We start from the raw sequence: 72,089 nt of genomic DNA on the forward strand, positions 1-72,089 counted from the left end.
AACTTTTTCAATTTTGCAGATTCGGGTTGGATTTTTCGCCATCAGACGAAAATATCCTTATTTCTTTTCTTTCTCTTTCTTTTTTTTTATTCGTTATTTTTTTCTTCCACCACCTCCTCCTTCGCATTGCCCTCCCCATCGCCTCCTTCTCCTCCGACGAACCCACCTCCTCCTTCTGCCGCCTCTCCCTCTCCCAAGACGACGCCCCCACCTCCTCCCCCAGATCCAACCCTCACCCCCACGGCGCCAATCTCGAAGACTCCCGCGGCGGCGGCGGCAGAGGAAGAGGCCGGGGTTCCCTCTCCGCCGACCACTTCTCCTCCGACCTCCTCTGCGCCGACGCCGTCGCCGACCTCACGGAGATCGCCAGCCGCATGATTCGCGCTGGGTATGTCCAGGAGCTAAGCCAGATGTACATCGCCGTCTGCCACGATGCCATCGCGGAGACCCTCGTCGCCCTCGGTGTCGACAAGATGAGCATCGAGGAGGTCCAGAGGATCGAGTGGAGCATCCTCGACTCCAAGATGAAGAAATGGATCCATGCCCTCAAGATCGCCGTCCGAGTCATACTCTTCGGCGAAGGAGATGAGAGCGTCTAAAGAATATAATTTTTTAAGGTGTAAAAAATGGTGTAATGGTGTAAAAAGGAAAAAAAAAAAGAGGAAGAGGAGGAGAAGGAGAAATTGTGCAATTTTGGGCAAAATGGTGCAAAATTGGGCGAAATGGTGCAATTTTGGGCGAAATTTGCACAATTTCTCCTCATCTTCCTCCTCCTCTTCCTTCTTCCCCTCCGCTTCGCGTGCCGACGGCGCACTTGGGCCGACTCGACTACGACTAGTCCGGCATGCTCGGCATCCGGATGCCCCTTACGGTGGTTGCCGAGAACGACAACCGCGCGGCCGTCGCGGGCTTCTCGGATGTCGGCTTCACGCTCGGCTTTCACCGGATCGACGTCGCGTTGCTGCGCGCCGCCCTGTTTACGGTCCCGCGCAATAGCTTGTGGCCGCTGCAGTACGACATGCAGGCGGCGCCGGTCCCGCTCGATGCCGACGCTATGCAAGCCATGGACGCCGACGCTATGTAGGCCATGGACGCTATGGGAGAGGGAGAGGCGACGGAAGGAGGAGGTGGGTTCGTCGGCAGAGGAGGAGGCGATAGGGAGGAGGTGGCGGAGGAGGAGGTGGCGCGTCCTCGAGAAAAAAATAACAAAGGAAAAAACAAAGAAGAGAGAGAAAAAAAAGAAAAGAGAGAAAGAAAAGGAATAAGAGTATTTTCGTCCGACAGCGAAAAATCAGGCCCGAATCTGTAAAATTGAAAAAAGTGGTCCAATTTTGCAAAACCTCAAAACTTGTGAATTTTTTATGCAAATTGGCCATAAAAAATTAATTATTTAGTGTGTCTATGTAATAACTAATATTTATATTGATTAAACTAATTAATACTTTGACTAATCTAATTATTTTCTTAACTAATTATGTAACTATTAAATAATTAACTAATTGATTAACTAATTTGTTAATTTATTAAATTACTTGTGGTTAATTAATTTATTAATTAATAGCACTCATTATTAATTAATTAATACTAATTAATTTATTAAATAAATTTTATGGTTATCTAACCTTAGGGTTAGTTTGGTATTGAGGACTATGTGATGTTATTAGATAAAATGAAATTAGGGATAGAATTATATAGGGATATGCTTTTGTGTTCTCCCGTGATTGCAGAAAATATATTATAACCGACTCATCATGACATACGGAACACAATATTACGTACGAAAATAGGATATTTTCTCATCGTACTTTCTCACCGCATGTAATGCAATCTCTCCGCAATTCCAAACGAAGCCTTACTCATGAACCTTGCTTTTGAAGTAATGAATTTTATACTCTATTTACAAGGTTGTTTGTTTTCACCGTTCATTTTATGCATTTAGATTTTTTAGATCACTAGATAAATATAAACAAAATTTTTGAATTACTAAAGTCGACTTCTAGATGGTTTTAAATATTCTAAATCAAGTTAATACTTTCATTTTTAAATGAATAATTTTTTTATAATTTACCGACCATACCTAGTATAGTTGATCAAAAATTTGACCGTTGGTATCAGAGGTCCAAAGTTGAGATCTTAGTTGCTTTATTTTTTAAGTTGATTTTATTTTTTAAAAAAAATTAATGAAGCAGATAGCACACTAGCTCATTCCGAAAGAAAAATTAATATCTTAGAATTGTTTTTAATGGACATCATTATCGTTTTGGTAGAATCTAGCAGAAAAGGCACTAAAATCATGAAAATGAGGGGTTAAACCATTAAAACAAAACTTTTAAAACTTTTAAACTTTAAACATCCATTTCAAATTATTCTATCTACTTTATATATGTTCTTTAGATTCGCAACGCACTTTGCGTGCACCTTTTCCTTTCAGAGTTTCGTGTTTACTTTACCTTTCGCCTTAGATTGGTTAAGCTGGTGTCACCTTGTTTTGCGTGAATCTCTTTGCAATATTTTACTTAAAGCATTAATGATTCCTTGCTTCCACCATTTATCTTCGAAAATAAAAAAAAAAATCCTCCACTTTTTTTATTAATATTAATTGTTTAAGCATCAATATTTTTTGCTAATTTTTTTGTGAATCACAGAAGTATATACATCTCTCTCTACAAGGGGAAAAAAAAATTATTAAAATGGTAAACTCTTTTTAAGTAATGAATCAAGTTTTAATGAGTGCATCATTTTTGTAAGCTCTGGAACTCTTATCAAAGTTTTATTTGACACCTAATATTTCACTGGCTAAAAATACTAGAAAACCCCCTTTCTTTTTTATTCTTTATATCCTCGTTTGTAATACGGTTGTAATACAGCTTTAAATTAAGGAATCGCGCCCCTGCTACCAAATGGGTTGTGGGTTCAAGTTTTAAGAGATTGTTTGGTCCGAATTTTATAGGTGCAGTTTGCAGAAGCTGAATCAAAATAGGTGTTTGATCAGAATATAAGGCTGATACTATTGTTGTTCGTAGACTCTAAAAATTATATTTATTTAATTTTTTAACAATTTCGACTACTCAAGAGAGTTTGATAGAATAATTGTATGTCCTATAATAGAGATTGGGGAATGATTCTAAAAGAGTAATGAAAAAAATAGCAATTACAATGGGGTGGGTAATGCTTAATATGAAAATTGTAAGGGATAAATATGCCAAAAAAATTAATGCTCTCTCTCTCTCTCTTTTGCACATATTCCATCTCTCTCTCTCTCTGGTGTTGATTGTTGAAAGCCTGAACTGTATAAATGGGCCCTCAAGTCCTCAACAGCCAACATTAATAATTTTTTTATTAATTTGTTTTAGTTATTTTTTTTTTCTTTGACTTATTCTAGGTTGTTAAAAACTTGATGATTTTTATATTTTACTATTAGTAACTTTGGATAAAAAGCTCCCATAACAAACTTCTCTCTAAAATTGTACCACCCTTCAGAAGATAAAGAGTTAGTATAACAAACCTCCAGAAGAAAGGCATGCACCAAATTAGGCCTCCGGAAATTTCATAACTAATTTACCCAAAATGTATTTAAGTAGCTCGTTCGAGCGACATAAATTCTCACCCAAATTACCGATAGCAAAAGCAAGTTCATTAAAGGTAACAATCTGAACATAGCAGGATTATATCGCAGCAAGAGGTATCTCATTTTCGGCTTGCCAACATATACAATCACTTGAAACTGAAACAGTTCAGGCCGGAAAAGCAAATGCGTGCGTACAGGAGTAATATCTTCCATCTTACATTTCGACAAAGAAGAAAGTCGCAGCAACTGATGAAGACTTGACGAGCACATACAATTTTATGCTTCAATAAATCAACGAAAATCACTTTGGCTGCTGTCGATAGTCTGACCTCTTGTTTGAAGGTTCGCCTGCCAACTGATGGTTCATTTATTTATAATGAATTATTTTCCAAAGTCAAATTTTACAAGTTGTTCGGAACATGAAAGCGAAATTATAAGTACTGTTAAAAAAAAAGATTTTTTTTTTTTCCGCCATGGCGATAAGGACAGTAATATATGACAAGTTAGAGTTGTTCTCGGCGACTACGGAGAGAACATTAATACTTATCCATTCAAAAATAAACAAAAAATAAATAAATGAAAATTTTTTTAATATATATATATATATATATATATATATATATATATATATATATATATATATATGTATGTATATTTATTTATTTATTTATTTATGAAGAGAGATAAATATCCATTGCTGAAACACGCATGGTGCATGACGATAGTGGGGCCATCCAACATTTATATTCTTAGTACGATTTATTTAGCACATATTAATTAGTCCACAGTGTTTATTTAGCACGGATTTCGGCGCATTACTTTTCGGATTGACTTCAATTCCGCGGGATGCTTATACGGTGGAGGTTTACACCGTTAATTTTTAGAATTGAAGGAATAAGTCTGTAAAGTATTTCTGTATTTCTTTTTGGGAAAACTTTAAAAACCCCCCTGTGGTTTTGTAATTTCTCACTTTGCCCCCCTGTGGTTTAAAATGTACCAATTTGCCCCACTGTGGTTTCTTTTTTCTCTTTTTCTTATCAATTTCATTATTTTTTTCCCTTAAATCAGTGATAAAATTAAAATTAAAGGGTACTAAAGTGAATATTTGATAAATCTAGATGGGTATATGAAGTTTTTTTATATATAATTTAATGAAATATTAACGAAAAAACTACCGAAAAGATAAAAACGAAACCACAGGGGGACAATTTGATACATTTTAAACCACAGAGGGGCAAAGTGAGAAACTACGAAACCACAAGGGGGGTTTTTGAAGTTTTTCCTTTTTTTTTTTCTTGAGACAAAGCGCTGTAGAGAAATTTTATTTTTTGTTCTGTAGATACAACTGAAAAAACTCAGCACAAATTTACAATAAACATATTTATGTACTTGTCCTCTTAGCAAAAGACTTGATTAACTAGTGATAAGTGCATCTTTTGTGATGCCCAGTTGGACGTCTAAGTTAGTATTAAAATTGATCACCAGCTGAAAATATAAAATGAGTCTTAATTAAGCCATAGTTATATAGCGGATAGAGAGTAACTTCGTAGATGATGACCGTTGTGGATGGACTGCAGCTCTCTACAAGGTCGGTTAAAGGATAGTGAGATGAGTCTCACATCATTTGGTGCATATAAACGTGCTTAAGCCTGACGAGAATCTCAGAGTTTAAAAAGGAAGGAATGTGACACCCATACGATTTAGTGTTAGAAATTAACCGGCACATCAGAAAAACGCAGTAGAAAATAGTTTTGCACTTTTAAATTTTTTTCGAAAGCCAAATACATATCGCATATGAAAACCGAAAACCAATAAATCAAATCATTGCCGGCGGATCATTCTTATGTTACTATGCAAAGTTTAATCTAAACAAAAACTCTTTATGTTTAGAGATCTTACCGTAGACAAAGTAAGGTCGCTTGATCTACTGTACAGTTGAAATTGAATATGACAAATTAGAAGTTCTTATTAGCTGAGCACGTGGCCGGCCTCTATGCGTATCCACATAGAATCGATGACCCGATTGACCTTCGTCTCACGAACCAGATGAGTCAGGAACCATCTAGATAGTGCTAGCAATCCCTTCATGATCCACCAGTCGATGAAGAGTAGAGAAATTGATCGGGAGAAACACGCGTGCAGGAGAAAAATTGGAGAGAGATTGATGTTATATGTGTTGTCGGATCGAAAAATTGGAGAGAGATTGATGTTATATGTGTTGTCGGATCGTTGGCGCTAACCATTAATCCCAAAAAGCTCGAGCTGTTGGAAATACGCAACCAATTCACTTAAAGTGTACAGATATAACGCTCACGGATCTTGATTGTGACTCGGCCCACCCAGTGGCCCACCCAGTGGCGTGATGCTAGCCCATTTAGGCTAACAATTCCCCCTCCATCACCTGAACATATTTGCAGCATGCGGGAATCGAATCCGTGACCTCTCGTTCTGATACCACTTGTCGGATCGTTGGGTGCTAACCATTAATCATAAAAGCTCGAGCTGTTAGAAATACGCAACCAATTCATTTAAAGTGTACAGATACGGCGCCTACGGATCTCGATTGTGACTCAGCCCACCCAGCCTCACGCCACTTCGAACATGACTCGGCCCATCTAGCCTCACGCCATTTCGAATATAACTTGGTGTAAGGACTGAGATTTTTACAGTGCAACTAAACTCTCTGTTGACGATGTTTATGTGTGTAATTTAATTACATAAGCACTCGTCAAGTTTCAGGAGAAAATTAGCTAAAACGGAGAAATTACGCGATTATTAGTTTTCACTTAAGTGAATAGTAACTNCGTTGCTACTGTATTTACTTACCCATACTGTTGTTTATCTCTTCCTGATCCGGTGAGTACTCCTCGCCTTCTTCGGCTTGCGGTACCCACTGGGAGGGGAGACATGTTTACATGTTCTCACCTCCCCCACTATTTTTCAGGTATCGCGGGCGGTGAGGGTTGAGACGAGACGTGAGATACATAGCGGTCGATAGAGCCTCCGACCCAGGTTATTTTGGTTAGTTATCACCCTTAGTATTTCTGTTGATAGTTAGCTTATATGGTTCAGTATTCATTTACATTTGAAAATGTGGATTTTCGTGAATGTAATAAACGGATTTCTGGATTTTGTAAAATAAAAGGTTTTCTACCCCTCGTGGTAGCGTTTTTAACGAATAAAGGTTTCCGTGTAGGAAACAATTTTCAAAAGGATTTTTCGTGGATTTCTGTTTAAACATTGAATGTAAAACTGTGATGTGTATGGTGAATGTATGAACGTATAGTTATCCTTATATTCATCTAGTGGTGGTTGTATCCTGGCTGTACTCTTGTACTTGTGCGACGCCGTGCAAATACAGGGGAGACTCTGTCCGTGTGAACAGTGGATCTCCTGTATTTGTGGCGGATCTGGCATACTCTGGGGTCAGGTTTTCAAAAAAAAATTTCAGACGCTTTTCCGCTATCTTTTAAACTGAAAGGGACCCCGGGGCGTGACACTTGGCCCAATATAGTCTCCCGCCACAAAGTAGGATACTGGCCCATTTAAGCCAACATGTGTATACATCAAAATTCATCAAATTAATTAAGGAGCATAACACCTTAATTAAGGAAGACTTTCAGGGCGTGTTTGGTTCGAAGTCGGAGTCGGAATCGGAATCGGAATCAAAATAAGCTGGAATCGGAATCGGAATGACTCATTACCTAATTCTGTTTGGTTCATCACCTGAATCGGAATCGGAATAAATCATTCTCATTATCAGTGTTTGGTTCAGGTGGATATAAAAAACGTAATCAAATTAATATACTAACATTATCTTTATAATATATTAATTTAAATTCAAATTAAAAATTAAATATTAAAAATTTACATCAAAATTTTGAAATAATGTCAAAATTTTAAATCTATTTTTTTTAAAAAAAATAAACTTTGAAGTTGAGTAGATAATTCAAAATATGAAACTAAATTTTAATTTATTCAAATTCAAACTTAAAATTACAATTTAAATTTTAATTTGAATCCATAAATTTAATTTAAGTTTGAAATAAAATTTGAATAAAACTTTATATAAATTAAAATTTAATTTAAATTCAAATTCATAAGTTAGATTCGAAATACTTGATTAAATTTTAATTTTTAATTTAGGTTTAAATTAAAATTTAAAATTATATATTTAATTTTTAAATTTTAACTCATATTTTAATTAAAAAAATTAAAAAAATAAATTTAATCCGAATAAATATCCATTCCGTCCGGATTCAACTTTCAATCCGGCCTCCTAGGCCGGATTGAAAAAGAGGTGATTGGGGGATTCCCATTCCACTCGGGAATCGGAATCGGAATGGGACTCTCACGTACCAAACACCCACAAACGGATTTACCCATTCCGATTCCGATTTCAGGGTGGAAAAAAAGCGAACCAAACACGCCCTCAATCTGTACGGCACTAGTGCCGTACGGCTTCTTTTTTTTTTATTTAATCTCACTTATTGTATACATATAAACCTATATATCTATATATATAAAATTCTATTTAGAAAAATCTTATCAAATAAGATTTGCTCTCTCCAATTAAATTTTATAATTAAATATTCATACTTATCTAGATCAAATCTAGTCAAAATTTTATCTTATAAAATATCATAAATATTTAATTATTCTCTAATACAATTAGAGCTAAAAATTAACCTCTCCATATCTAATTAGATCTTATCTAATTTTATTCTTATCCAATAAGATTATTTAGTAAATATTTAAATTTTATTTAAATATTTTTTATGATTAAATATTATCCACTAATCCAATTAGGGATAAACTTAAATCTCGCGCATAATTTTCAAACTGATTCTGAGATTCTAATCTAATTAGGACTATCAGTAGTAATTGACTTGAATAATTAAATCTAATTTAATTAAGCAACTTTCTCTTATTTTCATTGCTTATACTAAACTGTTTAGTGAACGACTCTCATCGAAACGATTCGGACGCACACAATTCCTAATGTGTGTGATCGTATAGGTTCATTACCATTCGGCAGTGGAGCTCAACATCAAACTCTTTGATATTTAATTATAACTCTTTCAATTGATAAATAAAAACAATTCAATTCGAATCATTCATATTCTCTCACCGTTCGTGAATGACACCTAGCAGTATATCACGACAGTCCAGAATGGTGATGAAGAATAAACCTTTCTGCTTACAGTTGCCGCGTGATTAATTTCTTCCAACATACAATGCCTCAATCGAACTAAGGTCATGGTTACTCGTCAAATTTTATCAGTCGACCATATGACTAGAATATCTGAAATTAACTCAAAATGACAACATAATTAGAAACTCTTTCGACATAGCATGTACCCTGGCCAGGGATTTTTTGAGTCGAGTCCGATAAACTATATAGGATGTTCTCTTTCATCATTGAAAGCGTTGGATTTTTATTGCGCATTCACATGCCTTCTCGCATAAACCCGTGTCTATAGTCTAAATATTAACACTGTCAAACGGTAACAACCTATACGTAAAGCAAGTATGATGTCTCAGGTTTAAAGAGTACTTCACACAACTGTAATAATGAACTTGTCATTGGCGAATATGGAACCATGTGACTGTTCAACTAAATAGTCACGTTCAGTATACTTGTTCTCTAACAAACACCTGTATACTTGTTCTAGTGTTGACACTAGTGACTTGAGATTCGTCACCTCAATTAGAAATATAGTATATATATATCGGCCTATTTGGAATATTACCGTCCCTATAATATTCCTAGGGTTAGGAGCATTTAAAGAGTCTCGTACAGAAAAATACACATATCAAATTCCTAATTTTTAGGAATATGTCTTTTCAAAAAAAGATCCTATGGAGGATTCACGTTAATATTGTATTGCTATACAATAGATATAATAGAATATCTGCTTTTATTATTATGAATTATAAATAATTAATATATAAATACCGTTAAGCCAGTGTCACCAGATTGGCTTTTGGGCATATAACTAATATTCAGAATAACAGGTATAAGAGGTTAAGAGAGTTAAGCATATCGGGACTGAGTAGTTTTAGGATGGATGATCCTCTGGGAAGCGGAGCGTCACATTTCAAGTCTCTTTCAATAATTTTAGTTCAATGAAATTTAAATCAAAATCTCTAATTAAGTAATAAATGGTTTCTAACTTCATTGGCGAAGATCAACTGATTTAATTAATCCTTTGGAACTTGGCTATATAAAATGGTAGTAATATCTCCGGCAATAAAGAAATATGTTTTTTTTTTCTTTTTTTTTTTTTTGAGAGAGATAGGTAGCACGCTACCCGCTTTGTTTATTTAATTTAGAAATAAACTTAGCTGAAAATGTGAATCAACTAGGATTCGAATTTGGGTCTCGGGTACAAACCACCAAGCCTTTTGCCACTTGCTCTGGGAACGGTCGGTATGTTGTTTTTTTTTTTTAGAGAGAAAGATAGCATATATATTTTTTTTAAAATAAACTTAGTTGAAAATGTGAATCTATTAGGATTCAAACTTGAGGCATCGGATACCAACTACCAAGCTCTTTGCACTTGCGCCAGGGACAGTCAGTTGAAGAAATGTTTTGTTAAATCAACTGTAATAGACGTTTACACTAAAACACTTTTAAATTTTTACACAAAGCCTCTTTAAAAAGCTATAAATCTATAAGCTCCAACTAAGTCAAGTAGGTTACAATAGCACATAGCTTAACATTTCGCTTAGAATAAATGTGCTACCTACACTCCAAACACTTATTAAAAAAAAAAAACTTCAAATACTACAAGGACACGTGGCCTGTTTTCAGATTAGGACGTGGGAAAAGACGAGTTTCGTGACATGTAGCAGATGGCTTTTGCATTTATACCCTTGGAAGTACGTGAAATTGTGATTCTTATAAATTATTACAGCAAATTTAGATGTTCTTTTACCAAAACTAGTTCCCCTTAAGACACTGCTAGACTATTGCCTTTTTTTTTAAAAAAAAAATCTACACAATAACTAATAAATCTATAGTTTTAGATGAGAGCTAATATCTTAGATATATAAAAAATATTGTTAGAAAATTGTTTGGTTGTTTTGACAAGAAAAGGAAAACAAATACGCAAAAATAGCAAAAAAAATAGAAGTTGAAAATAATTTAACGGAATCTTTTATTGAATTCATCCTGAAAAACTAATTTTGTATTTTTTTTAACTATCTCATCAGTGTCTCTTAAAATATATATATATATATATAATCTAAAATAAGTGGACACTTAGTATTTACAAATAACTAAAATCTTTAAAAGCACACATAAATCAAAGGCTTCGTTTGGGATTGCGGGGAGATTGCGTTACGTGCGGTGAGAAAGTACGTTGGAAAAATATCCTGTTGGTTTTCGTACGTAATATTGCATTCCGCATATCGTGATAAGTCGGTTACGATATATTTTTTGCAGTCCCACCGGAGTACGCAGAAGTATATCCCAATATGCTTTTTCTTCAACTCTATTTTATCTAATAACATTAGATAGAGCCTAATACCAAACTAAGTCTAAGTATTCAAAATTTAATACATTTTCTAGAATATGTGTGCAAAAATTTAAAGAATCAGAAAGAATTATACTACACATGCAACCAAATAAAAATGTATGATATACATTCTATCAATCTTAAGATGAAAATTTTTAACTAGTCAAAAACATCTCATCTTAGATAAATAAAATGTGCGTCATACACTTTTTCTTTTTTTCTTTTTTTCTTTTTTTTTTTTTTTTTCTCTGGAGGGGGATAGAAGTAGCCTTTTTCCGGGTAAGGAGATCATCATCAGATCACCTTCAGTTATTCATCGAAGGCTCCGCAAATGCACTATAAAAGAAAACACCACAACCTCTCGCCCCTCTCCACGCGTCTCTTTCCTGAAAGGTGTCCAAGTTGTCCTCGATTCACTTCTCTATTTAGCATCACATACTACGACCGCGGAAGATTCTTGCTAACCGTCAAAAGATCCCCCTCCTCTTTCGCTCTCTCCCCCCCCCCCACATCTCTCTCTAAAACCCTAGGGTTTAGGTCTTTAGCCCATCGGATTCCCCCCCACCTCTCCCCCGCTCGATCGCGATGGGCCTTGTCGTCATCGTCCTCGTCGTCCTCCTCGTCGGTTGAGAGGGCGGGGAAAGGGTGGGGGGCCCCGGTAATGGCGGAGCTCGAGGAAGGGACGGGGGAGAGCTCGTCGCCGCCGAGGGGATTCCGCGGCGGCGTGCACGTGTTGTGCGACATCAGGAACCAGATCTACGCTCGGCTCGTCGAGAGCGGATGCGAGGAGGCCGTCGCCGATCCCGATCGCTTCCGCAAGCAGCTCGAAGCCCACTTCGATCGGTTCCCTGAGAGGTAGTTTTTTTTTTATCTCTTGGTTTGATGAATCGCTTCTCCTATGTGCTATTTTTGAGGATTTCGCGGCTCATTTGATCGAGAAGTTCGGGGTACTTATCGATCGTAGTAGCTTGTAGAGAGTTGATATAGCTTCTGTAAGTTCCGATCTCTATCATCTGTTTCCGATCTCTATCATCTGTTATGGAAATAGAGTGGATGTGTTCAGTTTTAGAGTTGGCTCTTATTTCAATCCCTTCCGATAATTTGAGTTTGTGTTTTTCATTGCTTGGTTTTTCAAGAATTTCATGGAATTGATGATAGCGGATTGTAGAAAGTTGGTTTAAGCTCTAATAGTTAGTGGTTTTTCATCTAGGTGAACATGGACGGCGACCACCTAGTACTGGCCATCTTGAAATGGCCTTCTCAGCTTATGTTTCTTTGTATTGACACCCCTTAAATTTTCTTTTCTTTTCTTTCTTTTTTTTTTTGCCCCCCTGAATTTGGTGATTTTACTAATTATATTGAGGGTCACCAGTGATCCTGTCAAATTTACCGTCTTTAATCACTTCACAGTAAAGAAAACTAGAATAGTTAATGGCTAATAGCTCATAGAGCCATTAAATTCAACAAAATTTTTAGCATAATTAATTGGAAACAACTCAAATGGGAAAAATTGGAAGTTGAGAGGGAGGTCAATAAAAATAATGTGTAGCTGAGGGGTCTATTTTACATATTTACTTTACATTGTAGGGAAATGGTGTTGTCTTTGATTTACAGTCATTTATGACATTATGTATTCTTCAGTTATTCTCTGGACGTACATGCTGCTAGAGCGGAGGATGTTCTGTTGCATCAGAAGATTCTTGCTGAATCTGAGGACCCAAAGAATCGCCCGGTCTTCCATGTCCGGTTTCTAAAGGTGCTGAACGTTGAGCATGCTTGCCATAGGAATATGATATTTTTTCTTTCTTTTATCTATGTCCTAAGATGCCACTAAAATTTTAACTGTCTTTTAAACTCTCTATGGAAGATGCCACTAAAATTTTGATTATTGCCTTTATTCTAGAAAACAAGCTACAATCTGTTCTGCCAGCCATTATTTTATAGCTTTTCGTTCAGAAGCAGATGGGAGGAAAAGAAACTTTGTGTCTTTGCTACATATATCACTTTTTCTATCTCACTTCTTTGGTTTTTTTTTTCCCCCAGAATAATTTCATTTTCTGCCAAACATTATCATAAAATGTTTCACTTCAGGATTGCTCTTTTTACTGAGCAGTATATTTCGGTTGAATTTGACTAGAATGATGATATGCAACCATCCCCATATATTGGTTCGTCTTCAGAAGGATGCCATAGTAACGGTAATAAAGGTGATCTCCCACCAAATAGAAGGTGCTGATTCAAATTGACTCGTATCCCTTACTATTTTCCTCAATTTTATCCCATTTGATTGAGTGAGAACATGCCATTGACTTTAAGGATGGCGCTTCACTTCTTGCTCAACTTCTGTTTGGCTCGTCCTAACCTGCCTTCTCAATTCCCATTGCATAGTTTCCTTTCATTGTATGTTCATGGTTAATGCTTTAGCTAATGGGGATTGCAGGATTGAGTTTGAACCTTGCTCAAGGCTTGAAGACCTGAATTTGAACATGAGAAAAATTTCCAAGGACATTGAGGATAGAAGTGATCCATCGGAAGCTCTTTCTACAAGGTTTAAGTTTAGCTTGAAAATATAGTCACTTTCATGATTATACTTTAATGTTTGCTTATGCTTGTTCAAAGTAAACAAAATTATACAACAAAAACCTGAAATTTGCACTTCTCTTTGTTTGGTTATCACAGAAATGTTGTACATATTCATCAGTAATGTTTTTTTTTTGCTTGACGCAGCTCAACTAGGCCTGGACTCTTCCTTTTGATTTTATACTTCCATCATATAAATTTCTAATGCTCAATAGAATATTTCACAATAATAGAGCCTAAAGATTATTGGTATTATTAAGTTTGCTATATGTACGTCTTTTTATTCTTAGGATTACTGCCACATTTTGTGCATAAAATCGTGGTGTTTGGGTTGATTTTTTTTTTTTGTAAATTAATGATATAGTAACTTGAAGCAGCTGTAAGAAGTTAAGGAGACATAAGAAATACATAACATGCTTTATTGCTAATCACATTGAGAAGTTAAGGAGACATAAGAAATACATAACAAAGAAAGGTGCGACCAATTTTGAGTAATGTTAATCACATTGAGAAAAATGAACCGTTAACCTTTATTGCTATGTTGTGATTTAATGTCACTTCTAGAGGATGGCATTTAAATGGAGTTCCTATTATCATAGTAGGAATTTGTTTTATGCTAATAGTGATCTATTATGAATGTTTTAGGCGGATTTGATGAAATTTCGGGTGCATATGAATATGTGCTGGGATAGCATAGCATATTCTAAAGTTAGAAATGTCGCTCCATCTTATATGCCTATACATAGGGATATGAGCAAAAATTTATGAAATTGCAAAGTATGACTGAAAGGAAATTTGTTGCACCCTGTATGATTATTCTCTTCACAAATACATCTTACAGTTATGAAAAATGGACTCATTGAAGTGTAGCATATGACATTGATTTTTGTTTTCCAGCTTGTGAGATTCTTTGTATGGATTATGCACAGCAATTTGAAGGTGAACAAGCTATTGTTATGTTGATGTAGTCAGATTCCTAGATTAAATGCATCCGGTGTTTTTTGATTGTCCTGCAGTTATCGTCGCATATCCTTTAGGTTTCTCTTTCTGGACATCACTATTTGAAAAGGCGTGCCTGGTGTGTGTCTCAGCGCCTAGGCGCGAGGTGCTTACCTCAGCGCCTCAGCAAACCTAAGGCGCATCATGCTTGCTGAGGTGCACGCCTAGGCTCTGAGGAGCGCCTAGGCACGCGCCTCATTTTATTTAAGTTTTATAGCATTTTGGCTTCAGGTTATTAGGTTCTCGGGTTCTCAAATTTTATCATTATATTTTAGGCCATTAAGGAATTTAAAGAGACCCTAAAAGGAACCCCAAAAAGAACCCTAAAAGGATCCTATTCTCTCCCTCTCATGTTCTCCCATCTCAGATCGCTCTCTAACATTAACCAGCACCAGCGGCAAGGAACGACAAGCAGCAGGAAGCAGCGGCTACAAGCAACAGTGGTAGCAGCGGGAACAGGCAGTAACGGCGGCAAGCAGTAGCATGTGGCCTCTATACTCTAGATCTTCTATTTTGAACCTATATTTAGTTATTTTTTTATAGGATTTGATGTTTTGGTGAGGTTTTCTTCTTTTTTTTTTTCATTTTTTTTACTCTTTTTGTTTAGTTGCACATATGTAATTCCTTCTTTGTGTTGTTTGTTCGATTATTCTCTTAGATTTTCTTTTCAGACTCTTTGTGAATTTAATTTTTCTAATCTTAAAATTTTATTCTTAATTTGTTGTTCTCTAATTTTTATTGACTCCTTTTTTATGTAGAAGTTCAAATTAAGCTATACTTGTTAAGGATATTTTATTTTTATTATATGTGCGCCTCACCTTCTTGAGGTGCGCGTCTTGTGGTGCGCCTTGCGCCTAGGCTTCAGTAGGTCTTTGCACCTCATTGTGCCTCGCGCCTTTTCAACCACTGCTGGACATAAAGTTGGCCAGTGTGGCTCTTATGTCTTGAAAACAGAATTTGTAAACAACAAAGGGCTGGGTATTGATGGGAAGCTAACGTGCAGTTGTAGAAAGACTTATAGCTAGCTACATCTTGAGGATTAAAAAATATAAAATACAACTAAGGCGAATAAAAAGAAAAAGAAAACATAGCACTTGTTCAACAAAGGAGATTCCAAATAGCAATTTTTGTCTTTTTACAGGTGCAATTACCTAAAACCTTAAAAAGACTAATTATATTTTGTTCCCAACGCGTTTATATCGAAGGATTTTTTGATTGATGGTATATGCATGCCATTCATGCCAAATTGTCTTGTAAGCATCCCAAGCACATGAAATCCCCTATGAATACAAGAAGGGATGGCATTCCTTACTTCAACCCAAAAGTCCTTCACACAGCAATCATCAGAGTATGGAAGGCGATTGGCGATTTGGGTGGTATAGAATTTAGAAAAAAATTTCTCCACAACAATCATTGGAGGATGGAACACAATCCGACAATATAGGTGGTATAGATTTTAGAAAAGGTTTTCTTGGAGAAGCTACATTGCACAAAGACAAAGAGTATCAGTCTCTTGGCTCCTTGCAAGGGCAACCTCGCTTGGCCAAATTCTCAGCATAACTAGTTTTGTTGCACACCGACCAAAGAAAGACTATGCACAGTAGTCTTCCATAGAATAAAAGCAAAATTGTCACGCACTCCATCGTTGATAAATTATAGATAGGTTGAGTAGGTAGAAAAGGAACCGTTGGGCGTTCACCTCTAAGTAATGTGATCTGAATAAGTTGTTTATTGTAAACTTTGAAGCTCAGAAGATAGATTCTACAATTCTATCACTGTTGTTGTGAAATGAAACAATATTTATGAGAGGCTGGTCGTGAAGGACAACAGATTAGGGTATTGGTTGGCTAATGTGCCACAGTCAATCCAGGATGAAAAACAAAATGGATGAATGAGGCCATTTGTCATGTTGAAATGAGAAGAGGTGGCAAATCTGCAGACTGATGTCCAAATAGGTGAAACTCTACCTAATTTTGTTGATAGAATAAAACATGGAAGACGCCTTATATAATAGGGGCTAGAGATTAAATCTATTGTAGGTCCAAGTCGTCAAAAAAATTACACCACCACCTAAGGAGGGCTTTGTTTTGAACTTTAAAATTTTTAATTTCCAATTTGCCGAGAATTTGAGGCTTGTAAATATATTTCCATTTGGCTATGCAAAGCCAATTACTGATGTTGGACTTGCCTTCCAAAAGAAAGATTGCCTAATGGCACCGATCATTTTAATCACCCATTTTGGTAGCTGAAAACTGACATGAAAAAGGTGGGAAGAGGTAAGAGTACAGAGTTGATGAGGAGTCTCTCTCCTATGGACAAAGAAGTCCCCTTCCAGCTGGCCAGCCTATGTTTGAATTGTATGATGAGCGAAAGGTAGTCTTGGCATGTTTGCCTGTGAGGTGACACTGAAAAATTTTGAATAATGGATGGGAAAAGATTCTGGTTGACAGCCAAAGACTTGCGCTAGCATCGGAATATTGTGTTCGTTGGAGCCTATTTAAAGGATGGCACATTTAATAAGTTAATTGTGAGTCCAATTGTTGAATAGAAAGTTAGTAGGTGTTTGATCACCACTATTTGATTAGTGTCTGCATCCATGAGCAATACTGTATCATTAGCAAATTGATGGGAGTTGAGGGTGCAGTTAGACTTGCTAATAGCATTGAGGTAACTGCAGTCAGCGGCTTGAAACAAGAGTTTCTTAAGCACATCCACTGCAATAATGAACAGAAATGGAGATAGGGGGGTCTCCTCGGACACCATGCAAGTAATTATAGGTTTTTATAGGTTTTGCAAGTAATTAAAAAGTATGGCATAGATTGGAGTATGGACGTAATCCGAGAGGTCCGCCAATGGTCAAGTAGTTTCAAGAGGAACCCAGGGTAAAATCAAATCTTGATCAAGACAACGTCTCTATTGGTTTTCAGGTCATTGTTGATGAGCTTATAAGCTGTAGCAAAAGCGTCCAATATAGATTGCTTCTTGGTGAATGCAGATTGTGTGGTAGAAAGGAGATCCACAAGGAGACGCTGAAGATATTGGCATGACTTTTTTAAATAATCTTAGCAACATTGTTAAGAAGATAAATTGGATTATAGTCGTTGGCCAAGTAGGTATCAGAACATTTAGCTACAAGAGCAGTCCAGCTCATATTAATTGCCTTAGATTTTGCCGTAGTCAAAGTCAGGAAATAGAGCTAGATTCTCGTCCCTGAGCATGTTCCAATATCTTTGAAAGAATGCCTGTGGAATCCAGATCATTTGTCTACTGAATGGCGTCGTTTGTTATGTTGCTAATGCTATCATTGTTTTATTTTCTTTTTTCTCATTGAGCGGATTTTCATCTGAACCTTGAATGTCGGTGTAGCTCACTTGATTTGTTACAAATATATCATACATTAACTAATAGTTATCTTCTTTTTGTAAGTATTCTGAAGGCTTTATTCTTATTCAAATATTTCTGAAGAATTTTAGTTTCAAAAAGGTCTATAGTTGGTCAGCTTTGTGGTCGAACTGCGCTACTTACTAAAAATAATTTATCGAATTTCATAATTTGCAGGAATGACATCAGGCATGTCCCTATCCACGAAATAACTTTCTCCTCCATTGACAAGCCCAAGGTGCTTTGTCAGGTACAAAGAAGAAACTTATATATAGATATGCATGGAATCGCTAATTTGCAGATGCAAACTTGGGCTTCTAGTGTCCATAGAAACTGGTTTCTTATTTTTTTTTGTCAAATATCTTTTTCTGATTTATTTGGGTTACGTACATTTAAGTGATAATTGATCATTTACTTTCTTGACCTGATGTGATAATACATTATATTTCAGCTTTAACAGATATTTGACAACCAGATTGACATAACTACATGCTTTCCTATCTACATACTTTTTTATTTTTATATTTATACATGAGAGCAACATGCATCTTTTCTCTTCTTTCCTTCGTACACTTTTCATATGAAGTTTCATATCATATGTGATGATTTTGCAGTTGTCTGCCGTGCTCTCTGATGTTGGCTTAAACATTCGTGAAGCTCATGTATTTTCAACATTGGATGGCTATTGCTTAGATGTGTTTGTTGTTGATGGATGGTTTACAGAGGTAGGTTTCTTGACTTCAGTGAATAAACCTTTTGTGTTGCCAAGGAGGTATCGCTTAAGAATGTGGCTGAGTTTATTTTTATTTTTTTACCCTACTTTAGAGCTCTATTTATTGTCAATTCTCACTTAGATGATTTCCACTTCGGAATAGATTTATGATTTTGTAAGGTGGACGATTAGGTAAGAGATTAACAGAAAAGGTGTGTAATTTCAACGTATGTTGTATGCTGCATAACTTTTGAAAATTAAAACTCTTTCAAAAGAATAATCTATGGAAACAAATGTATTTCTGTTGAATGTTGTTAAAATATAAAAATGTTTAAACATCGTTATCTAACAGCTTAAGCTTTTAGAGTACAACGGTTGTTTCACATGGTATCAGAGCAGGAGGTCCTGAGTTCGAGTCACGCCAGGCTCCTAACATATTAATTTCCTCCCATTTAATTCAAGCCTACGTCATGGGCCGATTAAAAAGTCTCGAGCTCAGACGTGAGGGGGAGTGTTAAAATATAAAAATGTTTAAACACCGTTATCTAACAGCTTAAGCTTTTAGAGTACAACGGTTGTTTCACATGGTATCAGAGCAGGAGGTCCTGAGTTCGAGTCACCAGGTTCCTAACATATTAATTTCCTCCCATTTAATTCAAGCCCACGTCATGGGCCGATTAAAAAGTCTCGAGCCCAGACGTGAGGAGGAGTGTTAAATATAAAAATGTTTAAACACCGTTCTCTAACAGCTTAAGCTTTTAGAGTACAACGGTTGTTTCACATGGTATCAGAGCAGGAGGTCCTGAGTTCGAGTCACGCCAGGCTCCTAATATATTAATTTCCTCCCATTTAATTCAAGCCTACGTCATGGGCCGATTAAAAAGTCTCGAGCTCAGACGTGAGGGGGAGTGTTAAAATATAAAAATGTTTAAACACCGTTATCTAACAGCTTAAGCTTTTAGAGTACCACGGTTGTTTCACAAATATAAATATTGAAAACACTGTTTTTTGGTAGCTTAAGTTATTGGAGAACAATGGTTGTTTGACATTCTTACAAATGTATTTCTATTGAATGTAAATATTGAAAACATTGTTCTCTGGTGGCTTAAGTTATTGGAGAACAACGGTTGTTTGACATTTTTTAACATGATATTAGAGTAGGAGGTTTTGTGTTCAAGTCCGGCTAGACTGCGAACATTATTTAATTTCCTCNGAGAACAATGGTTGTTTGACATTCTTACAAATGTATTTCTATTGAATGTAAATATTGAAAACATTGTTCTCTGGTGGCTTAAGTTATTGGAGAACAACGGTTGTTTGACATTTTTTAACATGATATTAGAGTAGGAGGTTTTGTGTTCAAGTCCGGCTAGACTGCGAACATTATTTAATTTCCTCTCATTTAATTCAAGTCCACGTCTTGGGTCTCTCAAAATGTTTCGAGCCCATGTGAGGGAGAATGTTGAATATAAATATTTAAAACAATGTTTCTCTAATAGCTTAAATTGTTGGAGAACAACGGTTGTTTCACATTCTTTAGCAAATTCCATTTTACAAAATTTTTCTGGTCTTTGTTAGAGAGGGAACCATTTCAGGAACAATGTGCTGCATTAGTAGACACCCCATGAAAATGAGAACCACTGGAGATTGGAAAACATTATTGCAGGGATTTTATAGTCTTGTTTATATTCCAATTCCCGCTAAACCCATTAATATGGCAGCAGAAGAATTACTGCTAGAATAGTCAATCTGAACTATATTCTTGATAATCTATAGTTTTGTGAGATTTTTGGAGAACAACTTTCAAATAAAGCAGTCAGAATATTGGGATTCACCTGGAATACAAAGTGAACAAAAACATGAACTGTATTATGCCCAGGTTTTCCTTAAACTAGGTCTGTCCATGCTGCGCAGATATAGGTTTGTGTGCTTATGTGCAACTTGTATTGTGGTCTGTTGCATTTATAGCATGCGAGGTGTAATTTTGCATGCTATAGGACTTTGTCATTGATTCCTTAACCCATATGACCAAATAAAACTTTGTCGTTGTGGTTCAATGTATGATAAATGATGCAACCGCAGAGGCTTTAATAAACTATTAAGGAACCTTGTGATTCTATTTTCTTTATGGCAGGGATATTTTCCAAGCCAAAATGTTGCTGACTTTGCAATCATATGCTCAGGGGACAGATGATCTGCTCAAGGAGCTCAGGGAGGCGGCAACAAGAAATAATGTATGTTACTTTCTTCATCTGAATTCTGTAAGCTCTCCCAGATGTACCCTTTTCCTTTTCATTGGTTAGAAAGTTATTGTCTGCACCAGTGCACCATGCAAGCCATGCAGCATCCAGTGAGATGCCATTCCCCTCATTCCATACTTGAATAGCTGCTGCCTAGGGAGTTGAAGTATATTCTTGATATACATATTACTTTTGAAGAATGAGTGGAATGGTTGGATTATGTGTTAGGTGGGACTAATCACAAATGGCATCTCACTGGGTGGAGCACAGCCAAAGTAAAGCAGGAGATGCAGGCAATAAATTTTCTGTTAATGGGCTGTTCTTTCTGTTCTTCTTGTGAAATTATGGCTTCAAGGTTTCTTCCATTACAAGTTATGTAAAAAGTTCTGTTGTTTTATTACAGCATTTGTCGAGAGTAATCATCATCCATCTTTAGGAAAATCTTCTCTAGACCCCTGTTCCACTTTACAGTCAAAAGGAAAAAAGAAGAATCTGTTGTTCTTGTGAATTTATGGCTTCAAGGTTTCTATCCATTACAAGTTATGGAAAAAGTTCTCTTGTTTTATTACAACAGCATTTGTTGAGAGTAATCACCATCTATCTTTAGGAAAATCTTCTCTAGACCCCTGTTCCACTTTACAGTCAAAATTTTACTTCCGATTAGCTTCTCCAACAAGCAATTGACTTCGTGGCCATCTTGTTCCGCCTAGTTCAGCATCTGTAAGTAGGGAGCTAGGCCTTCGTAAAAAATAAGTCACCTTCTCATCCAAGAGGTGAGCATATGTAAGCAACTTGTGAAGTGTGTGCTTTTGGAGTTTATGCTGTGACATGAGAGGAGTGTGGATGGTACAAGAGATAAAAGTGAGGCCTAGTAGGTAATTGTGAGAGAAGTTTTGGGTTAGTAATTGGTGAGTTGTGTGGTGTGCAAGATAGGTTTATGTGAAATGTATGGAGTGTGCTGTGAGCAAAGTGTCCCTAAGTTTCTTTTGTAAGTTTTGTATTGATTAAACAAAAATATAGTGTGATCCCATTGCTTCCAATTCTTCTACATTTACAAATAGGCCCATTACATCGAATGATGCCATCAGGTTTCCATGCATCTGCAAAAGGATTTATTAACAATTTGAGTATTTTCTGTTTTACATGTAGGTTCTGTTGTCTGGCTCGCTGCATTCTTCAGCCTCAGGCAGAATACTTGAACTGCACCAAAGAGTTGCTGACACGGATATTGACACAAAGTTCTTGAAAATGGGAGAGAAGATTGCAGTTGGTTCTTGTGGAGACTTGTGAGTTGGGAATTATAGGATAGCTTGCTACTTCTATTTGATTTTTCTTTTTCAGGAAAGAAGTTTATTATTTTTCAGAAGCTCTATACTAGATAAAATTCATTCCAGCTTGTATGTACAGATTTCGTGGAACTTATCTCGGTCTGGATGTTGCAATAAAAGTTCTTAGATCTGAGCGTCTAAGTGAAGCTTTACAAGTCGAGTTCGATCAAGAAGTGATGATTTTAAGGTAACATTTCACCATGTTAATCTTCTAGATATTTTGTATTGCTTACATTTCTTACGTAGTATGAAAGTTGCTCCATCAGTTTTTAATGCCCTACACTTCTGTAACTATCCAAATTACTTTAATTGTGGCCTCAGGAAAGTAGATCATATTAATGTCGTTCGTTTCTATGGGGCATGTACAAAACCTCCAGATCTTTGCATCATAACAGGTAATTCTTAAAATTTCTCATGACATTGATTAGATAGCTCATTTATCGCAAGCATTTCCTCTAGTATTTAACAGTTGTCCAGCAGAGCATTGTTTGCTAAGAACTATAATAACTAAACAAAGATCATATATACTGAAAAATAAAAGCAGCTATTCTAGTGAACAAAGTATCATTCAGTTTGACGGGCTGTCCCATTTCACTGATACAGAGTACAGACTCGGGTAAAAGCTTCCCATTTTTATGTCAAAGGCGTGTTGATGTTTGCTTATGTTGTGGAATAGCATATTAAATTTTTTTTCATATTATATTTTGCTCTGTGCTTAAAGAACTGTGCTGTCTTGATTTTTGATCCCTTTCAAATCAATGTTTGTTTTCATTCTTTGTTGGAATGTGGTTTGTGTCATTTTTCTTTCAGATAATGCAAATGCTTGTAATATTATATTTTGTCACATTATTTATGCAATGCCATGAACTTATTGTTTTATTCTTTACTATGTTTTCTCCCAGTAATGTGGAAGTTCACTATCATCTTTTTGTTACAGCTTTCTTAATTCTTAATATCTTTTCAGAATACATGCATGGGGGAAATCTCTATGACTATCTGCATAAGCAAGAACGTGTTTTGGAGCTCTCCGTATTGCTAAAGATTGCTATAGATGTCTGCAAAGGAATGGACTATTTGCACAAGAATAACATTATACATAGAGATTTGAAGACTGCCAACCTGCTCATTGACCGAAACCAAGTATGTAATTCCTCTCAATAAAAAGGCTCAACAATTGTATCATATAATATTATTTACTTTTTCATGTATTTGTTGTTATCTGGAAATTCTCCTCAATACTTGTTTATGGCAAATTCTCTAAAATATTTGCTTATAATGTAAACCTACATACAATTCAAAGGCAAATTCTAATGGTAATCTAAATCTTTCCACTATATATAACATAATACTTATTGAATTATATAGTGTTAATGATAGTAGGACACCTAGAGAATTATTTATATAGTTGTTGAAGAGCATTCGTGCTTATTTTTTTGGGTAAAATGTGGGGACAGTCCTTGAAGTATTACCAATGTTTCACATGAACACTTTAGTCCCTGAATTTTCTCATATTGCAATTCTATCCCTGGCCAATAAAAAATATCTTATCATTTCCTGTAGAATGACCTTTTAAATGATATTTCAAGTATACGAAAGCAAGTTAAGGAAGTTATTTAACATAACAATTAAACTGGTTATTTTACCGGAAAAGCTTAGATTGTTTTTTTATCCAGTCAGGGATGAAAATGTATGGGAAAGTTCAAGGACTACGAGCATGTTTGTTTCATCGAAACTGGACTTTGGGTTGAAGTGAACTTTGGGTTGAAGTGAAGTTCGGTGAAAACTACTTCTTTCCCATTGTTTGTTTCGTAGTTGTGGAAGTGAAGTTTCATTAGTTCTGCTGTTTGTTTGGTAGGAAGTGTATGATGTAACATTATAATTTATATATAAATAATAAATAATTCAATATAAAAATAATATAATTATTTTTTTATACGTAAACTATAGTAATACAACAATAAAATTATAAAGTAAAAAATTATTAATACTTAATTAATCAATTTCTATCATATTTTAATTGTACAAACTAAAATAAAAAAATATTAAAACTTAATTAATCAATTTTTATCATATTTTAAATATGCCAACTGAATAAAAGAGTAATTAGTACCATAATTAAATATATTTAAATATAACTATCTTTACCTAGTATATTATGTTATTATGTTTTCTTTACCACCCTTCACGTAATTGACTTCGGCCCACAATGGGCCGAAGTCAATTACGCCGTTTCAGGTTAACTCGAGTTTCGACCATAACTTTTTACGGCGAACCAAACAACGGAAGTGATCGTTTATGACGAAAACGATTTCCCCCCTCTCCACTTCCACCCACTTCCACCCAAACAAACATGCCTTATGTGTTTAAGCAGAAAGTCTGCAGAATATGTCGCAATATGGGGATAGTACAGGGACTAATCCTCACATTTATCATATTTCAATATGAAGTCCTACAAGTTATGTGAAAATACTTCTGTAAATGGTCTTACAACTTTCGAAACAGTATGACCTATTTCCCGAGCGATGTCCAGTTTCTCTCCAGGCTTAATTTGGAAGACAGTGAGAAAATTCATCCTTTACTGTTGAATGTTATACAACTTTTCTAGTTGTCAAGATGTGTAGTTATCTTTTCTGTGTTTAGGTTGTGAAGGTTGCGGACTTTGGTGTAGCTCGGTTTCAAAGTCAGAAAGGAATAATGACTGCAGAAACTGGAACTTACCGATGGATGGCACCTGAGGTATTTTCAAGATTTACCCTTTGTCTTATTAATGTTTGCAATTTTTACTGGTCAAGCTACTGAAGAATTTTGCTTGCTTCCATCTTTTGTTTCTATAAGAGTCTGTTTGCCACAGATAGAGCTTTTGTGGAAGTGTTACTACTTAAAACTTCTTGCTACAGTAGAAGCAGAGCGTTCGGCCTAGTTTGGTAATGCGGTGGCTAAAGGCACCCCTTTTATGTTTTGGAAGGCTTAAAAAAAAAAAATCTGAAAGCACTTTGGCCCTCTAAAGCATAAAACGGGTGCTTTTAGCTACCATGGGGAATGCGTTGGCTAGACACAAGGACGTTCGTACTGTAGAGAGCCTAGAAAACTTGAAAGTGCTTTGAAGCTTGCCTCCAATTCTATGAAATGGTGGTCGGAACTGACACCAGAGAACCATCTGGTTTGACACTTCTCTGGTGGCAGTTCCAACCAATATTTTATAGCACTGGGGGAGAGAATATCCAAAGCTTTTTGGAGCTTATGCAACACGGTTAAGCTTAGCAACTGCACCCCCAAACTAGGGTTGTAAAGTGGAGCTTTTACTTTTGGGGCCCAAACTTTCATACTTAGCTTTCAACTACCGCAAAAGCTCCAATTTCTAATGAGGCCGCAATCACCATTAATGTGGGGTTGTGATGAATAGGATGCCACTATCATGTTATAAGAGCACGACATGTGTCATATGTTGGACACCTGGTCAAGAGGGAATAGAGCAATAGAAAGTTAGAAATTCGAAATAAAACTTAAATTTCATTTGTTAGCTGCTGTCTTGCTCTTCTATATGTATGTAATGATTGAGTGCTACCTTCTTTCTTTTATTTAGTCTGTTCAGATGTTAGCCTTTGTTTTTTTTTGTTAACTGATATATTCATCTCTCTCTCTCTCTCTCTCTCTCTCTCTCACTGTAGGTTATCAACCATAAGCATTATGATTTCAAGGCGGATGTGTTCAGTTTTGCTATTGTGCTTTGGGAGCTTGCAACATCAAAGGTGAAACTAATTATTGTATTACGATTAAATTTCCTGGTCTGATGGGTAAGCAAATATTTACATAACTGTATGACAAAAAGTTAATTTGTAGACCTTGATATTTTTATGCAGGTTCCATATGAGAATCTAACACCCTTGCAAGCTGCATTAGGAGTAAGACTGGTTAGTATTTTTTTTTTTCTTTTTCTTTTTTCTTCTTATATAAAGATCTTGTGAATGATTTCTTTAGAACAGTTGTGCTTTTTTTAAAAAAATTATTTTAACTTCAAGGTTGTCAACATGTTTAACTTTTAGCAGCTAGTTTCTTGAAGAGTTAGGATGGCATCACAGAGGGTACCCTAATAGGTTGGTTAGTCAGATTTCGAACCTGCAGCTGAGCTAGAATAAGCGTAAAAAAATAATTGCTAATTAATTACTACTTAAAACTCGTCAGCAGCTGCACTTTTGGGTGCATTCTGAGGTATCCGTAGCATTATTCTTTCTTGAAATGTTGTCTGTAATATCCTCAAAGCTCTTTGGTGATCAAAATTCTGAAATTGGCCGAGATGTGAGAGAGAACCCGTTGGTCCTACTAATTAAAGATATTACCTAATTTCCTCTTAATATGCAAGAGAAATTATTGCCTGTACCCTTTGCATTTGTTCATCCATGCACTTGGCCATCAACAGTTCATTCTATGTCATATTTCGATCTCTTTATTTGAAAGTTGCATTGGTGGGTTGAAAGTATGAGATGAAATGGATAGCAAATGAGAGTGCTGTTCATGGTTGTTCTGTTGCACCAGGTGGAGGCCTTTTGTTTTTCTCTCCATAACCATCTTTTTTGGGTCCACATTTTTTTTCCCTCTTTTGGGTTAAGTCTAAGAAAGTGCTGATTGCTTTCCATGTACTTGGACAAGTGGTTTTCTTTTAGTTTTTGGTAAAATGATCGGCATTCCGTCTTGAAAGATCTGTTAGGCCTGCTTATTCTTTTGTATGAATGCTGTTTGAGTAAATTGTTTCAGTAAGAAAATAATTAGAAAAGCTTTTCTGTAATGAGATTTGCCACAGAAGCAGAAGCTTCGAATTGAGTTTCTAAGTTTGATGCTCAAAACTAGGTCTTCTGGGATTTAAACCTTATCGACTTTTGTACTGTTTCATTTTAGTCAGATTTTGTTAGATTTTAGGTTGGGGTTTGCATATATCTTATTCCTTTTCTTTTTTTATATAACCAAACACCTGGATATTGCTTGTCGAGTAGTTGAAATAGAGTTGGTATTCCTAGAGCGAAATGAGCACCTAGATTGTTTGTTGCTGATTCTTCTTCTAACTCTTTTTGTTCTATCAGGGAATGCGTCCAGAGCTTCCAAATGATAGACATCCCAGGTTATTAGATTTAATGCAAAGGTGCTGGCAAGAAAATCCTGATATACGATCCTCTTTTCCCGAAATACTCATTGAACTTGAAGAACTGTTGCAACAGGTTCAGGTACATCTAGCAACTTAAGTTATGAGTAAAATCTAGCTTTGGAATAATTGCTGTGCTCCGCGAAGCCATGCTATATGTTTGAAATCCAACACCCCCCAACCACCAAACCAAAACAAACTCACACACATAAAGAGGGAAAAAACAAAGGGAAGGCGGCAGACTGGAAAATTGTATCTGGCCCCCAAAAGCTTTTGGTGGGTTTTGTTTTTGCTTTCGTGGCAACAAGCTAAACAAACTATCTAGGCCCCAAAAAGCGGAAACTCAATTTTGAAGTTTTTGCTTATGCTATAACGGGAAACTGTTGAGCTGATTTCGATGGAAAAGTTGATGATGCCTTTCCTCAAGTAGCATATTTGCAGAAACTATAGCTGTGAAAAGCAAGCTAAGGGTTGGATTATTATTATTTATATGAAACAAGTGCAGAGTTTGATACAAAAATAAAACGAAAAAGGAAAATTGAGCAGGATATTTTGATAATGGTCTTTGCAACGAGTTGGATAGCTCTACTGCATTACATTAAACAATTTAAACTTATTGGCAGGCTAACGGTGAAGCTAATCAACAAAGTAAAACGAAGATACAAAAGAAATCACAGAACAAGTAGGTAATATTTTTCATTTTTAACATTTTTGTTTTGGTCCTCGTGAAATGAGTGAGAGAGAGTTTGACAAGCTTCGGTGTTTCTCCCGTACTTGGCTGCGTTCTACTTGTGTAAAGATGTTTTGATGTGCCATGTAAATTCCTTTCCTTTTGAGTTCTTCATCTTCATGAATACCTATGTTGTAAAAGAATGGATCACTAAAATTATCTTCTGATGATAATCAACCCATCCTTTTTAGAAGTGTTTTGCACTTCAAACCTCAAACATTTCTTATTTGCAAGTAAATAAGACAACTTCTGCGCCAGGTTTCAGGCGTCCGTTGAACTTTTGGGCGCCTGAAGGCTTGAAGCCTTCACACTGGCATTTTATGTAGCAGCACCTAGAAATTGTTTTGGGGTAAACTGGGTGCCTGTTTGTTTAATGAGCTGGGCGGTCCCTGCTCCTGGATTGAGCATTCAGAAAGCATTTCAAAGTCAGCGAAAAAATCGTCCGAAAGGTGGTCCGAGTGTCTGAAGCAAAAATTCAGAAGTCTGAATGTTTAATCCTTTGCGTACCCGAGCTCTTGGGTAGACCGTCCAGAAAGGGTTCGGATGCCCTCAAGTGGCATTCAGAAGGGTTTTGAGCGCCTGCATGGATTTTCGTACGCACGAAAGCTGAAAGCTGACCCTCTCGTGAACCCAACTCTCGAGTAGAGAGTCCTCTTGGTTTGGGTGCTCAGCTGGGCCGTTCGAAACTGCGCCAGGCATCCGGAATCTTGCTTTGGGCGTCTGGAAAGTCTGGAACTCGAGTTCCAACTTATTTCGGAATTCCATTCAATCCAAATTGATTTTAATTCGATCCTAGCTTAGTCTAGGCTTTTCCAATCCCATTTTAAATCATATCTAGCAATAATTCTAATCGACATTTCATCAATTTAGTTAAAGTTCGGTATATTACAGTCATATAAACATGGCGAATTTGGGCCTATTATAAGGGCTACTTTCGCTCAAGCATGAGGTGTGACACTCCTACCAAATAAGAAGGAAAAAGAAACAAATTCTTGTTTTCTTTTTTTTTTTTTTTTTTTTTTTTGAAGAGATAGGTAGCATACTACCCGCTTCGTTTATTTCATTTAGAAATAAACTTAGCTGAAAATATGAATCAACTAGAATTCGAATTTGGGACCTCGAGTGCCAACCACCAAGCTCTTTGCCACTTGCTTTAGGAACGGTCGGTAAAAAGAAACAAATTCAAATACGCTGTTCAAAGATACGCATGCTGCCACCCCTTGCCTCCGCCCTGTCACACGCCATTTAATCTACACAACCCCATTAAATTATAGATGAAAAACATGAAAAATTCAAAGACCCTGCTGCCTCCACTCTGTCACACGCCCTGTAATCTCCACAACCCCATTAATAGGAGAAGAAAAAAACAAGAAGAAAATTCAAAGATACACACGCCGCCGCCACCTGCATCTGCTTTGTGTTTCGCATTACACAACCTGCATCTGCTTTGTGTTTCGCATGAGAGGATGTTGCAGTGATATCATTAAATGCACTGCACTGCACTTTGCTAAACACCATTCGGAATATAGAAATGCTAAATGTTACGTAAAATATCTCACAAATGTAAGATTAATCAAGTCCTTTAAATTTTTTTGTAAACTAGATGACTATCGCACTGCACGCTCGGGCAGAAGCTCCCCTGGTACCGTGCATAAATTCGCCGTGTGTACAAGACTCTTACACAGCGACAATCCACAATAATTAACTCATATAATTAAATTAGAAATTCATACAAGTTGGAGTATCAAGGCATAGAAAATACTATTCTATCACAACCACTAATCTCAAATTTAAGATTAACCAAGTCCTTTAAAATTTTCAGTAAACTAGATGATTGTCACGCCGCGGGCTCAAGCAAAAGCTCTCCCTATAACTTGCACAGATCAGCCATGTTTACAAGGCCCCGTTTCACACACAAAGCAACAATCCACAACAATTAACTCATATAACACTGACCGTCCCTAGAGCAAGTGGCAAAGGGCTTGATGGTTGGTACCTGAGACCCAAGTTCGAATCCTAGTTGATTCACATTCCCAGCTAAGTTTATTTCTAAATGAAATAAACGAAGCGGGTAGCGTGCTACCTATCTCTCAAAAAAAGAAAAAAGAAAAAAAAAAAACTCTTATAACTAAATCAAGAATTCATACAAGTTTGAGTATTGAAGTATAGAAAATACTATTCTATCACAACTACTAATCTAAATGAACTAATACAAGTTCTAGTTTGAAAATTACAACTTTTGAAACACCATTGTTCTACAAAGATCTCTAGACACACCAAAAGGAGCGATGGAAAGCTATCTGTTGCACAATCCCCTTGTCTTGATCACCGTACCCAAGAAGAATGAGGGATACTCTAAAAAGAAGCCAATAAGGTGTGAGAACTATATAAAATAGTTTTCAGTGATTACAATCACCATACGAAGCGTCCTATCCACTAGGTTTAGTAGAGACACGATATCAAAACAATAGATGGTAAAGAAATTAAATGGTAACAACAAATAAAGTCTACTATCATGCCTTTATTATATTAGTTCCGTTAACTACCATTTTTATATGTATCAATTTAGATGAATATACGTTGATTACTCAGCATTCACTTAATCTGACCAATCAAGATCCATTCAAATTTGCGCATTTTCTAGTGGGACGTCGAACAATCACATACGAATCCACATCAATACTCTGTTAGATCTTTATGCAAATAAATGCAAATAACCTAAGAATCACATATAAACGGTTAGACAATCGTTAATGTACTTAATTATAAACATTTACCGGAATCTATGCCTAATGAAACACATTTTAGACTCTAATGTCTCTCAAATACCGATACTAGAATTTTCTAGGATTGAGTGCTTCCAAGCCTGGATTCGTCGTATTAGGTCTAATTAGGATCCCATAAACCCTAATTAGGTTTGAACATGATCTTTACACATTACCTGCTCATATTCAATATATGTCATTAGAGCCCATATTAGATCACTTAATGGCCCTATTAAATTAGATAACGCATAATATAATTGTAAATTAATATCTTAGCCCACATATAGAAAATTAAATCCAACAATCTCCCACTTGGGCTACATGTTATACCTTGTCAGGATGTGTTTGGAAATGGGATAATAATTTGAGAGTTAAAATTTTTAATCCCTAGAATATCTCAATATTCTAGGATAGAGAGGAATAAAATTAATTTTTTGTTTGGCAAAACTTTTATTTATTCTCTGGAATAAGCAAAATGATGTTTGGTAACTTTCTTAAAAGAAGAGAAGAATAGTGGATAAATTGATTGAAATTTTTCAAAATGCCAAGTTTACCCTTATATATGTAGTAAATATTTTTCTTTGTATAACACATGTATAATAGGTGACAAAAGTTAACGTAATTTATTCAAGAAAATTTACAATATTAAAGATATGATTAAGAAATAAATTTTGTTTTTGCACATTTCTACAACTTGTAGCAAGTAAGATAAATGTGAATTAATTTATACAAGCATGAAATCTATAAGACGGCGCCTTCCGAGGATGGTGGTAGCTTGAGTAAGTATGAAGCCGACTAGATCTAATGCAGAGATAACTTGATTCTTTCATGTCGGTGGAGATCGCATCAAAAGAATGTAAAGATGCACATTAAGCACCGCTTCAATGAAGCATTCATCAGAATAGGAGGAAGGTGGAGTTAAATCCACTCCAATTAATAAAAATTTTGAGATCTCAGGGTAGGTGGTAAATAGAGTGAATGTGAAAGAAGAAAACGGGGTGGCGATGGAGAAAGAAGAAGAGGAAGGAGATGAGAGGTTAGGTCAAGATGGGAGTAAAGAGAGTATTGAGTACCAAGAGGTCACCTTTCTGGGGGAGAGGGATGAGGCAACACGGTAGTGGGATAGTCACATGTGAGTATAGCGGGCGCGGTTTGTGAGGCGTTAGAAAATAGGTAGAGAATTTTATTGCCCTGCTCTTGGAATACCCTCAAGAATCAAGCCTATTCCAGGGGTAGGGCGGAACTAAATTAACGGGTTATTTCTGTAAAAATCGGAATAACCCGCTTTGACCAGAATAATTTCTTTCTACCTAATTTTTTTTTTTTTGTTTGACAGAATAACGAGGATAAAATGAATTATTCCCTAGTTATTCCACAACCAAACGCAACTTGAAACAATAATATTATCATATGTGCTTACCAGAATAGCTATCTTTTCTTGAAACATCTCGTTAGTTACAATTTGGTCCATCTATTATGATAGCATGAGATCAAAGCAGTCATTATTATACAAATTCGTAACTCAACCCAACATCGGTCACCGTACCAATATATTCAATGACATAGATAGAGTATGAATGTGTAGCATGGAAATTACAGGCAATGTGATTTAAAGTTGCCTATTTCTAACAAGTCCTACTTTATTCTTTAATGAGATTATACTAAACCATGATAGGAAAAACACATTTAGAGTATGAAATAAAGTATACTAGTATAGAACCCGCGCTTCGCTGCGGTTAACGATTAATTTTATATCATAATTAAGTAAAATTATAATGAAACGGTTAAGTAGAAAAATAAAGCAAAGAAACTTAGAATTAAAAAAAAGTAAACAAAAAGAAGTTTATCTAAATATTGTGTTTTTCTTCTTTTGCCAAGATAAAAAGAAAAATACATGCCCCAGAAGAAGTTGTGGAGCATGTGATCATTTCTATTTAACAAAAAGAGATTCACCTACATATTGTATTTTGCATTCTCTCTCTCTATATATAATCAGTTTTGTTCAATTAGTAATTCCATATGAAGAAAAAAAAAAATTAAACTATCGAATAAATTTTAGAATGCCAAATTGTTAAAATTAAAAGTCAACCAATTACATTTTGAATATTTCAAAAAATTTTAAATTTAAAATTGATTGCTCATCGAACTATAAATATGATATCAAAGTTTATTATTAAAATCAAAATATATAATATATAAATTATTTCTGAACTATACATGAACTATTTTGAATTAGCTATCCAATCTTTCAAAATATTATTTTTTCTGTCCAGCTTTTTTTATATGTTGGATGTGTGCCAGTCAATAATATTTTGACTTCAAATTTTAAATGCGTTGATTAGCTTGATAAATTTAGTTAATACATTTCGTACTATTATTTTGTATAGTTTCTTATGACAGTAAAAAAAAAAAAAAAATGTGTCAGATAGATACCCCAAGATTTTAGATAATTATTAAAAAAACACTAAAAAAAATTTATTAATATTAAATAAAAAGTAAATATATAAGTCGGCAACTCAAAATCTAGGATATTATGCCTAAAAAAATCTAAACAAACAATATATTAATATTAAATAAAAATTAAACAAAAACTATATGGGAGGAGAATCAAGAATCAAGCTTTACATCAAATTAGCCAGAGAAGGAGGGCGCAGGAAATCGAGGAGAAGAAGAAAAAGCGGGTTAGAGAGAGAGAGAGACAGAGTGTGTGAGTGCGCGCGTGTGAGAGGAAGAGTCTGGAAAACTATGTATAACTAAGCCGCCACCGCTGCTGTCGTCGCCGTCGCTGTCGCCGCGCCGCCACCATCGTCGTCGCCTAAGCCGCCACCATCGCCGTCGTCTAAGCCGCCACCGCCGCTGCCGTCGCCGCCTAAGCCGCCGCTGCCGTTGCCGCCTAAGCCGCCACCGTCGCTGCCGTCGCCACCTAAGCCACCGCTGCCGTCGCCGCCTAAGCCACCGCTGCCGTTGCCGCCTAAGCCGCCACCGGCGTCGCTGCGGAAGGCCGGCTGAACCTGCATGAAAAGGTTTTCGATGAGAGAGAGAGAAATAAAAGAAGGGGATAAGAGAGAGAAAGAGAGAGAGAGAGAGAAAGAGAGAGAGAGAGAAAGAGAGAGAGAGAGTAGGGGAGGGAGAGAGAGTGTGGGGGGGGGGCAGCTGGAGTAAGAAAGAGAGAGAATGGGGACAGGTTAGATGGAGGAGGAAGGAGAGAGAGAATGAGGCCACCTTAGAGAAAGAGAGAAGGGGCGATGGGGAAGAGAGAGTGCGAGAGACATAGAGAGAGATAGGGAGTTCACAGCTGTAATAGATTTTTTTGATTTTTTTTTTTTTTGGACCTCACCTTATTGGAAAGGTGCCCTGTGACTTGGGAAAGAGCTAAAAGCTGTCTTGGAAAACCTCCAATATTTTGATAACTTGGTAAAACATTGGGAAGGAGCCAAAGACCACCTTGGGAAGGAGGTAAAATCTTGAAAATGAGCCAAAGAGCATCTTGGGAAGGAGGTCTGTTTCAACCTTGTGAAGTTGCCAAGGAGTTGACCTGGTCAAACATTGGGAAGGAGCCAAGGAGCCATTTGGATCCTTCCCGTTGGTGCAAGATGTGGAAGTACAGAAACTTGCCACGTAAGCCTAAAAAAACTGTCAAATTATGTATTTGTAAGGATACTTTATTTTACAGAAATTGAGCACAAAATGTGACCGAAATTTAAAAGCATCAAAATACAAACTCCCACTAAAACTGCACATCATCAAACAACATAACTCCCATAAGAGTAATATGCTCATGAAACACTTTGGGCGGTAAACCCTTGGTGAGTGGATCCGTAACCATAAAGTTTGTGTCAATATACTATATGCACAGTTGTCAGTCTGAACTCTCTCCTTAACAATAAGGAACTTGAACCGACCGTTCCTAGCGCAAGTGGCAAAGGGGCTTGGTGGTTGGTATCTGAGACCCAAGTTCGAATCCTAATTGATTCACATTTCTAGCTAAGTTTATTTCTAAATGAAATAAACGAAACGGATAGCGTGTCACCTATCTCTCTAAAAAAAAAACAACAAGGAACTTGATGTTTATGTGCTTCGACTTCGAAGAGCTACTGTTGTTATTTGAATACAACACAGCTAATTTATTGTCACAGAATATTTTTAATGACCTCTCACTGCTATTTATAATTCACAACCCTCAATGACAAAGTTTCGTAGCCACCCATGATTGGATGCCTCACAACATGCTATGAATTCAGCTGCCATAGTGGAAAAAATCATGAGAGTCTACTTAGCATTCTTCCAGGAAATAATTCCTCTAGCTAAAAGATAAATATAGCTTGACATGGATCTCCGATTGTCTTGGCTAGGGATGTCAACGGGTTGGATTCGGGGCGGGTTTTTAAAAATTCGAATCCAAATCCAAAAATCTGAAATCCGAACTCGACGGATTTTAAAAATCCATATCCAAACCTGAATCCAACCAAAAATCCGAAACCCGAACCCCAACCCGAAAATCCGAACTCGAATCCAAGTGCTTCTCTTTTAGCTATAAGCCTATACCCAAATTAAACAAAAAAAAAAATTGCAAAAAATATGAGTTCCATTGCCCAACAATCCATAAGAGAAAAATAAAAATAAAAAAAGCCATATAGATCTAAAGAATCAACTCATAAGAATTAAAAGACTAAAATAAAAAATACTAATTAAGAAAAAAAAAATAAAACAAAATTTTTTAAAAAAGTAAAAAAAAAAAAGAAAGATAGTTCCATAGCCCAACAACCTATATGAACTAAGAGATTACTAATTAAGAGAAAAACAAAATAAAAAATTTCTGAAAAATTAAAAAAAGGATAGTTCCATTGTCCAAAAATCCATAAGACTAAAATTAAAAATACTAATTAAGAGAAAAATAAAACAAAAGGTTTCTAAAAAGCTAAAAGAGAAAATGTAGTTCTATTGCCTAACAATCCATAAAATTTAAGAGAGTAAAGTTAAAAATTAAAGTGCATCAATTTAGTACCCTGTGGTTTCAGTTTTCTCTTTTCGTCGGTTCTTCTGTTAATATTTCTTTAAATTATATACAAAAAAATTCAGATATCTTACCTAGGTTTATCGAATACTTATTTTAATACCCATTAGTTTTAACTTTGTCACTGATTTTTTTTTTCCTCTGTTAATATTTCGTTAAATTATATATAAAAAACTTTAGATACCCTACCTAGGTTTATCGAATATTCACTTTAGTACCCTTTAATTTTAACTTTGTCACTGATTTAACGAAAAAAATTAGTGAAATGGATAACAAAAGGAGAAAAATGAAACCACATGGTACTAAAGTGACAAAGTGCGGAACCATAGAGGCTAACTTGATACACTTTAAACCACAGGTACTAAAGTAAGAAAGTGTGAAATCATAAGGGGGTATTTGAAGTTTACCTTTTCTTTTTTAATACATTAGCGTTATTCTTAATGATCGGTCTGTCTGTCTGTCTGTCTCTCTCTACATATGTTCTTGTTTTAGAAAATAAAGTAGGTAACGAAAATAACAAGATACTTCAAGATAATAGAAAAAAAAGTTGAAAGTAACTTGACAAAATTTTTCAGTAAGTCTATGCTGAAGATCCATTTTATATTTCCTACTATTTAGCTAATATTTCTTAAGATTGTTATTAGATTTTATCTAAAAAAATAAATTTGCTAACAGTAATATAAAGAGTGGTGAGGAAAAAAAATAGCTGAGTGATATTTATGAGAAGAAAAATAGTATAGGATAGAAAAATATAAATAAATCTAAAATACAGTGTAGAGATTGATAAAATATAATAATACACTACCGTGTCGGAAAAAGAAAAAAATAGTACAAAGTAACTTAAAAAACATTAAGTATGGCGTAATTAATTAAGCCTTCTAACAAATTTAAAATTATGGTGGCATCTATTCAAATTTTTTTTATGTAATTTATAATAGTTAATAACATTTCAATAATAATTTTGCAAAATATTTTTTTTATAAAAAATAATATTTTATAACAGAATTAACACAGCAAGCTACAAATTTTTTTGATACTTTTTGTAATAGAAACAACTAATTAGATATCATGAAAGATAAATGCTATCTGAATATTTTATTTTGAGGTGCATATTATATACTCTTAGGATTTAAAAAGGCCAATTTGCATAAAAAATAGGCCAATTTGCATACAAAATTCACTAGTTTTGCGCTTTTGCAAAAGTGGGCTATTTTTTTCGATTTTGCAGATTCGGACCGGATTTTCAACAAACTGACCAAAATACCCTTATTATTTTTTTCTCTCTCCGAAGAAGGCAGCGGAGGAAGAAATAGCCCGCCTCGCCTTTGCCCCGCACGCCCTCGCCCTCGCCCTCGCCCTCGCCCGTGCACCCCCGCCCTTCTCGCCTTCGACCCTACTGAGGCCGCGCCGCCACCCTTCTTCTTCACTAGGGCACGGCGACGTCGAGGCGCAGACTCTTCTCCTCCAACGCACGTCGGAACACCGAGACGTCGTCGGAGGCGGCGAGATCTCTTCCGACGACGTCGCGGTGGTTGCGATAGAAAGTAAGGGAAAGGTGGTGACAAAATATATATATAGAAAAAAAATAAGAATAATAAAAAATAAAAATAAAAATTATTTTTTCTATAGAAAAAATCAAAAAATATAGAAGAGGAAAGAAAATGATGAAATTGCACTCTTCAAATAAGATTACATTGTTTTAAAAAAAATTTGCACTATTTTAACAAAAATTGCACTATTTGATATAGAAATTACATTCTTTTAAAATATATTTTACACTCTTTAGGCCAAGGTTGTACCATTTATGAAACTTTTGCACTATTTCTTTCCCTTTTCTTTTTCTCTTTCTCTTCTTCTTCTTCTTCCTGCGGGAGATGGAAGAAGGGGAGCGACTCAGGGGCGGATCGCCGTGCGAGGACGCGGTGGACTGCTTCCTCGAGGCGCCGTGCGCCGAGGAGCTCCGTCTCCGGCGACTCAGCCTCTATCTCCACCTTGACGAGCTCCACCTTCTCGGGGCAGCTCGAGCGGCCGCGGCGGCCGCCGACGAGAACGGAGGCGGCAGAGGGGAGGTGGGCGAGGGCGTGGACGGGGTTGAGAACTAGGGTTTGCCAGAGGAGGAGAGCCATGAGAGAGAGAGAGAGAGAGAGAGGAGATGGGAATGGTAATGGAGAGGTAATGCGTTGGATAACGAAAGCAGAGAGGGGTTGTATTAGGTGTACGGTGTAACGACTTCATATCACGAATGAGTAACTGACTTGTGGGGCTCGTGTACGGTGTAACGGCTTCAAATCCTACCAAGGATTTTAAAAAAACTAACAAACAGTTGAGGGACTGGCAGTGCAATTTAGTCCTCTATTTGTTTTATCGGTCGTGAAGTTTCACATCAACAGCGTCTCCCCCCCGCGCGCTTTGCGCCGCCCGCCGCTCCTCCGGTGCGGGCGCCGGCGACGCCACTCGCCTCTCCCGTGACCTCCCTCGCGACCTCCTAGCCTTCGCCAATAAGTTTTGCTGCGAAGCCTTGAAATCTGCCTGCGACGCCGTGCTCGCTTCCTCCGTCCTCGCCGAGGAGGAGGGGGTGGGGGGCAAGGAAGGTCTGGAGCCGCTGCTGGGAGGCATCCATTTCCCGCAGGACGAAGAAGAAGAAGAGAAAAAGAAAAAAAGGAAAAGAAATGGTGCAAAATTTTCTTAAATGGTGCAACTTTGTCCTGAAGTAGGGATGCAAATGGATCCGAGTTGGTGGAGCTCTGCCCCAATCCGCCCCGAATGGGGTGGTAAGTGGGAACAAAAAATATAGGAAAATATAACCCGTCCCGAATCTGCCCCGATTTGCCAAGTAAATGGAGTGGGAGGCGGGAGACTCTTTTCTTCCTTCAATCTACCTCGATCCGTTAAAAATCCGCTCCCGCCCCGATCCGCCCCGAATGGAGCGGTAAGTGGGAGCCAAAAATAAAATGAAAAGTAATCCGCCCCGAATCCGCCCCGCCCAGATAAGAAATGGAGCGGGAGGTGGGGGAACTCTTCCGTCCCCGGATCCGCCCCGTTTGCATCCCTATCCTGAAGAGTGTAGAATCTATTTTAAAAGAGTGTAATTTATATATCAAATAGTGCAATTTTTATTAAAATAGTGTAAATTTTTTTTACACTGTTTAAGCGTGCAATTTCACCATCTTCTTTCTTCTCCTATATTTTTTGATCTTTTCTGTAAATTTTTTTTTTATTATTCTTATTTTTTTTTCCTNTTATTAAAACAGTGCAAATTTTTTTTACACTGTTTAAGCGTGCAATTTCACCTTCTTTCTTCTCCTATATTTTTTAATCTTTTCTGTAAATTTTTTTTATTTTTTATTATTCTTATTTTTTTTTCTATATATATATATATATATATATATTTGTCACCATCTCTCCCTTGCTTTTTATCGCAACCACCGCGACGTTGTCGAAGGCGATCTCGCCGCCTTCAACGACGTCTAGGCGTTCCGATGCGCGGTGGAGGAGAAGAGCCTGCACCTTGACGTAGCCGTGCCCTAGTGGAGAAGAAGGGTGGTGGCGCTGCCTTAGCAGAGTCGGAGGCGAGGAGGGCGGGGTGCACGGGCGAGGGCGAGGGCGTGCGGGGCAGAAGCGAGGTGGGTTGTTTCCGCCTCTGCCTCCGCTGCCTTCTACGGAGAGAGAAAAAAAAAAGAATGAGAAAAAAAAAGAGGAGAGAGAAAAATTAATAAGTGTATTTTGGTCAAAAATTCGGTCTGAATCTGCAAAATAAAAAAAAGTGGTCTATTTTTGTAAAAGCGCAAACTACTAGTGGATTTTTTATGCAAATTGGCCATTTAAAAAAGTTCTTTTAAATTATAAATTTGAAAAATTCTATTTGTACGTTCTAAAAAATATAAATCTTGCACCCTTATCCTACTATTCACAAAAATTCAAATAATTTTTAGTAAAATAAAAAATTGATACAATAAGTAAAAAATTAATAATTTTTGAATAAAGTAGAGTTAAAATATATCCTTCACTCACTCTATAAATTAAGAAAGTCTACAGTATTACACTTGCACTATATCATTAATAACTAGCCAACCACATCTCTCTAATAAAGAAAAAAAATATATAATAAAAATAATTTTTTAATAACCCATCATGGATAGGGATGTCAACGGGTCGGATTCGGGGCGGGTTTTTAAAAACCCGAACCCGAACCCGACTACCAAATCCGAAACCCGAACCCGAACCCGAACCCGATGGATTTTAAAAATCCACATCCAAACNTTGGTTTAGATTATAAAAGTGTAGGGTTTTTTTTTTTTTTGCCTTTAGATTCAAATTTAAAGACTGGAATTTTTTTTATATATTATATCATATTAAATTTGTTCGGGTTCGGGTTCGGGTTCGGGTTCGGGTTCGGATTCGGGTCGGGTTCGGGTCGGGTACAGTCAATATCCATATCCAAATCCATATCCGTCGGGTTTTTATTTTTGATATCCATATCCAAATCCATATCCATTTACATCGGATAAAATTCGCTCCGTTCGGGTTTGGATTCGGATAAAATTCGGATATCCATATCCATTTACATCCCTAATCATGGAATACGTGAATTTAAAAGAAGCAATCTGACCGGCTAAAAATATCACACTAATAATAGTATAACGGGTATATTCTAGACTTTTTTTAATATAAATTTTAGGCTTGAACACCATCTTGGGGGGTTACAGGTTGCAGTGCTCCTCATAAAATAACTGCACGGAGTCCCTGCACTCGCGTTATACACCCTCAATGGCGCCGCCCCCTTTCGCATCTCCAACGGCTACTTCGCCGGCGCCGGCGCCGCCGCACTCTTCGAGGGCGACTCCGCCGCCGCCTCCCCCGCCGCCGCCGCCGCCGCCGCCGCCGTCGTCCCCGGTTGTCTCCGCCTCCTCCCTCCCTCCACCGTCGCCATCGCCGTCCACGCCAAGCCCGGGTCTAAGGTCGCCACCATCACTGGTACGAACCCCAACCCCCCCTGCTCCCTCTAGATCTCTCTAGATCGTTCTAGATCACTCTAGATCACTCTCTTTCTTCGAATCTGAAACCCTACCTCTCGCATCGGGTCGCAGAGATCGGGGACGAGGCTCTCGGGGTTCAGATCGACGCCCCTGCGAGAGACGGAGAAGCTAACGCCGCGCTTCTCGATTACATCAGCTCGGTGAGAGCCCTCTTTGTTGAGATTTTTTTTTTTAATTATAATTTCATTTTAATGGTAATAATGCTTATAGCAATTATAGAATTGCAAGTTCCTTTTTGGACTAATTCAACGTGTGAGCAACTGAATCGGTCCTAATTTCCCTAATGAGACTTAAATCAGTTCAAATTTTGGAATTTGATGTTTAAAATGACCTACAAATAGTGGGGTCGCTAATTTAGGTTTTGTGGTACTCGAAGATGATAGATGTTTTTGCTTAGGAAACATAATATCAATTTGGATTATTAGGATAACAAGTAAGACTTTCGGTGTAAAAATCACATTGGAAACTTCGATTTCATAGGTAAACATACTCTTCTTAAAATAATTTTACAACTTTTTTTTTTTTTATATTTGCTAATTATCCTTGCGAAAAATTTATTTGACAAACTAATTTTATTTTGTCCAACTCAGCTTACGTAAGGTAGAAAAATGAAAGACAGTAATAGACAACGGTGAATGATTCACCGTCTTTTAATGTTCCCACCAGACTTAATGATATCTATCGAGAAGGTGGTGAATTATTCGTTGTCTTATGAAGATAGTGAATTATTCACCGTCATGTATAGATTAATTTGTCAACCGACAATTTGCTGTGTTTAAGTCCCTGATAACTCAAAAAATTTGATAACAAACACAACAAAATTAAATGGAGCACAAAACTGAATGAAATATAATATGACACATATCTATATTTTTGTAATACAATGTGATACAATTTGCTGGACTCAAAATAGTTTAAATGTCACTAAAAATCCATTGATGATAAATGAGGGCTAAATCCTTGCAGCTCTTCCACTTTCTCGGCGTTCTCGGCCACGCCTATGTCCACGCCCACATCCACGGTCACGGCCATGACTGTGGCTACGACCAACATCGAGCTCATCAGTAGTTATGTTGTCAGGTGGCTCGATGTTACTATCTAATTGAGATTCTCACTGATGATGCCTCAAATATGACAACTGACAAGAAATACCATGTCACTCGATCCCAACGACCAATTCATGAGTCCAGACAAGCCTGTGTCGTGCCTAGTGGAATATCGAACAGTCGTACATGGGACCACTAAGGCTCTCAACGATAGACAGCTCGAACAATCGCATAGTTGTGTGGCTACACCTCCGGAGGGCCATCTCGTTTGGGAGCGGCCCCACACGAGTAAATAAGTAGTTGGCCTCAATTTGGCTCTTATAGGCTGTAATCACATGCCATGATCAACAAGATCTCATAATCTTTGGCATAACACTTTTACATAATTTTGATATCTCTTGTTAACATAATAAATCCACATGATCTATGACATAGTACTTATCTCAAGGAAATAGGGTATGTAATATGCGGACAAGCTTCCAAAATGTTTATATAAACTATAGTTTGAGTACCAAAGATTCTCCAATATGCTCATATATCAAGGTATGAAGGAAGAACCACATATCGACATGGATATTCATGGTATTGGAACATGAAGATTCAGATAGAAACATGATTAAATGGACACAGAGTTAGTTCACTGCTTTCGGCATACTAGCCCGAGCAAATCAACTCCAATCTGTAATAGTCTTCAATTTAAGCTCTCAAACCAACCCTAAATAAAAAAGTTTCCCATACCAAATCTCAGCCAAGAACCACCTTTGCAGAACCACATAAAAAAAAACTCTTCCAATACCATCAATACTAAAGAAACCATCTTAAAAACCTTAATACATATCTCAAGAACATCAAATCTCACATTTTACTATGCTCTAATTTGATGAACACAAGAGGGAATCCTCCAAGAACTTTCCTCCTTACTCCTTAACCCAAAACCCAACCTTGGAAAGATTAGGAGTTACTAGGAGGAAGTTGAAATCAAACTAGAGCTATAAAAGTAAAGAAAACGTAAGATTGAGCGATGGAGGAGATGGAGAAAGAGAGAGGAAACCTACGGTTCTCAGTTCAAAGTGGATAGAAAAGGGAGCTGGGAGTGAGGGTTATCCTATAGAGTTGAAGCAATTGCTTATAAACTTATCAAACCTGAAGAAATTGCAATAAAACATCCTTCAGCCTGCTTCAAGTTTCGGGTGCCTGGAACATCTTTCCGGCATTCAAAAACTCATTACTGATTCAGCTGCTCGCAGGTTTCAAACGCCTCTTCGCCCACCCGCACGATTTTGAGTGCCCGCATGGGATTCCGGGTGCCTGAATATTTATGGGGAACAGTAACCTGAGCTCTCAGGTTGAGCATTTGAATCCACATTTGGGCATCCGAAACATAGTCCGAAAACATTTGGGCGTCCACAGGGCGGCAAACCGGATCGTCCGAAACACTTAGGGCATGTTTGGTTCATGATTGGAATAGGAATGAGAAATGGAATTGGATTGCTTTGGAATGGGAAATGGAACGACAAATCATCCAAAAATATTTGGTTCATTATTGGAATGGAAATCGGAATGAAAATTTAAAATTTTTTAGAGAGGGTTTTGATTAAGAGAGAGGAAAGTGATGAAGGGAGAGGAGGTAGGTGTTGATGAAAGAGAATTTTGAATAGTTTACTTTGTAATGAGCCAATCCGGGATTCAAAGCCGGATTGGATCATAAATGGATTTGGCCATTCCCATTCTGGAGTGGAATGGGAATGAGAATCCGATTCCTATAAAACAAACAGCAACTATCGGAATCAATGAATTCCATTCCGATTCCATAGTCTAAAATAGGTGAACCAAACATACCCTTAAATCCCACACAACACACCATTTTTAGGCGACCGCAGCCACTTCCGGGCGTTAGAAAATGCACAGAAACTCCAGTTTTTGCAGAAAGCGTTCCGGATTTTGTTTTCGCGCCTGTTTCGCGCTAAAACTAACCCATCTCAGCAAGAAAACCTCCAGAACCCTTTAAACAGTATCAAATACTATTTCATACTGAGATCTTACTAATTTGCGAAAGTCTAGTGCATTACAGGAACCATGAGATAGATGTATGATCCGAAACCCTAAAGTTAATGGAGAAGAAAAAGGAAAAGATGGAGAACAAATTATAGAAGATAATGGAAAGGAGAAAAGGACGAGAAACCCTCTCCGATGGCCAAAACTCCTCCATGGAGAGGCAGTATATGTGAAGGAACTGCTTGTTGGAATTTTGTTGGAGACTTCTTATATAGTTTGTGTACTCAAGGCAGAGGTGTTGTTCGTGCATGAAAAATCTGTATTGCAATTTGCAAGTTATCATCCCTTAGTACAACCATAACAATGGCTGGTACTTAGTTGTAACTTTATTTCATAGTAGACAAGTGCATAAATTTTTTAAGCAACGCTAGCCGTAGAATGTAAGATATACAAATCTATTGCTGCGACAGTAAGCGTGCCTTATAGTGTTAGCCATATCTTAGAAACTCAAGTCACAGTGAATGAGTGAAATCACCAGACCCAAATTGGAATCAAGTTTCCCAGCTTTTGAAGAGCAAGATATGAATTATTGTTTTTTTTTTCCCATGTCAATGTGCTCAATTTAAACCAGATTCCATCAACCTAAGGATATTGGAAGAATCTCATATGACTAGAGTTGCTTTATCCTGATTATGATCTTAATATACGGTTAGATATAATTTACTGTTAGTGAATGTGGGAAGATGATTGGCTTCGTAAAGTGAGATTTCTGAATAGTATCAGTAACTAGTCATTTTCTTAAGGTTGAAACTTTGTAGAATAATTATATAGGTGACTCGATTGAAATGTCTTTATGCTAGTCTAATCGACTTGGCTTCAACTTGCAAATTGTTTGATAGTGAAGTATGTTCGTAAAGAATCAATGTATAGTGTGATTTATAAAAGTAAATTTATGGGTTTCTTCGGGACAGAAAACAGATTAATTAAATTCGATGCCCTCGATTGAAGACCTCTAGTAAGATTGAATGCAGTTGAATGAGTCGTAGAAAGCTTAGACTACCTTGTACTTAACCTTATTCCCTTTTGTCCTGTACAAGGTTTCACTTATCTAAGGATGCAATATATATATAGCCCCATTGAAAGTGGTGGAACCGTGTTGTTCCGAGACTATTCTCTTCTCTTCATGGCAAAGAAAAGTGTTCCTTTATTTGTATGATTTCTGTGCTTGCCGTCATATTAAGCAACCAAACTAACCCTCCTCTACTCTGGAAAAATAGGACAAGCCAGGGATAAAAGGATTATCCTGACTACTTGTCCCGTGGGACTTGATCTTTGCATTCAATTATGAAACCGTTTTTAATATGGATAACCATGCTAATGTGTTACCTTCCTTCTTTTTGTTTTCGATTTCATCTGTCTTTTCTTTTTTAACCGAAGTTCATTACAGATCTTCAAATCATTGAAATGTAAATTGTGCAGGTATTAGGAGTGAAGAAAAGGCAAGTATCTATTGGTTCCGGTTCGAAATCGAGAGAGAAGGTTGTACTCGTCGAGGATGCAACTCTCCAGAGCGTCTTCGATGCTCTAAACAGGGCCTGTAGTTCTAAATGATGTACTCAATAACGAAACTCTATAGTCATGTAAAGACTCTTCTCTACCAATCCTTTCAATTACACCCACTTGCCATACAAATCTCAGAAACCCTAAAGAGTCCAACTATTGCAATGAGAATATCGCAAAAAACTGCAGTGGCTGTGGGATTACAAAAAAGTAAAAATGGGCAACTGTAGTATTATCACATTGTGAGCCCATCATACCATTTTCACTTTCTTTATTTACAGTCATGCATCCTCTAAAATTTAGTCTATTTAATACAATCTGAGATGGTAGTGTTGTGCTCGAATGATCTTGTGTCGGCTCCTTGAAATAACTAATATTAATTGCTGCTTTCGATTTTAGTCATTTGTAAATTAATAGTGTTTCCGCAGTCAAATTATTCCAATATCACAATTTGGTCCTTATATACGCTATTATCTAAATACCCAGTTCGCGAGCTTCTTTATATGTTGGACTTTAGTCCCCAACTGATGAAGTATCCAACTTACTATTGTAAAATGATTTAGCAGTATCAAACTTACTATCATCCAAATTTCTATAATTCTTGATCCAAAGGCTACAAAGTTAAAAACATCAACTCTTTATACTTGTAGAAGTATAATAGTTCTACAATGTATATAGTTTAGCTACTAACCTCCTAAGAGGATAGAAGTCTTTATCCTATCAAGTTATTTTGGATGATCGGGATTTCAAATTGATAATCAGCACCGTTGAAATTGATCTATACTATTACATATATTTAGAAACTGACTTTTGTAAATTTTTAACAATCATTATCAATAATATATTTATATATATATAGCAGGACTATTGTGCTCTTAGAAGGACGGAGACCGCCTTGCTCCTAAATTGTTTTTGATGATGGAATTTTTGAATCGACGATTGGCTTCATTAGGCTTGATCTACAGTATTTGAACTATCTAGAAAATAAATTTTGCCTTTTTTTTATATCAATTACCTAGAAATCAAAAGAGATCAAAATTAATGGTTGAAAATAAAAATCTTACAAAAAATGGTGATATAACATTAAAATTTTCGATCAGAAATATTGATGTTACTGTAGATAGTATAAAATTTTTTAATCAAAATTTTATTTTATTTAAATACTTCTACACCGTGAAATTAGAAAACGGTAGACATTAACCATTAAAATTTATTTATTTTGAATCATTTCAATCGCTAGGTCAATTGTCACGTCCCGGATTGCACGTTTCCCGAACACGCCGACAAATCCGCCGTATACAAAGAATTTTCCTTGTATACGAAGTATAGCTGTAACTGTAAAACATACAATGCTACAACCAGTAGTATATAGCTATAATGAAACTAAACAGGTAGAACAAAAACAAGTTCCATATACATACATAGTATCAAGGTACAAAAGTACTCGCTCCAGCGAGTTACAACATCTGTATGTACATGAACTCGAAATAATAAGAGTACTATTACCTGCAGCAGTGGATCCTCTATCTCGGCAACTCGTCGGGTAGGGCTCTAGCTCGCAACGCCCTTGCCACGATCAGCCTCAGAAGGTGCAGCAGCCGGAACCGATGGCTCTGCAAAAGAAGAGTAACAACTGGGCGTGAGAACTACTGTAAAAACAAGTAGTTCTCAGTGGGTGCCGCCCTCAGCACCGTTGGTCCACCCACTAAGTCTGCAGAAGGAAGCAAAGATAGTAGGAAAAGCTGAAAGAAAGCTACAGCTAAAAGCCTCTACACTATCCTGCTCTACTTTAACTAACTGTAGTACATGTCCATCCTGACCCAATCTCACTGGGACTGTAAGCATACCCGTCCTCGGGACTGTGAACACACCCGTCCCACCTGTCTAGGCCAACGCTACCTCCACGACTAAGCAGTCCATGGATAGCAAGTAATCAGTGATATCAACGCAAAAGCACTAAGTTTGACTCTGGAGTGGCACTCGTAGGCGCGACCCAACCGAGTATGCAAGCATATCTTTGTCGAGCTCAATCAGGCTCTCACAGGTTAGAGTCAAGTACATAGGGTCCAACTGGTCTAACAACAAACAAGTCACGTGCCCTCGGCTCAATATGATGCCAAAACAGCAATCTGGGTCCACCGTCAACCCCGACGGCACTCAACAGTCTGAACACTACTGTAAAAATAAGCTCGGCATCCCAGCACGAGCGTAACAGCAATCTACACTACCTGGGGTATCCACCACACTGATACTGCGTCGATACAAAATACTAACGGCTCCTAAAGCTAAATCTAGTAGTGTAAGCATATGACGGGTTATACTCGTAGTTTTCTCCTAAATCATAACCAAATCCAACATGTGTAGTATATATAGCAAAAGACGAGGCTCCAACTCAGATTTTGAAGGTAACAATATGAAATCCATGAATCGAGCAATCTAAATATACTAAACAACACAATACACACATGCCAACTAGATAGCTACTTAGAAGGTAAACCGACGATTAACCCACCTCAAAAACTAATCCACGACAGCAAGAAATCGTTAGGAGAAAAAATTCCGCGTTCGCCCGGCCTCCAACGGCGCTAACACGACGCAGGCACTCGACTCGCTCGCTCGCCTCGCTCGTAAGAAAGAAGCTAGGTTGCCCCTGCTAATTAATTAGTTCAAACGTGGCAATAAATAAAAAAAAAATAACAAAAGGAAAGGATAAGGACTCCACCGCCTTAATTAAGCAACCAGGAGTCCACCGCCTTAATTAAGCAAAATTGCCCACAAACCCCTATATAACTAGGTATTCAATTTTAGTCCTCCACAATATAAATCTTGAGTTTCAAAGTCCGTTTTTATGCCTATTTTGCGCAAAACGTCTCCAACTCAATCAAGCATAAACTAATACTGTAACCTTGCTAATTTACTAAGGTTCAGTATATCACATCAATAATATCAAAAAATCAAAAAATATATTTTTTAGATCAAATGTGGTAGATCCAGTCTAACAAAGTGGATCATTGATTCAAAAATTTCATCATAAAAAACGGCTTAGGAGCACAGAGGCCCCATGCTCCTAATAAGAGCACAATAGCCTTGCTCTCTCTCTCTCTCTATAGAGAGAGAGAGAGAGTGGAGTTAGAATATTATCTATAGTATCTAAATTGTGTTTGCTACCTATTTATAGCCCTTGGATACATTAAGTTTAGTAGAGATAGGTGGAATAGTATTGATCCACACTACAACAGAATTAGATTATAGGGACACATGTTTGGGACACTTTTGAGTAAGTGTCCCATTTATGCTAAAACTTAAAAAAAATATCTACTAATACCTAAATATAAAGCCCAATCCAACCAAAAATAAAAGATTACTCTACTCAACCCACCACACCCAGTCCATTTGGGCGCGCGTGGGAATCCGCCATTACAAACAGAAAGAAGAAAAAAAAGAGAATAAAAAAGTCAAATTATCATCTTTTCTTTCTCTTCTCACTCAAATTACTGAAAATTTCTAGACGAAGAGCCTTTCCTGCGTCCCCTTCGCCACCGCCAGCCAACGAGATCAGAGTTCGGCGGTTCCTAAGATACTTAAATAAGCTTTGGTAATTGACAGCCAGCCATCTTTTAGTGTTAGCCGACACTTTCTATTTAACTTTTCACTATATACTAGCGACCCACATTAGCAACCTCTTTTAAAAATGTCTCGGGTCATTTTAGCTAGCCCCAGCACTTTATTTCATGTACCCTTACATTTTAAAATGTCGTATTGTAACCATTTTGTGATGTACAGGCTGCCAAGGGTGTATAAAAAATAGATAGTAAACACGTATCCTTATACAATTAGACCCGTATATATAATAAGCCGTGAACTCTCTCCTTCTCTCTCGGGTCTGCTCTCTCGTCTCGCCGCACAGCTGCCCCGGCGCGCAGGGCGCGCAACACACTATATATATATATAGTAGAATATAGGTATAGCGCCTGGACAGGGCCGAACTCAGCAGGATCCCTGCGGACTACCTAATATATATTATATTTTTTTCTTTTTTTTTATTTTTTTTTTTTTTTTTTTTTTTTTTTTGTGTTTTATTATATAAAGAAAGCTTGAGCCCCCTAGAATACGTTACCGATAGCCAAACGGCACTTTTTGCGCACCTATTTATTTTTCGATGACTGGCAGTCTCCAAATCGACGATCGCACCGTTGAACATGCATCTATACTACTTGAATTTATTCTAGAAATCAATTTCATAATGCCTTTTTCGACAGTCATTTGGGCCTAATGATCAAAGGCGTCCTTCAAAATTATGTATTCTTAAGGCCGATATGAGGCCATTTCTTTCGTTTAACGGCGTGAAAATATCAAATACAATTTCGAATTTTTGCCCATAGAAAATGGTTTTAAACTATTTACAAAACAAATCTCTATCCTCTTGGAATCTTGATACAAGACTTCCCATATCATCATTAGTTCTAAAAAATATTCATTTTCAGCCGCTTCATTTTTTGTCCACTCGATCGATAAGAGAACAATATCAAATAATATATGAAATTGACTTTCTAAATACTCGTCAAATTGTATAGATTCCATGCTTCAACTGAGGCCAATCAATCAATTTGGAGGCCCCCCGTCCATCATACGCAAAAAGTAAACATGCTGTGGCAAATAGTGCCGGTTGCTGTATGATAGTAGTTCTAGCTCACTATATAATATATATATATATATAGAGAGAGAGAGAGAGAGAGAGAGAGAGAGAGAGAGAGAGAGAGAGAGTCTCGCTACTATACTCTTATGAGTACGATTGCCCTCGTACTCATAAGTTGTTTTCAATGATAGAGCTTCCGAATCGACGATCCATACCATTAAACATTATTTAGAGCATTTAAAATTTCTAGAAATCAAATTTCATAAATTTTTGATATCATTTACCTTACGATCAAAAGCTCACAAAATTGACAATTTTTAACAGCCAGTGTGGAATACTTGTTAGTTTAACGGTGTAAAAGAATTGGAATATGTTGAATTTTTGATAGAAAATTATATTCACTACCTAGAAAAAGATCAATAATTTTGATCTTAAATTGAAGGATCCGATCATCTATTTTTAGGACGTCGTTCGATTTTGACCGTTCATTTTATGCCCGTTTGATGGACTTTATTATGATTTCGAAAAATTACGAAATTTATTTTTTGTGAAGTTTCGAATACTCTAGATCATGTTTAACGGCGTGGATCGTCGATTCGAAAAGCCCAACATCGAAAACAACTTATGAATACGAAGAGCTCAATACTCATAAGAGTATATATACATGTATATATATATACATGTATATATACATATATATATGTATATATATATACATATATACATGTATATATACATATATATATATACATGTATATATATATATATGTATATATACATATATATATGTATATATACATGTATATATGTATATATACATATATATATATATGGAGTAGGGCTACTATACTCTTATGAGTATCAAGCCCTTCGTACTCGTAAGTTGTTTTCGATGTTGGACTTTTCGAATCGACGATGCCACTGCACCGTTAAACATGATCTAGAGTATCAAACTTCAAAAAAATAAATTTCGTAATTTTCGAAATCATAATAAGTTTATCAAACGGCATAAAAAATGGTCAAAATCGAACAACGTCTAAAAATAGATCGAAATTATTGATCTTTGATCGAAATTATTGATCTTTTTCTAGATAGTGAATAGAATTTTCTATCAAAAATTCAACATATCCAATTCTTTTACACCGTTAAACTAATAAATATCAGAAGCTTTTGTCAGCTTTTGATCGTAAGGTAAATGATATCGAAAAATTATAAAATTTGATTTCTAGAATTTTAAATACTCTAGATAACGTTTAACGGTGTGGATCGTGCGATTCAGAAGTTCTATCATCGAAAACACTTATGAGTACGAGGCGATCGTACTCATAAGAGTATCAGTAGCCGGACTCTCTCTCTCTTCTCTCTCTCTGTCTCTCTCTCTCTCTCTCCTCTCTCTCTTTATATATATATATATATATATATATAGAGAGAGAGAGAGAGAGAGAGAGAGAGAGAGAGAGAGCAGGTCTGTGTACTATTAGAAGCACGAAGTCCTCCGTGCTCATAAGCCGTTTTCAATTATGAAACTTTCGAATCGATGCTCAACTTCATTAGATTTGATCTAGTGTATTTGAAGTATTTAGAAAATAAATTTTGTGATTTTTCAATATCATTTACCTAGCGATCGAAAGGGATCAAAATCAACAATTTTTCATAGTTAATGTATACAGTTTGTAAGTTTAACGGTGTAAAAGTATTCAAATTAGATGAAAGTTTAATAAAAAATTATTTATTCTATTTACAGCAAGATCAATATCTCTGATCGAAATATTTAGTACTATATCACCACTTTTTGTGAGATTTTTATTTTCAGTGTTGATTTTAAACCCTTTTGATCGTTAGGTAAATGATATCAAAAAATTGCAAAATTTATTTTTTAGATACTTCAAATACGTTAGATCAAATCTAACGGAGTCGGTCATCGATTTGGAAGCTCCATCATCGAAAACGACTTAGAAACACGGAAGCCTCCGTGCTCCTAATAGCATACAAGACCTACTCTCTCTCTTTTTCTCTCTCTCTCTCTATATATATAGAAAGAGAGAGAGTTGAGCTGGAATGCTATCGGTAGCAAACAAGCTCCGTTGCCACCCATTTGTTTTCGATGATGGAACCTTTAAATCGATGATCGACACCATTGAACATAATTTATACCACTTGAAACATTTAGAAATCAAATTTCATACTTTTTCGATATTGTTCTCTTGTCCATCAAGTTGATACAAAATAAACAGCTGAAAATGAATATTCTTTAAAAAATACTGATAAAAATCTTGTAATCAAGATCGGGAGTATAGATCTTGTTCTAAATAGTTTAAAGAATTTTCTAACCAAAATTCAATTGATTTGGATATCTTTACACCATTAAACGAGAAAATGCCTTATATCGACCATTAAAATTATAAATTTCGAAATCCTTTGATCATTAGGTCAATGATGTCGAAAAGATTTGAAATTTGATTTCTAGATATTTCAAGTGGTATAGAATATGTTCAACGGTGTTAATTGTCGATTTGGAGGCTCCATCATCGAAAATAAATAAGTGGCAACAGAGTCCGTTTGCTACCAATAGTATTCTAGCTCAACTCTCTCTCTCTCTCTCTCTCTCTCTCTCTCGCTATATATATATATATAAATAATATTGTTCAGTTGAGATACTTCTAATATCATAAAGCACTTAATGCTACGTGCTAATTTTTTTGCTATTAAATTTACTCAACCATTTTTATCCTTTGGATCATGTTATTCCACTAATCATCACTAAAACGAGCTGGGCGAGTTTTATCGTAACCCCACAACCCTTTGATCCAAGGGCCAAAACCCATGAGCACCAATGACTTGATATTATTTTTTTTTGAGAGATAGGTAGCACGCTATCCGCTTTGTTTATTTCATTGAGAAATAAACTTAGCTGGAAATGTGAATCAACTCGGATTCAAACTTGGGTCTCGGGTACCAATGACTTGATATTATTAAAAGTATTATAGTCTAGCTCCCTCTCTATCTCTATATATATGTATTGCTTTCAAGAAATTTTTTTTTCTTTTTTGGATTGCCAAACAAACATCTCGATTGTAATAATTGCTAACAATTCGTCATTCCCTTTAAATTATTTCATATTAAATTTCTAATGAAAAATGGGCAACAATTCGAAATTAGGTCTAGTTTTACAAATTTTTATATAATGATTATGGGAGTCCTTTTTAATCTCTTTTGATACTATTATTGCCATTCTGCCCATGAATCCAACCACTTTTCTAATAAAAATGGTAGTCATTCAATTAAGATATTCTGAAGTTTAGTTTGGTAAAATAATGACTAAAAGTGCTATTTAAAGATCCAAAAAATTTAAAATTATTTTCTATCGATCTTTCCTTCTTTTACACCTACATGCTTCTTGAATGTTGGTTGCAACTGTAATTTTATAGCACTAGAGGACGAAAGGTTGTAAGTGTTTTAAAATTCTTTGAATCTTTCATAATATAAAAATAAGGGTTAATTTCATACAGTTTTCTATAAATATAGTGAATTATAAATATATCCTTACAAAGTCCCAACTGTTAATTGATGAGGAGTAAAAAGGTCAATTCACCTCATTAACTAACCAGGATTAAGTATTTAATCTATGGTTAACTAAAATTTTTTAATGGATTCTAACGATAGGAATATATTTGAAAATATGAGGACTATTGTAGGTACAACATATGAAAGTTAAGCTTTGTAAGGATATATTTACAATTCACTATATTTGCAGAAACCTGCATATAATTAATCCTAAAAATAATATTTTAGTTATCACATTTTCAAACTAGGCCTCATGATCAGTCATCATATTAATAAAAAGTTGTAAGATGTGTACGTTTATGATTAAAGCAATATATATATATTCTTCGTTTCCCTAATATTTAATGATTTGAATCTTAATATTCTTCCACATATCTACATAAAGAAAGAAGCGACAGGTAATTAATCTAGTTGATTTCCTGATTGAACAACATTTCTGAGAGAAAAAATAATACCTCTACTCTATATAAAGTGTAAATTTTACACACTTACATCTAAGAATTTAAAACACTCTTTTAGGTTTGTAGTTAAAAAATTAGTTAATAAGGCAAGTGAGTTAATCTAGGCCATAGAAAGCTTAGGATAAAATATTTACAATAATGAGAAATAGATCCAATAATGAGAGAGATTGATCATACAATAAAATGAGAGAGAGAGAGAGAGAGAGAGAGAGAGAGAGAGAGAGAATTAACTCACACACGTTGCCTAACTACAAATATTTCGTACGGGTTGGCCCTGCGTGCATCCAACCTTACAAGAAATGTTTGCGTGCACGAGGTGCAAACGTACACCATCTACATTTTGCACAATTAAAATCCTAGTAAAAAAAAAGATAAAGATATACAAAACTCATCTCAATTATAGATCATTTTGAAACAGCTATCGAACCTTTCAATTTTGTTTTATTTGAGTCAGTCAACGATATTTCGACTTCAAATTTTAAACTAAATACTTACTTTAATAAATTTATAATAGTGGAATTAGATGATGTGTACTAATTAAATTTGTAATGGTTAATAGCGCATTTAAATTTTAAAATCAAACTATCATTACTGACTCAAAAATAAAAAATAAAAAATTAGATAGTAAAATATAAAATTAAAATTTTGAAGGTTATGTAGGTAAATTTAAAATGGTCCATGCACTGAGTGTCACACTTCTTATGTGCTTGCACGATTGGTCAACTAACTTTTGTCCTTTTTTCTTTTTTTTTTTTTCTTTTTTTTATTATTTTTCATAAGAAAACTAAATTAGATGAGACCTTTTGATACACACGTCGCATGTTATATGCGATTTTACATTTTATTATAATGCAAAACTTTGCTCCTTATGGGGCGGAGTTTTGTTTATGTCATATGCACTTAGCCCTAGTTTGATAATGGGGTGATTAAAAATATACATATTTTTTATATTTTGAAAGATCCGAAAATTTGAAAGTTCTTTTAATTTTTTCTAACTATAGGAAAAAAATTGTGATAATAACTGCCACACGGAGGAAAAATAAAATGTAAAATATTTTAAAATTTTTAAAATTTTTAAACAATAAAATAAGTAATTTTAACTACTATATAATCAAAGTAGCCTTTTTATTATAGTTTTTCGAAGAAGTTTCTGAAAGAGAACAAGAAGGAGAACAATAGTTTCGAGGGATGGTGCGAATTGTAATTTTATTTTTAATAATTTATTTTAGACTAGTCCCTTAAATTGTAATAACAAATTCTAACACTGTTTCGCAAAATATATAAGAGAGATAGGAGGTATTATTCTCATCCTATTCCCTAATAATCAAACACAACCTTTAATTTCTATATTCTTTGAGTTTCAAAATATTTGACAAAATGAGAAAATTTGAGATTTTCATTGGATTTATTGATCATCTGTAAGTTGATTTATTTATTTTCATAATAATATTTAGTTAGATTTAAATCACAATCGAATTTCTGTGCGGTATTTATTCTAACACATTTTGGTCTTATGCATTAATCTGTTATAAATTTTTATGTTCTTCTTCTCAAATGGAGAAACAATGTTTTTAAGTATGTTACATGTACATGTATGTCACCTCATCTTTTCGCATTCACAACATTCTTATTGTTATTTGATAAATAAGGGTGTTACCATCTTTATAGGCTGTCGATATACAAATAAATATAATACAGAGAATTTTAATTTACTGACATATCACTAGAGGTTACTGCTTGGGTTACTTTGTTTTCAATGTAGAACTTGAACCCAAGTCATTTCGATCCAAGATAAATAGTAGAACTCGAACCCAAGTCATTTCGATCCAAGATAAATACTTTATATATATGTATATATGTATGTATATATATGTATATATATATATATAGAGTGAGGCTACTATGCTATCGGAAGCACGGAGCCTTCCGTGCTTCCAGCTCGTTTTCGATGTTGCGATTTTCGAATCGTCGATCGGCTCCGTTCAACTTGATCTAGAGTATTTGGAGTACCTAGAAAATAAATTTTATTATTTTTCGATATCATTTGCCTAGTGATCGAATGGGCTCAAAATCAACAAATTTCAATGGCAGCGTTAGTGGCAAGTTTGCAGTTAACGGTGTTGAAAATATCCAAATCAGTAAAATTTGATAGAATCTTTATACTATATAAATAAGAATAATATATCTTTGATTTAAATTTTAATGTCATATTATTACATTTTGTAAGATTTTTATTTTCAGCCGTTGATTTTGAACCCTTCGTTCACTAGGCAAATGATATCGTAAAAATTATAATTTTATTTTTAGATACTTAATACTCTAGATTAAGTTTAACGACGCGTATCCGCGATTCGAAGCCGCAACATTACAAAAATAAGAATTTATTATTTTGTAATAATATTTATATATATATATATTAAAATTTAATAAATTTATAATATAAATTTTATAAAATTTTATATATATATATATTATATATTATATATTATATATAGAGTGAGGCTACTATGCTATCGAAGCACGGAGCCTTCCGTGTTCCAGCTCGTATTCGATGTTGCGGCTTTCGAATCGCGATCGGCTCCGTTAAACTTAATCTAGAGTATTTGAAGTATCTAGAAAATAAATTTATGTATTTTATGATATCATTTGCCTAGGAACGAAGGGGCTCAAAATCAACGGCTGAAAATAAAAATCTTACAAAATGTAATAATATGACATTAAAATTTTAAATCAAAGATATTGATCTTGTTTATATAGTATAAAGAGTTTTCTATCAAAATTTCACGTGATTTGAATATTTCTACACCGTTAAACTTGCAAACGGCTCACTACGGCCATTGAAATTTGTTGATTTTGAGCCCATTCGATCACTAGGCAAATGATATCGAAAAATAATAAAATTTATTTTTTAGGTACTTCAAATACTCTAGATCAAGTTTAACGGAGCCGATCGACGATTTGAAAGTCGCAACATCGAAAACGAGCTGGAAGCACGGAAGGCTCCGTGCTTCCGATAGTATAGTAGCCTCACTCGTTTAAATATGTTATATGTATATATATATATATTTATATATATAGAGTAGGGCTACTATACTCTTATGAGCATTGGGCCATTTGTACTCATAAGTTGTTTTCGATGATAGGGCTTCCGAATCGACGATCCACTTAGTTAAATATGATCTAGAGTATTTGAAACTGTTAAAAAATAAATTTCGTAATTTTTCGAAATAATAATAAAGTCCATCAAATGGGCATAAAATGAACGGTCAAAATCGAACGATGTCCTAAAAATGGATGATCGGATCCTTCAATTTAAGATTGGAGTTATTGATCTTTATCTAGGTAGTGAATAGAATTTTCTATCAAAAATTCTAACTTATTCCAATTCTTTTACATCGTTAAACTAGCAAGTATCCCATACCGGCCGTTAAAAATTGTCAATTTTGTGACCTTTTAATCGTAAGATAAACGATGTCGAAAAATTATAAAATTTAATCTAAACGTTTTAAATGCTTTAGATAACGTTTAACGGTGTGGATCGTCAATTAGGAAGCTCTATCATCGAAAACTACTTATGAGCATGAGGGCAATCGTACTCATAAGAGTATAGTAGCCGGACTCTATGGGCGTGTTTGGTTCGAAGTCGAAGTCGGAATCGAAATTGGAATCAAAATAAGCTGAAATCGGAATCGAAATTGGAATCAAAATAAGCTAGAATCGGAATCGGAATGACTCATTACCTAATTCTGTTTGGTTTATCACCTGAATCGGAGTCGGAATAAATCATTCCTATTATCGGTGTTTGGTTCAGGTGGATATAAAAAACGTAATTAAACTATCATTAAACATTATCTTCCTATAAATAGCTATAATTAAATTCGAATATAAAATTAAATATTAACATTACTATCAACCATTTTTGAAATTTACATGTCAAATTTTAAAAGCTATTTTTTTTAAAAAAATTAAAACTTGTGAAGTTTGAGATATGATAATAATATTGAATACTAAATTTTGATTATTCAATCAAACTAAATTACAATTTTTAAATAATTTAATTTGAAATAAGAATTTGAATAAAACTTTTATATAAATTAAAATTTAATTAATTCAAATTCATAAGTTAGATTCGAACATACTTGATTAATTTTAATTTTTAACTTTAACGTTCAATTAAATTTAAAATTTATATAGTTATTTTAAATTTTAACTTTAATTTTAATTATAAAAAGTTTGATATAAAATTATATCATAATAAATAGTCCATTCCGTCCGGATTCACTTCAATCGTCCCTCCTAAGCCGGATTGAAAAAAAGAAGGGTTTGGGATTCCACATTCCTCATGTTGATATGTGATATCGGATCGATGTATGACTCCCGCGTACAAAACACCAATCAAACGGATCATCCATTCATCCGATTCCAGGGTGGAAAAAAAAAGCACAAAATTCTTCACCCAATAGATATATATATATATGATATATAATATCATATATACTATATATATATAATATATATATAGAACTAGGGCTACATATACTAGTTAATAGCCCAAGCTCATTGGTGCTACAAGTTTTTGGCCATTAGATTAAAGCAGAATGTGCGGTTAGGATTAATGTGGGCCTCCACAGTTGAGTGGGTGGTTAGTTGAATAGGTATGATCTAACGGGGAAAAGCAAAAGGTAGATCTAACGGCAGAAAACTTGTGTCAGCACCAAGTGCTCTCATGCTATTAATGCTATAGTAGCCGGCTCTCACTAGTATAATCAATAATATTAGTATATTATAGGGCCTGTGTTTTTCCGTGCTTTCGAAGTACGCGAGGTCTCGTGCTTGTAAGTTATTTTCGATGATAGGACATCCGATTTCGACGATCGGCCTTCGTAGGCATAATCTATGCTATTGGAACTATCTAAGAACCAATTTATAACTTTTTCGATTTTTACAAGCGATCATCAGGGTCTCAAAAGTGACTATTTTAACGGCGATGTGGCAGTTTTTAAGTTCAACGGTGTAGAAGTATCCAAATTACATGGAAACTTTATAGAAAATTTTACTTAACACTCAAGAGTAAGAACAATACTTCGATTTGAAATTTGAGTCGTTTATCCATGTTTTTTATGAGATTTTATTTTTCAAACCGTTCATTGACTAGATGTTCATCTTAGCAACGAAATTAAAAAATTATGAATTGTGTTTTCTAGATAGCTTCGTAACTAGCGACTAGATCATGTCTACAGAACCCGATCGCCGAATTGGATCGTCCCAGTCATCGAAACCAATTTACAGTACGGATGATTCCGTACTTTTTCGAAAGACATAGGCAGTCTCTCTCTCTCTCCTCATCTCTCTGCTTCTCTATATTATATATATATATAGAGCTTGGACTGGGCACATCTTAGTAGCAAAAATCCATGTGTTGCGCTACCAGTTTTTTTAGCTTAGGAATCACTCCTTTCCATATTTCTAACCATTGGAGTTAATACTATAAGCCCAGTGCGGACACTCAACCCCTTAGGGGGAACCACTCAACTATCACGACATAGATATCATCCCGACTACCATTTTATCAATCCGAAGGAGTTTAAAACGCTTGATAGCAAAAAGAGCGTTTCTTACCTATTACATACGTATCCAGTACCTTTGGATCACCTCTTTTGCTATCAGTTTTCAACCTTCGCGATGAAAAATTTAGGTCGGAGATGATCATTCTAGTACAGGTTAGAGTTGAGTGGTCCTATTAGGGTTTCCCGTGGTCCCGCACTTGGTTAAGTATTTAATTCCGAATGGTTGGACATATGGAAAGACGTTAAGATCGACAAGCGCTCAAAAAACTGGCCGGTAGCCAAACAACATGGGATTTTGCTACTATGCTAGCCAGCCAACTCCTATATATATATATATTATATTATATATATATAGAGAGAGACAGAAAGAGAGAGAGAGGATGAGAGAACCAACCTTTGAGGAGATCACATGATGAGAGAGAGGGTCTATGCTATCGGAAGCACGCGAAGCTCTCCGTGCTTCAAGCCGTTTTCGATGTTTCGACTTGCTGAAGTTGGCGTCGCAATCTGAACTCGTTTAAAACTTGATCTAGAGTATTAGAGTACTAGAAAATTAAATTTTTATTATTTTTTTTTTTTAATATTTGCCGTAGTGATCGAATGGCTCAAAATCAAAATTTCATATGGTCGTAGTGAGCCGAGTTTATGCAAGTTTGATCGGGTTGTAGAAATATCAAAATCACAGAAATTTGGATTAGAAATTCTTCTATACTATATAAAAAGATCAATATCCTTGTTTAAAATTTTAAGTCATTTATAGATTTGTAAGATTTTTATTTGCAACCGTGATTTTGAGCCGCTTCGTTCACTAGGCAAATAGTATGTCTAAAATCTAAATTTTATTTTCTAGGTACTTCAATACTTTAGACATCAAGGTTAATGAGACCGATTCAACGATTGAAGTCGCAACAATCGAAAACGAGCTGGAAGCACGGAAGGCCTTCCGGTGGCTTCGATAGCAATAGTTAGGCCTCTACTCATTTATATATATATATATAATATATATATATATATATATATATATATATAATATATATATATATATATATATCCTTTTAAACCTTGAGCTAAAGGATTGAATTACCTAGAAAATAAATTGTATGATTGTAAGATTATATTTTTTGCTATGTGACAAGCGGCTCAAAATCAACGTTGAAAATAAAATCTTACAAAATATGAATTATGGACATTAAAATTTTTAATCAAAGATATTGATCTTGTTTTATATAGTATAAAGATTTTCTATCAAAATTTCACGTATTTGGATATTTCTACACGTTAAATTGCAAACGGCTACTACGACATTGAAATTTCGTTGTTTTGAGCCCTTCGATCACTAGCGCAAATGATATTCGAAAAATATAAAATTTATTTTCTAGGTACTCAAATCTCTAGATCAAGTTTTACGGAAGCGTCAACGATTCGAAGTCGCAAAATCGAAAACGAGCTGGAGCCGGAAGGCTTCGTGCTTCCAGATAGCATAGTAGCCTCACTCTATATATATATTATATATATATATATATTATATATAGAATTGAGCTCCTATGCTTTTAAAAGCTACCAAGTTATTTGGTGCTGTAGATTTTTTAGTCATTGGGATTTTAGGAGGAAGATTTTATGTACGCCTTAGGATGATGTAAGCCCTCTAGGGTTGAGTGGGACTGAGTGGTTGGTTGAAGTATATCTAAGGGGTTTTTGAAATGATCGAGGGATAGACTCATACGGGGTTAAAAAACTACAAGCCCAAGGTGCTTGGTCTTTTACAAGCCATGAGCTGGACTCATATATATATATATTATAATTATATATATATATATATATATAATACAGGAATGCTAGGCTGGCTACTCGGTAGCGACGGAGGCTTAGTGCTACAAGTTGTTTTCGATGATGCCGAGCTTCCCAAATCGATAATCCGGCCTCCTTAGATATGTCTACGTGATTGACAATATTTGAAAAATATTTGAAAAACTAAATTTCATAATTTTTCGGTATCATTTACCTATCAAACGAGTAGTCTAAAAATGAACGGCTAAAAATAAAAATTTCATAAAAAATGATGATAGAAAACTTGAATTTGAGATCAGAGGTACTGATCTTACTCTAAATAGTAAAAAAAATTTTCTATAAAAATTTCATCTGATTTGGATTGTTTTACACCGTTAAATTTACAAATGCATCCCATCTACCATTAAAATTATCAATTTTGAGACCTTTTGATCATTAGCCAAATGATATCAAAAAATTATGAAATTTAGTTTCCAAATATTTTTAATAGTGTAGATCAAGTTTAACAGAGCCGATCATCGATTTGGAAGCGGCATTATTGAAAACAACTTGGTAGCACGGAGGCCTCCGTTGTCACGGCCCGGGCCCTGCCTATTTGGCCGAGTTTGGGCACGTCGACAGACCGCCGAACGGACAGAGTTTCCCCTGTACGTCCTAGGCGTCGCAATCAATACAATGAACATTACAAGGGTTCCAACCAGGAACAGAGATCAATCATGATTGCATAAGGAAAGTATCACAACATAACATCCGTGCTACCGATAGTATACCAGCCTAGCTCTATATATATATATTGAAAGAGTATTGTTGCAAATCCTCGATGTTATTTTCTTTATATGTTGGTAATATATTAGTATATAATATGGAGAAATTTGATTATTTGATGGATGTATTGTCACGCCACTGATTAACACGTTTTTACGGGCACGCCAACAGACCAGCCGTATACATAGGAATTTTTCGTGTATACGAAGCGATAGCTGCATCTGTAATCACAACAAAACTACAACTAGTAGTATAGAGCTGCTAAACTGAAAAGGATAATATATAAAACCTTGAGGGGTTTCAGTACATACAAAATGTCTACAACACAATTTGCTCCAGCGAGCACCTCAACAACATCACAGTATGTACAAAGAAAGCCCAAAACTACCTCTGGAAGGTACTCCTCTAGCACTGCAACAAGACTGGGAGGGATCTAGCTCGCGACTCTCTTTTCACGGTCAAAATCAGCGACAACAACAGCCGCGGAAGAAGGCTCTGCAAAAATAGGTCAACAACTGCGTGTGAGAACTACTGCAAAAATAGAGTAGTCCTCAGTGGGTACCGTCACCAGAGTAGTTCTCAAGGGGTACCGTCACCGACCTCAACAGCTCACCCATTAAGTCTACAGAAAAGTGTGCAAGAGATAGTAAGGAAAGCTGGAAACCCTACAACTATATGTCACTATACTATCGCTAACCAACACTAGCTATCTGTAGATAAAAGAAATGCGATCTCTGACCCAATATCACTAGGAACTGTGAATACACACGTCCCGCTTGTCGAAGCTACACTGAGCACCACCCCAAGGGCTGCCGATGGAGAGCAAGTCCAAACCGGACAACAACGACATCAGCGCAAAGGAAAAAGCCAGACTCCGGAGCGGCACTTGTGGGCGCGCCCCAACCATGTATGCAAGCGTGTCTTTGCCGAGCTCAATCAGGCTCTCACGGGCTGTAATCAATGCAAATGGATCTAACTGGTCTAACAACCAAAACTCACGTGCCCTTGGCACAATCTGATGTAAAATACCGAAATCTGGATCCACCGTCAACCGCGACGGCACCCGATAGTCTAAAACAGTCTACGCACTACTGTAAAATAAGCTTGGCATCCCCGCACAAGCGTAAACTCATCCTACACTAATCCGGGTATCGACCGCATACGAACAACGGCGATACAAACAAATCATAGCTCCTAAAGCTAAATCTGGTAATTTTCAGAAAAGTGACAGTGTAGGGTTCAATAGTTTTCTCCTAAATCAATTCCAAATCCAACAGGTAGAATTGTTCTAAGCTCTAAATTCAGATTCTATACAGCCTATGCAAATCCATGAATTGAGCTATTTAAAGTACATAATTCTACACATGAAAACATATGCTAACCCAATTCGGCTTAGGACCGACGATTTCGATAAACTTCAACCCACCTCGCAAAGCTTGTCCAACCACGGCGAGAAGTCAAAAGAAGGAAAAACACGCGCTCACCAGGTCTCCAACGGCACAACCGCGATGCCCACGGGCTCGAACGACCCTCCGGCGCAACGTCGACAACCTCCCGATCTCGAGCTGCGACCACCACCACAAGCACGTCCAAAAACTAGAGAGAGAGATAGCAGCAATCCAAAAACCCTCCTCTCAGGCTCTCCAAACATATATAAAGAGGTTGAGTAACATAGGATTGAACGTCACCTCAAATGACCAAAAGGCCCCTCACCTATTCAAAATTACAGCTAGAGTATCGGTACCCAACTTGGTTACCGGTACTCGGCCTCTCAGCCCGCAAGCTCGCACACAGGGGACCGGTACTCGCCCGATATAGTACCGGTACTCGGCATCAAATTAGCGCAATCCGAGAGCATCAGTTCTGGAATTCCACTTGGGTACCGGTACTCCTCTCCCTGGTACCAATACTCAACACTAAAATGCACTTTGCAGATTCCAATGTCAAAACTCTGCTCTCACATCGCACTGAGTTCATTTTGCATCCAATTTGCCCAAAACGACTCCGACATGTCTCGACACTCTCCAGATATGTCGATAAGCCTCAGATGCTGGAATCCACGGGCTGCAGAACACCAGGAACACTACATCCTCCCCCTCTACAAAAAGTTTAGTCCTCGAAACTTAACGCATAACTCAAACCTGAGTCTCGAACAAGTAGGGATAGGACTCCCGCATCACTGTCTTCGGCTCCCAAGTTGCCTGACACTCCTCATGATTACTCCACTGCACTTTTACATAAGGTATGACCCGGTTGCGTAATTCTTTCGTCTCACGAGCCAGAATCCGCATCGGTCGCTCCTCATATCTCAAGTCCTCGCTAAGCTCTAGTGGAGTGAAGTCGATCACGTGTGAGGGATCAAACACGTATCTCCTCAACGCCGAGACATGAAATACATCATGAATACTAGCCAGTCGTGGGGGTAGAGCAATCCTGTAGGCTACTGGTCCGACTCGCTCTAATACCTTGAAAGGGCCTACAAATCGTGGACTGAGCTTTCCACGAACTCCGAATCAGCATATCTCTTGGGACGGCGAGAGTTTCAAAAACACATGATCTCGAATCTGAAACTCTAAGTCTCGTCTTTTGGTATCGGCGTAGCTCCTCTGTCGACTCTGGGCTGTCGCAAGATGTCGTCGTACAACCTTGACTTTCTCGTCTGCCTCCATCAGAATCTCAGGCCCCAGAGTCTTTCTTTCACCCACATCACTCCAATATAAAGGTGATCGACACCTGCGTCCATACAACGCTTCAAACGGTGCCATCTGAATGCTCGCTTGATAGCTGTTGTTATACGCAAATTCAACCAGTCTCAAATGTCAATGTCACCCTCCTCCAAAGTTCAGGACACGTGCTCTCAGCATGTCCTCCAGAGTCTGAATGGTCCGCTCTGACTGACTATCTGTCTGTGGGTGAAACACTGTGCTAAAATGTAGCTGTGTACCCAAGGCCGTCTGAAGGCTCCTTCAGAAATGTGAGACGAACCTCAGATCTCTATTTGATACTATCGAGATAGGCACACCATGCAATCTAACAATCTCGTCCAAGTACCACTGAGAGTCTCTCTCTCGACCAAGTGGTCTTTACTAGTAGGAAGTGAGTAGACTTGGTCAGTCTGTCCACTATCACCCAAATCGCATCAAAACCACCCTGTGCTCTTGGTAAACCCACGACAAAATCCATCGTGATCTGCTCCCATTTCCACTCGGGCAATCGCAGATTCTGAAGCTTGCCAGCAGGTATTCGATGCTCTACTTTCACTTGTTGGCAAGTTAGACACTTAGCCATATATCTGCCAATATCCCTCTTTATTCCATTCCACCAGAACTGTGCCTTCAAGTCCTTATACATTTTGGTTCCACCAGGGTGAACCGTATAAGGTGAGTAATGAGCCTCACTCAAAATCTCCTCTTGGATCTCAGAATCTATAGGCACACACAGTCGGTCCCTGTACCGCAGTACTCCCGAACTGTCCAGAGAAAAGGGTGAGTAATAAGCCTCACTCAAAATCTCCTTTCGGATATCAGAATCTATAGGCACACATAGTCGGACCCTGTACCGCAGTACTCCCAAACTGTCCACTGAAAAGGCCTTCGCCTGTCCCCTCTCTAACTGCTCTCGAATCCTCAACAAATGAGAGTCTCCAGTCTGTTTCTCCCTGATCCTGTCTAACAGAGTGGGCTGCAAGACCATAGACATCAGTCTCGCAGTAGACCCAGGGGACACTACTTCAAGCCTCAACCTCTGCAGCTCCTTAAGTAACGGCCTTTGCTTAGTAATCATCATGCTCAAGCTCTACACTGACTTTCTGCTCAACGCATCTGCCACTTCATTCGCCTTGCCTGGGTGATGTTGAATACTAATATCATAATCCTTTAATAACTTCAACCACCGGCGTTACCTCAGGTTCAACTCCTTTTGGGTGAACAGATACTTGAGACTTTTATGATCTGTAAAAATCTCGCAGTGCTTACCATACAGATAGTGCCGCCACAACTTCAAGGCTAAAATCACCGTAGCAAACTCCAAGTCATGCGTAGAGTAATTCTTCTCATAATCCTTCAGTTGTCGGAAAGAATAAGCAATTACCCTACTATGCTGCATTAGAACACAACCTAATGTGCTATGCGATGCATCACTGTAAATCAGAAATCCTTTCCCCATAACTGGAAGGGTAAGGATAGGAGCCGACATCAACCCCTGTCTCAACTCATTGAAACTCCTCTGACAGTCCTCACTCCTGATGAACTTAATTCCTTTCCGAGTCAAACGAGTGAGAGGTTTGGAAAGCTTCGCAAAGCCTTCCACAAATCGACGGTAATATCAAGCCAATCGAAGGAAGCTCCTCACCTCAGTAACTGTCGTTGGTCTGGGCCAATCCCGAATAGCATTAATTTTCTTCGGGTCAACTGCCACTCCTGCTTCAGAAATCACATGGCCGGAGAAAGAAACCTCTCGAAGCCAAAACTCGCACTTCTTCAACTTAGCATACAACTTCTTTTTCCTCAAAAGCTGTAACACTATTCTCAAGTGCTCCTCGTGCTCAACATCACTCCGGGAGTATATCAGAATATCATCTATGAACACAACTATGAAGCTATCTAAGAACGGTTTGAACACTCTATTCATCAGATCTATAAATGTGGTAGGGGCATTCGTTAATCCAAAAAGCATCACTGTAAACTCATAATGTCCGTACCGAGACCGAAAAGCCGTCTTGGGAACATCCTCGGCCCTCACCCTCAACTCGTGGTAACCTGACTGGAGATCAATTTTCGAAAAGACACAAGGTCCTTACAGTTGATCAAACAGATCATCAATGCGCGACAAAAGATACTTGTTCTTGATTGTCACTTTATTCAGCTCTCTATAATCTACACACAATCTAAGTGACCTATCCTTCTTTTTTATGAACAATACCGGCGCTCCCCAAGGCGATATACTGGGTTTAACGTACCCCTTATCCATCAAATCCTGAAGCTGCGCCTTTAGCTCTCTCAGCTCTGCCGGTGCCATTCGGTAAGGTGCCTTCGACATTGGCGCAGTTCCAGAAACTACGTCAATCACAAACTCTATCTTTCTATCTGGTGGCATAGTCGTCAACTCTGGGGGAAAAACATCCGGAAACTCGCGGACTATAGGAATATTCTCGAGTCCCAGCGCCGCCGTAGGCACCTCTACCACAGTCGTCAAGAAAGCGATACATTCTCTACTCATCAGCTGCCTAGCCCTCGCTGAACAGATCCAAGTGGCGAACAGCGTACTCCTGCTCTCAGCATGTCCTCTAGAGTCTGAATGGTCCACTCTGACTGACCATCTGTCTGTGGGTGAAACGCTGTACTAAAATATAGCTGTGTACCCAAGGCCGTCTGAAGGCTCCTCTAGAAATGTGAGACGAACCTCGAGTCTCTTTCCGATACTATCGAGATAGGCACACCATGCAATCTAACAATCTCATTCAAGTATCACTGAGAGTCTCTCTTTCGACCAAGTGGTCTGCACTGGTAAGAAGTGAGCAGACTTGTTCAGTCTGTCCACTATCACCCAATAGCACCAAAACCACCCTGAATTGACGGCGAGCGCAAGTTTCGACGGCAAGCAAAAATTTTGACGGTGAGCATCAAAACCACCATGTCCGTCCATTATCGACGACGAGCGCAAGTTTCGAGGGTCATCATTCATAGTCGCTCCACCTCCTCATATGCTTCTTGAATAAGGGTTTTTACCGAGTCAACAATCAAAGATATTGGGTAGGACCATTTTACGTAAAATTCATTTATTTTATATTATGGCTAACAATAACGCCATGAATCTCCGCAACCGTACTGTTCCTCGATCTTCGGGGAATGACTAGAAAAGCAACAACGAGAATGCAAATGAGCATCACGCTGTATTGCCGGTCGGGAACGAAATTAGCGGACAATTGGCTCACCAAGAGCCGAGTTTAACGCAAGCACTTGAACAGATAATTCGAGTCTTGCAAGTTTTAGACCAAAACAGTCATCGAAGTACTGCTCGCTCAGACACAGTATTGGCCGTTATCACGACTTCTAATGAAAATATTACCTGAATTGGGCTATTGCTAGCATGCAATGACCAACCCGTAACGGGTCAACAAGGACCTGTGGTCATGCCAGTGTTACCAAATCCAGTAACACCGGCGGTTACGCAGCTCCAAACCATACCCTTTCAAGCTGCATATAGACCGGCGATGCGTATAGACCAGCGAATGCAAACGCCGGTCAACAGGTCGAAGTGGCTTGGGGTTTACCTCCTTCGCCACTGTTGCCGATGTATCAGCCTCAAAACATAGGGATAAGGTTTGGGGGGCAAACCCCCAATGTTATGCAGGGTATGAATTCTACAGTACAAAATTATGGGCTTCGTCCAGCATCGAATCCGGCTCAAGTACAGGCCCCGGTTCCTGCAACCAAGGAATAATAATGAATTGTATGCTCAGATTGAGGAAGCCATCCGAAATACTTTCGGAGTAGGGGCTAGGCCGGCAATGCAGCCTGTATTTCGATCTTCTTAGCCTACGGATATAGATGAAATTGGAAGGTGCTGAAATTCGATAAATTCTCTGGCGATGAGACCGAAAATACGGTCGAGCACGTTGCGCGGTTCACGGCCCAATGTAGAGAGCCCGTCGCGGACCCATTTTTGATACTCCGATTATTTAACACGTCATTAACTAAAACGGCGTTCACTTGGTATACTATGTTACTTGTCAATTCTGTCTGAGATTAGGACGAATAGGAAAGAAAATTTCATGAGCAGTTATAAAGATCAGAATTGGAATTACTGGTTGCTGATTTAGCCTAGTATCGACAAAAGCCAGGCGAAACGGTTGAAGAATATCTAAACTGATTCAAAATAGCAAGGAGCTATTATTTCGTTAGAATGCCAGAATCAGAATTTACTAAAATGGCATTTAATAGTTTACATTTCAAAATTAAAATCACTTTGAAAATAAGTATTTTCTGAATTTATTTGATTTGGGAGTCCAAGTTGCTCAATATGAGCAATTTAGAAAAGGAAATTATAAAGATTGGCCAAGATGGAGCCAAAACAAAGATTGAAACAAAGAAAAAGAGAAGAATATCTCTTACATCGAGGAGTCTTCAGCTCAGGATGAGCCGAACACTTTTGGTGAGATAGAAGATTCGACTGATGAAGCCAAAATATATGTAGCAGAGATGGTAAAAACCTGTCAACCACATGTAACATCATATACGTATTCTTTTGATGTAACAAAGACCAATTTAATTTTTGATCAGCTGTTAAAAGATGATAGAATCAAGCTCTAGGAATGGCAAATGATACCTTCTGGAGATGAATTAAAAAAAAAATTATTGTAAGTGGCACCATCCGTGGAGCCACCAGGCAAAAAAATGCACGACCTTTAAAAGGCAAATTTAGAAAGAGATAAACGAGGGTCGGCTCATCTTTGCTGACCAAGAAAATAAAAATAGTATGGAAATTGATCAAAATCCATTTCCTTCTCAAGTAAACATGGTAGATGTAAAAGGAAAGACACCGATGGAAGAGAAGGTTGATCAAGACATAGCTTACACCAAAAGGGCTCTTCGGCTCTGTATACGATGCAAGGCCGAAATGATGCGCCGTGACTGGGAGGCGATTATTCAAGAGAAGAAAGTATATGGGGAATGGAAGAAAATTATGACATTTCCCGATGAATGGGAAGACCTGCCTGAGGCAGAAGGTCACCTGAATCTCTAGGGGCTAGCAGGGAAATACCAAACGTCAGAGTATTCGCTAGCATGAGAAGAAGCCAATTGATCTTTAATGGCTTCATAGCAAGTGAGAAGCCCAGACGGGCCGGTGATGCAATCTCCAAAAACTGCCCACTGAGGAGACGCTGGTCTCTTTCATAAAAAGCTTTAAAATATTTGGCAAAATCGTTTGGTTGGCCTGAAGTGAAAGGCTCTGAACAACTGAAAGCCAAACCATAGGTGTCAAACCGAATCTAAATCTAAAGGGGTTCAGCAAAGGTAAGAGAAATAAATCTGTAGACACATCTGCAGAAACCACAAAATGGCACAGTCGGAGCCGATTACCAAGCCTTTTCCCGACGGCAGTGGTTTGATGGATTCGAAAATTTTTCGATATACGAAAGAAAGAAAATATACACATAATGCTAATTTCTCGCCATTGACTAAGGCAATGGCGAATGAAACGAAATCACAATTAATCTTCTGCGAGCGGGGGCAGAAGAAATTATGACAAAGCCAATAAAGAAGAAAGGTAGTGTACTCTTTCTTGGTAACTGGAGCAGGGGACTGACCTGCAAATCGGCAGATAAATTTGGTGTAGGTGAGGTCCGCCTTTGGGTCAAGATAGGCCTCAAAATCATCCACTCCGTTAGGATTATAGGCCATCGAAAGAGTGACGTCGTGAGGGCGAAGACCAACTATCGCCACCACATCAAAAAGAGTTGGTGTGAAGGGTTCTAATAAAAAAAAAAAGTATTGGGAGTAGGGGAACAGAAGTATAAAGCTGCAGCAAGAAGGAGATTGTCAGTTTAAGAAGGAACCCTAGAAAGCTGGATAGCTTCATATATTCCAACCTCATGCCAGAGGTCAGCATAAGACGCTTCAACTCGGTCCAACCAAGCTAAGTAAGCGTCTGAAACGTTAGGCCAAGTTCGAAGGCTTTTTCCTGACGATTTTAAGGCATACGAAGATTGCAGATGAATGGCTTCAGCCATCAAAGAAAGACCATTAGTGGAGAAAGGAAGATCCTTAGGGATAGGAAAACCTACAAACAAAGGACCAAGCACAAGACGAGAGAGGTCCGATTCAACATATTGTCGAAAGAGATTATATTCAAGAGAATAATATAAAGGAAAAGGGAGAATTGAAGCCATGACAAGAAAGCTAAGAGGCTAAAAAAAAATAAGAGATGAAGAGGTGGGAAGAAGAGGAAACCTCAGATAGGAAGAAAAAGAAAAGACGAGAGGAAGACGAAGCAAAGCGTTAAGGTAACGAAGCAAAGTGTTAAGGTAGTGAAGTTGTCGGATGGAATTCCGAAAAGCCTTAATGGTGAAAAGACCGTGGTCATTAATGACCTAATTAATGCCTTAAAAGAGACAAAAAAAACGCGGGAGATCGTGGCCGTCAAAAAGTAAAAAGACGGCTGGGAGGAATAGACGGTATGAGGCGATTTGAAATTATGGCCTTGGAATCCGAGCCCTTGACGGAGAGTACGCCAGCCATCGAACGATCATTCAAAAGCTGCCATGGGGCAATTGTTGGCGCTATAAAAATCACACCACGTGATGAATCGGGATGCATCGCAAGTATAGCCCTTGAAACTAGGGACAAATGGCATATAGTGCATCGAGAACAGAGAAGAACACATCAGAAATTGCAAAATGGTTAAGGCTTTGCGGTTAATATTGGCTAGTAGTGGCTCACGAAATTAGAGATGTGGCCGATCTTAGGAATAACTGAATAACAACAGACGGAATTATAAATAAATAAAAGACGCCTGACAAAGGGGTTTTTTTTTTTTCTGTGAACGAGATGACCAATTTCTATTTTTCTCTACATTTTTTCTTTCTTTATAGGAGTAGTCTACTCGTAATCCTTTTACTTTAACTGTATTTACTTTATTTCCTAGGAGTAGTCTGTAGATTAGATTTTCCTCTGAGATCGCACGTCATAGCGGCGCA

General features: G+C 36.9%; 3 protein-coding genes across 8 annotated transcripts; 2 read left to right on the forward strand and 1 right to left on the reverse strand.

Annotated features, from left to right (window-relative positions):
* On the forward strand, window positions 11,573-28,388 carry LOC109710469 (serine/threonine-protein kinase STY46-like). 6 transcript variants are annotated; one of them, XM_020233064.1, is made up of 17 exons: window positions 11,573-11,946; window positions 12,733-12,847; window positions 13,229-13,320; window positions 13,532-13,639; window positions 18,229-18,301; window positions 18,666-18,776; window positions 20,947-21,024; window positions 22,153-22,289; window positions 22,411-22,518; window positions 22,653-22,726; window positions 22,876-22,947; window positions 23,296-23,471; window positions 24,972-25,067; window positions 26,000-26,080; window positions 26,192-26,242; window positions 27,407-27,547; window positions 28,089-28,388. In XM_020233064.1, the coding sequence occupies exons 1-17, from the start codon at window positions 11,753-11,755 to the stop codon at window positions 28,149-28,151; spliced, it is 1,770 nt and encodes a 589-aa protein (XP_020088653.1). In that variant the 5' UTR covers window positions 11,573-11,752; the 3' UTR covers window positions 28,152-28,388. The 6 variants fall into 6 exon arrangements, with proteins under 6 accessions (XP_020088653.1, XP_020088654.1, XP_020088657.1 ...); XM_020233065.1 differs by having other exon boundaries at window positions 20,947-20,997; XM_020233068.1 differs by lacking the exon at window positions 18,666-18,776.
* Window positions 33,714-38,100, reverse strand: LOC109710386 (glycine-rich RNA-binding protein 3, mitochondrial-like). Its single transcript, XM_020232911.1, has 2 exons — window positions 37,894-38,100; window positions 33,714-33,971 (listed from the first exon to the last, which is right to left on the reverse strand). The coding sequence occupies exons 1-2, from the start codon at window positions 38,098-38,100 to the stop codon at window positions 33,714-33,716; spliced, it is 465 nt and encodes a 154-aa protein (XP_020088500.1).
* On the forward strand, window positions 40,870-45,954 carry LOC109711011 (UPF0235 protein C15orf40 homolog; the record flags this gene model as incomplete). Its single annotated transcript, XM_020233875.1, is given in 3 exon segments — window positions 40,870-40,948; window positions 41,062-41,150; window positions 45,531-45,954. Coding segments are annotated over 3 exon segments (300 nt in total), but the record flags the coding sequence as incomplete, so codon positions are not given.

This window comes from Ananas comosus, linkage group 5, assembly GCF_001540865.1.
Source record: "Ananas comosus cultivar F153 linkage group 5, ASM154086v1, whole genome shotgun sequence".
In the NCBI taxonomy this organism is placed as follows: Eukaryota; Viridiplantae; Streptophyta; class Magnoliopsida; order Poales; family Bromeliaceae; genus Ananas; species Ananas comosus.

Coding starts and splice junctions, on each gene's coding strand:
- LOC109710386 (XM_020232911.1), bottom strand. CDS start 38,100: ATGGCTCTCCTCCTCTGGCAAACCCTAGTTCTCAACCCCGTCCACGCC. Junction 33,972..37,893: donor TCGAGGAAGCAGTCCACCGC/GTCCTCGCACGG, acceptor CTTTTCATGCAG/GTTCAGCCGGCCTTCCGCAG.
- LOC109710469 (XM_020233064.1), top strand. CDS start 11,753: ATGGCGGAGCTCGAGGAAGGGACGGGGGAGAGCTCGTCGCCGCCGAGG. Junction 22,519..22,652: donor CAAGAAGTGATGATTTTAAG/GTAACATTTCAC, acceptor TTGTGGCCTCAG/GAAAGTAGATCATATTAATG. Junction 26,243..27,406: donor CTGCATTAGGAGTAAGACTG/GTTAGTATTTTT, acceptor TTGTTCTATCAG/GGAATGCGTCCAGAGCTTCC.